Source organism: Sceloporus occidentalis, unplaced genomic scaffold (assembly GCF_023333645.1).
Source record: "Sceloporus occidentalis isolate IW3139 unplaced genomic scaffold, rSceOcc1.0.p SCAF_214, whole genome shotgun sequence".
Lineage (NCBI taxonomy): Eukaryota > Metazoa > Chordata > Lepidosauria > Squamata > Phrynosomatidae > Sceloporus > Sceloporus occidentalis.
This window is the reverse complement of record NW_028317194.1, coordinates 889,310-958,298: the sequence shown is the minus strand read 5'-3', so window position 1 is coordinate 958,298 and position 68,989 is coordinate 889,310. Positions and strand designations below refer to the sequence as shown.

The 68,989-nt window shown below is 42.7% G+C and overlaps 9 protein-coding genes across 9 annotated transcripts in view; 4 read left to right on the top strand and 5 right to left on the bottom strand.

The window, feature by feature from the left end:
• The window catches only part of LOC149277450 (kelch-like protein 9), a 12,127-nt gene extending 6,440 nt beyond the window's left edge, over positions 1-5,687 (top strand). The window contains exons 6-7 of the mRNA XM_089502899.1: positions 2,360-2,417; positions 5,439-5,687. Of these exons, the coding sequence (XP_089359025.1) occupies positions 2,360-2,417; positions 5,439-5,687 (307 nt within the window). The remainder of the gene's footprint in view (positions 1-2,359; positions 2,418-5,438) is intronic.
• Positions 5,688-7,477: 1,790 nt separating this feature from the next.
• On the top strand, positions 7,478-14,270 carry LOC149277449 (dual specificity testis-specific protein kinase 2-like). The gene is made up of 9 exons (XM_089502898.1): positions 7,478-7,496; positions 8,103-8,302; positions 11,129-11,250; positions 11,665-11,713; positions 12,170-12,319; positions 12,516-12,689; positions 13,029-13,112; positions 13,318-13,404; positions 14,160-14,270. Exons 2-9 carry the CDS (start codon positions 8,117-8,119, stop codon positions 14,268-14,270), a joined length of 963 nt encoding a protein of 320 aa, XP_089359024.1. The 5' UTR covers positions 7,478-7,496; positions 8,103-8,116.
• A 2,959-nt stretch (positions 14,271-17,229) lies between these two features.
• On the bottom strand, positions 17,230-20,478 carry LOC149277448 (ficolin-1-B-like). Its single transcript, XM_089502897.1, has 9 exons — positions 20,400-20,478; positions 19,916-20,029; positions 19,770-19,823; positions 19,544-19,579; positions 19,240-19,275; positions 19,036-19,163; positions 18,369-18,498; positions 18,099-18,233; positions 17,230-17,483 (listed from the first exon to the last, which is right to left on the bottom strand). Exons 1-9 carry the CDS (start codon positions 20,476-20,478, stop codon positions 17,230-17,232), a joined length of 966 nt encoding a protein of 321 aa, XP_089359023.1.
• A 4,737-nt stretch (positions 20,479-25,215) lies between these two features.
• Positions 25,216-29,985, bottom strand: LOC149277447 (ficolin-1-B-like). The gene is made up of 9 exons (XM_089502896.1): positions 29,904-29,985; positions 29,184-29,297; positions 28,922-28,975; positions 28,668-28,703; positions 28,301-28,336; positions 28,097-28,224; positions 27,453-27,582; positions 27,183-27,317; positions 25,216-25,469 (listed from the first exon to the last, which is right to left on the bottom strand). The coding sequence occupies exons 1-9, from the start codon at positions 29,983-29,985 to the stop codon at positions 25,216-25,218; spliced, it is 969 nt and encodes a 322-aa protein (XP_089359022.1).
• A 2,539-nt stretch (positions 29,986-32,524) lies between these two features.
• LOC149277446 (ficolin-2-like) lies at positions 32,525-36,783 on the top strand. Its single transcript, XM_089502895.1, has 8 exons — positions 32,525-32,603; positions 32,994-33,098; positions 33,463-33,516; positions 34,680-34,701; positions 35,101-35,239; positions 35,568-35,697; positions 36,055-36,189; positions 36,536-36,783. The coding sequence occupies exons 1-8, from the start codon at positions 32,525-32,527 to the stop codon at positions 36,781-36,783; spliced, it is 912 nt and encodes a 303-aa protein (XP_089359021.1).
• A 1,237-nt stretch (positions 36,784-38,020) lies between these two features.
• LOC149277445 (ficolin-1-B-like) lies at positions 38,021-43,724 on the bottom strand. Its single transcript, XM_089502894.1, has 7 exons — positions 43,643-43,724; positions 42,069-42,182; positions 40,033-40,059; positions 39,592-39,719; positions 38,771-38,900; positions 38,501-38,635; positions 38,021-38,283 (listed from the first exon to the last, which is right to left on the bottom strand). The coding sequence occupies exons 1-7, from the start codon at positions 43,722-43,724 to the stop codon at positions 38,021-38,023; spliced, it is 879 nt and encodes a 292-aa protein (XP_089359020.1).
• A 1,002-nt stretch (positions 43,725-44,726) lies between these two features.
• LOC149277444 (ficolin-1-like) lies at positions 44,727-49,411 on the bottom strand. The gene is made up of 7 exons (XM_089502893.1): positions 49,265-49,411; positions 48,387-48,455; positions 48,051-48,074; positions 47,286-47,429; positions 46,735-46,864; positions 45,591-45,725; positions 44,727-44,977 (listed from the first exon to the last, which is right to left on the bottom strand). Exons 1-7 carry the CDS (start codon positions 49,409-49,411, stop codon positions 44,727-44,729), a joined length of 900 nt encoding a protein of 299 aa, XP_089359019.1.
• A 3,261-nt stretch (positions 49,412-52,672) lies between these two features.
• On the bottom strand, positions 52,673-56,518 carry LOC149277443 (ficolin-2-like). The gene is made up of 7 exons (XM_089502892.1): positions 56,449-56,518; positions 55,929-56,042; positions 55,296-55,344; positions 53,986-54,130; positions 53,717-53,846; positions 53,046-53,180; positions 52,673-52,917 (listed from the first exon to the last, which is right to left on the bottom strand). Exons 1-7 carry the CDS (start codon positions 56,516-56,518, stop codon positions 52,673-52,675), a joined length of 888 nt encoding a protein of 295 aa, XP_089359018.1.
• Positions 56,519-58,447: 1,929 nt separating this feature from the next.
• Positions 58,448-64,203, top strand: LOC149277442 (negative elongation factor B-like). The gene is made up of 13 exons (XM_089502924.1): positions 58,448-58,549; positions 59,221-59,384; positions 59,603-59,702; positions 59,948-60,178; positions 60,483-60,668; positions 60,797-60,909; positions 60,991-61,093; positions 61,284-61,379; positions 61,677-61,819; positions 62,209-62,315; positions 62,539-62,680; positions 63,880-63,988; positions 64,063-64,203. The coding sequence occupies exons 1-13, from the start codon at positions 58,448-58,450 to the stop codon at positions 64,201-64,203; spliced, it is 1,737 nt and encodes a 578-aa protein (XP_089359050.1).
• Positions 64,204-68,989: the final 4,786 nt, after the last annotated feature.

The following is a 68,989-nucleotide window of genomic DNA, read 5'->3' as shown; positions in this document are numbered from 1 at the left end:
ACAAAAAAAACCATTCTTCGATTATTTTATAACAATGCAGTTAATTGGGTTCCGTCGCCCCCCCCCGGAGACCTGCGCGAGCCGCCAACGGAACAATCCGCGTTATTATTGATCCCGTGGATGGTTTCAAAGGCATCCGGAAAGTCATTGAGAAAACGTAAATGAGACGTTAACCTTTTAATGCGTCTTAAAAAAAAAAGTGACCAAGATAAATCTGAGGTCAGGGTGGGTCGCAGCACCAAAGCATCAATGTTCTAGGATGTTCTAGTGCCTTCCCTTCACACGTCAGTAATCCCCAACACGCTCTCAGGAGGCCATAAAACTAGAGGGTTAGGGGTTTAGATGGAATTTTTACCTTACTGAACAGGTGGTAGATAAGTGGAGCAGCCTTCCAGCAGAGGTGGTAGAGGGTAATACAGTGAGGGGATTAAACATGCGTGGGATAGACATACGGCTCCTGAATCTAAGACGAGACCAGAGACTGATTAAGGTTTGAGTCGTTACAGCAGGAGAAACGGGCGACTAGACGGGGGCCGGATGGGGCCGATCTGCCGGCAGGGTCTAGGCATCACGTAGGGTTTATTATAAAAGTATCCAAATCCTGATAAAGTCATTAAACAGGACGGAATCTTTTGTGGTTTGTTTAGAATCTCAGTTGTTTATAAACAAAGTAACAATTTTATAAGAAAGTATCAATAAACACAAATCTACCCCCCCCGCACACCACACACAAGACACAAGCAGAAGAACACACACACAGACACACACACCACACACAGATACATGCACACTCACACCACACTGACACACACACACACTCGCTCACTCATACACACTCACACACACACTCTGACACACACACACACTCGCTCACTCATACACACTCACACACACCACACACACACACTCTGACACACGCACACTCTGACACACACACTCACACTCTGACACACACACACATACTCGCTCACTCATACACACTCACACACACACTCTGACACACACACACACTCGCTCACTCATACACACTCTGACACACACACACACTCTGACACACACACACACTCACACTCGCACACTCTGACACACAGCTTGTCTTCTCTCTGTGGGAAGGAGATGAAGGAAAGAGATTTTTCTCCCACTCTCCGCTTCTTAGTCATTTTTCGAGGCGGATGATGTTGTGAACGCCGAGTCCTGGCAGCGGATCGCGCATGAAACGGCTTCACATCCACGGAAACAGACGGTTATCTGATCACTCGGGATCTGTTTCCTGATAATGATCCGCGATCTATTCATCGGCCGTTAGCTGGGAATCTCAGAACAAATAATACCCCAAAAGGCCAAAGAGGGGCACTTCTGTTTTTAGGTGACTTTTTGCCCTATTGCGGGGTATTTGTGTAACTGAGTGGGGTATTTAGAAGAAGAATAATGGGCTTTATTTACCCCGTTTAATTTATAAAGCCGTTTCCTGCTGTTTCTATACACATTATCGGGGCTTTTAGGGCTGTAGAACCCTGCGATCCCCTCATACCCAGCAAACATTCTGACCTCCTAGAAAAGAGGGGCATCAGGGGAGGAAAGAGGGGCATCAGGGGGAGGAGAGAGGGGGCATCAGGGGAACAAAAAAAGAACACAGGGGTTTGGAGACCAAAAGAGGGACTGGCCAAACTGAACAGGGACACTTGGTAAGTATGAGTAGCCTTAAGAATAACATTAATAAATAAAAAATAAAGAGCAGAAAACATTAATTAAGAAAATATTAAGAATGGGGCAATTATGCATGTAAAGGACTCCCAAAAATAATAACACCAGATAATAATAACAATAGTAATAATAATAATAATAATAGTAATAATAATAATAATAATAATAATAATAATAGTAATAATAATAATAATAATAATAATAGTAATAATAATAATAATAATAATAATAATAATAATAGTAATAATAATAATAGTAATAGTAATAATAATAATAATAATAGTAATAATAATAATAGTAATAATAACAATAATAATAATAATAATAATAATAATAATAATAATAATAATAATAATAATAATAGAAAGTCAGGTGCACCTGTCTGGCAGGACTACATTTCCCAGAGTGCTGTGAGTGGGGTGGAGGCAGCTGATCCTGCAGGATGATCCACTCCTCAGTGTGTGGATCCTGACTACCTCTGTGCAAGCGCTGCCTGCAGGGGACACACACTGCACAGCACCGGGGACAGACAGACACACACACAGGCAGGGAGACAGACAAACACGCAGGGACAGACAGACAGACAGACAGACAGACAGACTGCTTGCCTGAGACATGTCAGGATCCCAGCATTTTCTGCTCCCAAACCTTGCAGATCATCTCGCCCAGTAACTGCCCAGGACCGGGCTGCAGACCGTCGCTCCGGGCACCAAGTAAGTGAACTTAAATAACCCCGGACTGCTCGACCGCATCGTGTGTTTGTACTGCACTCCTGACCATGTTGGCGCCATCCATGATAGATCATTCTTTTTAATGAGTAATGTTATATATATATATATATATTTCAGCAATGATTGTCATAGATCGGGGGGTCTGTCCGTCCCCGGCACCCTGTACCCCCTAAATAGACTTCCATTAACCGTTTCCTCGCTGGGAGTTAATCTGCCCCCCGGTATTCACCCCTTCACACAGCGTAATCCCTCCGCAGCTCCGTGAGGTTAATCCTTTTCAGCGCCAGGGGCTGTGCGATGCTTTCCTGGACCCCCCTCCCCGGTGTTGAAAGGGTTAATGGTAGGATTCTTGCCCTTGCCCCCTGCGCCGGGCTGGGGCGATTTAACCCCCCCAAGGTTATTAGATCTGCTTTACGTTTGTAGCCGTTCGTTTGTTTAATGATTAATGCGACTCGGGGAATCCCGGCGGGGAGGAAAACCTTTTATTTCTCTTTAAAGAATGAGTTTTAGGATAAAGTGTATTCAGTAAAGGGTTAATAATGGCCGACGCGGCTGAAATCAAAATTCCACTTTTTTTGGGGGGGGAAGCCGCGCTTTTTAGCGTTTAAAAGAAATTTAGCAAACGAGCCGCTTGGAGTAAAGAGACCGATTTCCAGGCGAAAAACAAAGGAATTGTTTAAAGTAAGATTATAAATCTATAAGTATAGCCGGATATATCAATATTTTATCAATGAGTCAGAAGCTTACAACCCGCCGGCAGATTGGCCCCCGCCGGCCCCCGTCTAGTCGCCCGTTTCTCCATCAGTCGTTGGTCTCGTCTTAGATTCAGGAGCCGTATGTCTATCCCATGCATGTTTAATCCCCTCACTGTATTACCCTCTACCACTTCTGCTGGGAGGCTGTTCCACTTATCTACCACCTATCCCGTGCATGTTTACAGTTGAATGTTATAATCTCACATGATGAGTTACATTGTTACATCGGACTGCGTGTAATGTAACCTTTCGCCGGCACCGACACCGAGAAAGTCGTAAATGATCTTTGTACGTGTTACACGACTCTAATTACACGCTTGTCGGCGGCATTCCGTGTATTTCCCGGCCGGCGAAACAAGCTCTGCCGGTGTCTGGTATTCATTAACCCTTTAAATGTCTGCACTTTCCAGTCTGTCGTATGAATGACTGAATCAATCCCCGGAAGGGGGGGGGGGTGCGTGTAATTGTTGTTGGGACCCAGCCTTTCTAATATATAAACCGCATTTGCAAAGCTCGCCCCGGCCCTCGTATCTGGCACTAAATGCTGTATTTTCTAAAATTAATAATGAAATAAATGTCTGTTCCTGCGGAACCCCCCTCCATTATGATTTTACCCCTTGCCCCCCCCCAGCTTTTTCGAATGGACCATCTGAGGAAGAGACTTCTGTGGCCCTCGAAAGCTTACGTAACAATTACAATGTTAGAACTCAAGCTCTTGAAGTCAACTGGGGCGAGTGTAATGTGCCACGTGGTAATGAAAGGGTTAAGACTCCTCTTCCGCCCTCTTTCAACCATAATCGTTATGACATCACTCTAAATATTCCTGGCTAAGTTGATGTCATTAAGTGATGAATGAATTAGCCGCTTGGGCGCCGCGGGTTCTTTGGGGCCGCCAAATATTTACAGTAGGAAACGTAAACAATAACCCGCTATATATCCGTACTGCTTTTATTATATCTGATGGGGGGATTATTTGCCCCCCCCCCCATTGGTGGGTATTTAGGGCAATTAGTGAGCCGGCCGGTTCCTGATCAGTTGGGATTTTATTTCACCTGCGATCTATCTCAGTCGATGCAGGTAAAGGGTTAACGGGTTTTATCTTGCGCTCCGCGATGATATAACCCGCCGGGCGTCAGCGTTCAGGAAAACAAGATATTTATCATCGCAATCTGTGATCTAAAACCGAGCGAGACAGAACGTTCCGCAACAGGCTCCGGCGTGTCGTCAAATATATATTTATATTTACTACAAAAGATTGGGGTCACGGAGCCGCTTTCAACACAGGAGTGATGGGAGTGATTAAGAGCCATTGGAACACAGGAGTGATGGGAGTGATAAAGGGCCACTGGAACACAGGAGTGATGGGAGTGATAAAGGGCCATTGGAACACAGGAGTGATGGGAGTGATAAAGGGCCATTGGAACACAGGAGTGATGGGAGTGATAAAGGGCCATTGGGACACAGGAGTGATGGGAGTGATAAAGGGCCATTGGAACACAGGCGTGATGGGAGTGATAAAGGGCCATTGGAACACAGGAGTGATGGGAGTGATAAAGGGCCATTGGAACACAGGAGTGATGGGAGTGATAAAGGGCCATTGGGACACAGGAGTGATGGGAGTGATAAAGGGCCATTGGGACACAGGAGTGATGGGAGTGATAAAGGGCCATTGGGACACAGGAGTGATGGGAGTGATAAAGGGTCTCTGTACGCCTATGAAGAGATCCGACCTTTGTGGCCCTGAATTCAGGGCTGTAAGAACTCGCCGGAAGGATGCGATGGATTTCACTCTGAGACCCTGAGGTTGCGGTAAAAACCCTGAGACTCGGGTGGAAACCATGGCAACCCCCTGATATAAACATTATCAAGCAGCTGAAATAATGTATCTGTGAATATTATCCCCAAAAACCCCGGCTGCGCGGCCCTCACGGACAGGCCTTTGACTTATGATGTATAAATCCGTCTATCCTCTGATAAAGTTTTTAAGATACTTGTAAGAAGATGCAGAATATTCTGACTTCTAAATAACTACAAATACATAAATTATTATTATTATTATTTATTAATAAAAGCAGTCAATTTGGGGAAACGTCTTATTGTCATATTTAGTTTATTTTGGGGGGGGGGCATGTTTTTCCTCCAGGAAACGTTTATTGCGTGGAATATACGCCACGGGGGGGGGGGGGATTATCGTCTCCTCGCTCAGGTAACTCTTATTTTGTTACTTTGTTACCGGATTGTTTGTAAGGAGCTGGCAGACATCGGATCGGTGACTACGAGCCGGCGTGGCACGGAGCCCGGGGGAGGGGGGTGGGGGCTGTGGACTCTCACTCCCGTCACTCCTGTCACTCTCCGCGGGATGCGAGTTTCGTTTCCTCAGCTCGGGTTTCCTGTACGAGGCATCGCCTCCGAAACGCGTCGACCCAAAGAGCTCCAAATACGCCTGCCGGGCCGTACCGACTCCTGGGATGAACCAGCACGCGGCTGTCACAGTTGAGGGTAGTAGATAAGTGGAACAGCCTCCCAGCAGAAGTGGTAGAGGGTAATACAGTGAGGGGATTAAACATGCATTGGATAAGCCCCCCCCCGGCAGCTCCTGGGTTAAGGATCGGACCCCCGCCCCCCTCCTGACGGGCAGCACCTTGTTTTCTCTTGGTGTTCCGTATCAGAACCGTCTCCTCCACGAGCCGCTGTTTGCGGGGACGTTGGGGGGGGGGTCGGGGGGCGTGCGTTCCGTGTATCCCGACGGGTTACCGCATCTCGCTGCTAATAATAACAAAATTCTGTCTTTCTAAATATAAAAATATATATTTTCTTTTCCGGTCAATAACATTTTTTATATTCTTTATATAATGGGGTTTTTTTTATTATTTATTTTTTTCTGTATATTTTTTTTTTTTTTTTTTGAATGAAGATATTTTTATTGCTGGCCCTTTAACACAATAAATACTAATAATAATAATACTACTAATAATAATAATACTAATACTACTACTACTACTACTAATAATACTAATAATGTATCTGCTGGGGATAAGGACGCCCCCGGCCGCTTTTACTTGTTGCAGACGGCAGCTGGTTCGGGGGCCGCGGGGCGTTTGTGGGGTAATCCCTCCGTAAGCCCTGACAGACACGGCTAATTAGCGCTTGGCTCACTGGGGTTAGGATCGGCAGGGCGGCGGATCGTGCTGGAATGGCGTTTTTTAGGTATACGGCGCATCAGCTGGAAAGTTCACAATACGGTTATTTTATTTCACACTGTCCCGTAAAAAATGTCTAATGGGGGGGGAGGTTGAGAATCCCATCGGTCCGTTATTATTTCCTTTCTCATTGTTGTTGCCATGGAAACGTATAAAGAAGACCCTTTTATTGGGAAACGGACACCGACGTAGATACGGGGAGGAATTCCATGATCTGCGCGTCTGGAATTCGGAGAAACAAAGAGGGGGTCACAAGGTTCTGTTGTTATCGGCGACTGCAGCACCGCGCGGACTCCCCTAACAACAAGAAAGCAAAACCCTTTCCTTCTGCCAGAAAGCTGATCTTTAAACGCTCCTTTCATCCGAGCCGAGGCTGCGCCGGGACAAAGCGCCCCTTTCAGATACCAAAGGGCAGAAAGCGTGAATGTGAGTTACTGCTGGAGAGTAGCCTCTGGGCAGAGACGTTATGTCAGGGGAAGCTGTATCCGTGGTAACGGTGACAATAAGACATTTTTGTTCATTCTTTAAGACTCAAACTAAGACCACCCTGAAAAGGGCGAGGAACAGAACCATATCTGACGCATGCAGAAACCCGGAACCCCCCGGCAGATCAGCCCCCGGCGGCCCCCGTCTAGTCGCCCCATTCTGCTGTAAAGACTCAAACCTTAATCAGTCGTCGGTCTCGCGTGCAGCCGCGTCGCCAGTTTGTGTGCCGTCTCCATGGCGATTTCAGCAGATAAGTTAATCGCGTCGGTCGTTCGAAGGATCGGGTGCAGACGGACCGGTGGATTAAAGGGACTTCCCGGGCCGCGGCGCCCAGCTTCAGATCCTGATAAAAGGGGAGGAAAAACGCAATCCCTTTAATGAACGTGATAATGTCCTCGTCTTCGGTGTCGCATGTTATCTGCTGCAGGCGACACGGAACGCGGTCACCTGCCGGGGAACACCGGAATGTTCTGGAACCGCGTGGAACCTGTTTATTAAAGTGGGATTTAAAGGGCCGCTCCGGCCATCAGGTGCTCTTTAACGGTCCCTTTCATTTTTCATGGTGTCCCCCTTGCAAATGCATTGGCGGGGGGCTGTTCTGCCCCCGTTAAGACCCCCGTGCGCAAAAAAGAGCTCCCGCTAATTGGCTGCTTGAAGTAGCCAATCAATGTCCAGGATCGTCGGACCGCATGTTTCCTTTACGTCTGCTGCAGAGACGATTCTGTGTTCTATAAAATGCATTTATTGTGAAATTACCATTACTTCGAGTCTAAAAATAATATCTCATTATTATTATTATTATTATTATTATTATTAATTGTTATGAATATTAGTATTATGACTATTATAAATTATTCTGATTATTATTATTTATTATTATGAATATTATAAATTATTATGATTATTATTATTATAATTTATTATTATTCATTATTATGAATATTATTTATTATTATGAATGTTATTATTATAAATTATTATTATTTATTATTATTCATTATTATGAATATTATTTATTTTTATGAATGTTATTATTATGAATATTATTTATTATGATTAGTACTATTATTCGTTATTGTGATTATGAATATTATAAATTATTATGAATATTATTATTTATTATTACCATTAATTGTTGTGAATATTAAGATTATTAGTATTTGTTATTATTCATTATTATGAATATTATTATTCTATAATTCTTGTATTTTTGTATTGATTTTTAGTGGCGGTCCCAGCCATGTACGAGTCGGCGCTCCTCTCCTCCGAGCCCCCCAGCCCCAACCCGTACTTCGGGGAGTCGTCGGACACGTATTACCAGGTGGATCGCTGGCAGAAGATCCGCACGGCCGTCAGGAAGCTGGAGTTCTGGGAGAGCTTCAGCGCGGAGCTGATCGGGAGCGGCTTCTTCTCCAAGGTTTATAAGGTACCCTCCCCCCGAATAAAAAATAAAAAAACATAATAATAAAATAAGCTTCACGCCGACAACTTAACAAAAACTTTATATATTCTGTTATTTTTTTTAAAACACTATATGGTTTTTTTAATTTCCTATGATGCCCCTCCTCCCATCTTCCTGATTGGCTGCTTACTTTTGCATCTGGTTAAATATTTCCCTTCATGCCCCTGCTCCTCCCTACCTGATTGGCTCCTTAACTTGGTATCTGATTAATATTTCCCATCAGGCCCCTCCCCCTCTCTCCTGGATTGGTTGCTCACTTCTGCATCTATTTAAATGAATATTTCCCATCATGCCCCCCTCTCCCTGTCTCTGGCAGCGGATGGCAGGAAATGATTGGATAATTAGACTGAAGCCTGAAGATTAATAAATTAAAAACCTTTTTCCTGGTGCGAAAGCCAATAGCGTAATCCGCTCGGGGATTAACCCTTTTCAGAGCGAGGGCAAAAAAACCCTCCTACCTGCAAGTTAAAAAAGAAAAAAAAGTATCATTTCTAACAGAGGAATTTTATCGACATCCAAGCAGTTCACCTCTGCTGGGTGACTGTTCATGGATGTGACTACTCTTTTAGAACAAAATACTTCCATTCTTTCTTTGTGGAAAGTTTATTACCCTAAACGGGTAACAATCCTCGCATTGTGCGACGGCGACGAGGAAGGAGCGACAAATACTTTGCCAGGTTTCGGTTGCAGAAATGGATTAATTTCCGCAAACATTTTGCAACGTGACGTTTAATGCCTCGCGGTACCCCGTCCATGATACAATGTATCACTCGGCTGCAGCAGCCTATCGGTGCCTACAATTTGGTCACATGACAAAAAAAAATTAGAAAAGCATTTTAAGCATAATAGACATGTCTGCTATTAAAAAAAGGATATTAAAAACTGCTATCCTTAAAGGGTTAATGCAGCGCGGGGGGGGGGGGGGTTATCCATGACCGTCGCATAGCGTGGGATCTGTGGCCCTTATTGACTCAGGGGGTCTTCGGGACTCCCACCCGGTCCTTATTTTCTCTTCTGAGGATCTGGAACTGATCAGACCCACAACCAGTTTCCTCCACAATAACTGGAATCAGAATTCTGGTAGATTTGTGTTTATTGATACTTTGTTACAAAATTGTTACTTTTTGCTTTGTTTATAAACAACCGAGATTCTAAACAAAACACAAAAGATTCCTTCCTGTTTAATGACTTTATCAGGATTTGGATACTTTTATAATAAACGCTCCATGATGCAAAGAACCCGCCAGCAGATCGGCCCCCATCCGGCCCCCGTCTAGTCGCCCGTTTCTCCTGCTGTAACGACTCAAACCTTAATCAGTCGTTGGTCTCGTCTTAGATTCAGGAGCCGTATGTCTATCCCATGCATGTTTAATCCCCTCACTGTATTACCCTCTACCACTTCTGCTGGGAGGCTGTTCCACTTATCTACCTATCCCATGCGTGTTTAAACTCCACAGAATTGGGTGGCACGTTGAGCTTTGGATCAGGAACCTCATCTCTCGTTGGATTTTTACTTTGTAATTCCAACAGGCTAATCCTAATTATCCCAAATAACCGGCAGAACAAGCAGCCTGATATCGGAGGGTAATCTTTTGATTGGTTAATAAGCGGCCCCCGGCGAGACCGAAATCCGCTTTGTCTGAAATTGTTTAAAAGAAAACAAAAGAGAGTTACAGATATGTCCTCTGCGTGTTGGAACTCATATGAATTTCCGACCGCAGCGCGTTGTGAAGGGAGTCATTATTTGGCGGGTTTCTCGCGTGTTTTTGCCACAGTTATCGGGACGTCCTGGTAATTTTTTTTTATTTTTTTTTGACACGGAAAATACAGATTTGGCAGAAACAAAATATTTTTTTGTTGTATTTTTAGATTTTTTTTTTATAGCTTTGTTTATTTGTTGGTTGCTTTTGGCTTCTGTGGAATATTCCGCCGCACAGAACAGGAGGTTGTTTTGTGGGGAAAGCAGGAAGCTGCCTGCGCGGTAATTAGTTTTCAGCACCGGCCGCCGGGCCGACTTCCCATCAGGAAGGGTGCAGCGAGTTCTCGGGGACCTCACAAGGTCGCCACAAAATGTACGGTTTTTATAGCTTTACGTTTCTTTCTATGAATCCTGAGATGACGTTAGAATTGAGGGGGTTAAAGGGACAGCAGAATGCCCCCCCCTTACAGTACTTTACGTTAAGGGGGCATATGATGGCTGGAATGGCACTTTAAGCAAGTTAGGTAGGTGGAACAGCCTCCCAGTAGAAGTGGTAGAGGGTATTAAACATGCATGGGATAGACATACGGCTCCCGCGGTCACTGGACGCTCCCCCCCCCCCCGCGGGGGTCTCGGTCTGTAATGTATGTATTCATTCCCAGCGCCCCTCCCTGTATTGTGCCGAGGAGTACATTCAGCCCACGCCAAGACTTCTGTGTATCCAAGTAATTCATCGCACGATCAAAGAGCAGCCGAGCTCCGTATGGTGGCGAGTAAACACGGCGCATAATGCGCTCTTCATTCCCGGGCGAGGCTCGTGGGATCCAGGATCCTCCCTATCTATATTATAAAACCGGATTATAAATTGAGGAACCCAGCGCGATCCGTCCACCAACTGAATTCACTCTATTAGCCTCTACCACCTCTGCTGGGAGGCTGTTCCACTTATCCTCTCAGTCATTCAGCACTATGATGCTGGCGAGTTCACCAAGTTGGTTACTTCGACCCGGCGCTTATCTCCTCGGCTTTGGGCTCCGGCCGACCTGTATTTTTGGGATCGGGCCTCTAATCCATTCGCTTCTGCTTTGCAGGTGACCCCCGGCGCTGGGGCGAAGTGCATGGTGGTGAAGATTTATAAGAATGAGGTAGACGAGGAGGTGATCGTGCGAGAGATAAGCCTCTTGCAGAAGCTGTCTCATCCTAACATTGTCAGGTGAGCTGCTTTTATTACTAAATTTCATTTTATTCATTCATTTTCTCCATAATCGGGATTAGAGGTTTTTCTCTCATAAAAAAATCATTATTTCTAGGAAAAAAAAAAAAAAAAAAGAATTCCGGATTGGAATGTTCATTATTTAGATGCCTTGTTTTTGGAGGAAAAAAGCCAGATTAGGGTTAAAAGAAATTACAAAAAAAAAGGAGATTTAAAAAAAAAAAATTCCTTGTAGCCAGGACTTTATTTCATCGGAATTTGTAATTTGGAGCAGATTTAATGTACATTTTCGTAGGAAAACAAAACTAACCGGAGGAACGGCGACATTCTGGGCCGTAAACCTCACGATCTCTAATCTGAGTTTTTAAGGCGTTTCCCACCGAATTCGAGATTCTGTCGTGTTTTCCATCCTAGGTACCTTGGTGTCTGCGTGAAGGATGAGAAACTCTATCCTATGCTGGAGGTGAGTCTCTAGACGATGCTATTGGGCAAAAAAACTGCGTCCCAAGAGCCAATTTAGGGTTTTATCTCCTCGATGCGGGTTAGTAGACACTGTAACCCAACTCACAAGACCTGACGTTGACTTGAGTTCCTTCCTCAGCGGGGTTACCAAAGTTTATATTAGATAAAGTTATTTAAAGCCACTCGATCAACTCAGACTTGGACTGATCCATAGATTTCCGACAATCTCCTGCTTGAATAGGTTTACGATTATAAGGTCAGTAGTCAACAAGGTGTTCAGCACCTTGAGGAAGAGCTTGGGTTGCATCTCTAAGGTCTTTGGAGTCCCATCAAGGCCAAAGCTTAGAATAGAGAAGCCTCGAGGCTTATCCTCTCCACCCAACCGTCTGGTGATCGTGGACCCGCGCCGTTCCTTTTGTGAGATCCGGTTTCCAGTAACGTGTTCTCTTCCTCTCAGTACGTGAATGGGGGATGTGTCGAGGAATTATTGGCCAGCAAAGACATTTCCCTGAGCTGGAAAGAGAAAGTTGACCTGGCGTGTGACATTAGTCGGGGTATGGTCTACCTGCACTCCAAGAACATTTACCATCGAGACCTCAACTCCAAGGTATGAAGAAGGAAGCCTCGGTCAATGAGCTCGTATTAACCAAGATGGATCATATAGTCTGGTTCTCGGTGGTTTTCTGGGAAGTCTACAACGTTCCGAAATGCTGGAGGGTGAAGTTGTTGTCTCTTAGTCTCTGGAGTCGTAGACTCGTTAATCAGAGTACTCTTCTGCAATGTTCTCCCGTTTTGTGTTGTAGAACTGCCTGATCAGGTTGTCTCACCGGGGCAGGGAAGCCCTGGTGACGGATTTCGGTCTGGCTCGTGAAGTGGTCGAGCCGTCGTTGAAGAACGGGGAGCGGAAGTTGTCTCTGGTCGGCTCGGCGTTCTGGATGGCTCCTGAAATGTTGCGCGGAGAGCCGTACGATCGGAAGGTTTGTTGCACTTTTGGGGTCACGTGGAGAACTTGAAGCTGATGGCCCCCAGCTTCTTGAAATAATGGCCACCAGAGTGACTCTGAGGCCGACCAGTCCCGTTTTATGTTTTAGATTAATGAAGGGTCATAGGTGGCACCCGATCAAAAAACAATAAATTGTTGGTCCGTTCCGTTTGTTTGTCCAAAGATTTCCCAACGGACATACCCATGCTGGAAGTCTGTAATTGGGGGGCCGGCTCCGTCGGAGGGCTGGTGCTAAACCCTGAGCTGTCCCAACAAAGGGCCGACGTATCCCCTTCTGAGAAAATATCCTGAACGCTCTGAATTTCTTTTCCAGGTGGACGTCTTCTCTTTCGGGATCGTATTATGTGAAATCCTCGGCCGAATTCCCGCTGACCCGGAGATCCTGCCTAGAACGAGGGTGCGTGCGGCCCCTAAAAACGGGGTTTGGGGTCACGAAGTGCTTTTTTTTTTTTTTTTTTTTTTTTTTAAGGTTCAAGTATTTTTGTTTATTTTTCCCTTAGTGTTTCCGGTTTTTCGGCAATGAATTGTATTTTCGGTGTAAATGACGGGTTTTTGGTGTCCGTTGATTGACAGCAGCTGACCTGTGACCTTTCCTTCATCAGGATTACGGTCTGGACGCCGACGCTTTCCGAGAGCTGATCAGGGATTGTCCCAAACGAGTCCTGGATTTAGCCGTCAGCTGCTGTCGGGTAATGTGCTTTGGCGGCCGGGGGTTGTCTGGGCAGTTTAAGTATCCTTTACAGGTATGATGTATATAATACGCCATACTGTGACCGGAATACCTGCTGATATGGCAACCATAAAGAGATTATCGGGGGAGGGGATTTTTTTTTTCCCCCACCAAATATATGTTAAATTGTATAAATTTTATTTATATTTTGGTGATATATTTTAATTTACTAAGAGGGAGGTATATAAGTGGAACAGCCTCCCAGCAGAGGTGGTAGAGGGTAATACAGTGAGGGTATTAAACATGCATGGGATGGACATACGGCTCCTGAATCTAAGACGAGACCAACGACTGATTAAGGTTTGAGTCTTTACAGCAGGAGAAACGGGCGACTAGACGGGGGCCGGATGGGGGCCGATCTGCTGGTTTTCCATTATACAATTAGATATGGTTTAGCAAAGTAGAATTCCTCCTTTACTTATGAGGTAGATACATGGTTCTGGATCACAGCAAATGTGGGAGATGAAATAAATTAATTTCTAAAAAATCTGCTCAATAAAACACTTTTTATAACTAAATATAACTAATATAATGCCCAAAACCCTCTCCGAAATAATTCTATAACCAAGTAAAATTTTGCCTCGTTCATCTTTTTTGGTCGGGAACGCTTAATTGTCAGGTGACACAAAAGCAGGCACTGATAGGTTGTTGCCATAGAGCCTAAAAAAAGAGAAAAATCTTAACTTCTGAAACGCTTTATTTTTACTTCCGCAGCTGGAGGCCCATAAGAGACCTTCGTTCGGTGAAATCTTGGACGACCTGGAAGAGGAAGCGGAAATGCTGGAGTCGCAGACGGTGCTGGAAGAATCGGGGAGGGGGCCGTAAAACCCGGACTTTCTCTAACTTGTAAATTGTACAGAAATCTGGAATCGAAAATATATATTAAAAAAAAAATCCCAAATGCGGATTCTTCTATTTATTAAATAAACTGGATTATATTTTTGTGGATTTTCGCATCCACTTTTTTTTTTTTTTTTTTTTCCTGTCAATTTCACTCGAAGGCGGGGCTGCGGCTGACCAATTGTCCTCTACTATATGACACCTCGCGGAAAGATGGATTTTCATTGGCTAAAGTTTCTACCAATTATCCCGGGAGGCCCCGCCTCATTTTGAATCCAGTTTTATTGCTTCTGTTCTACCTCGTGTTTCTGCGATACTTTGTGTCTGACGACCGGATTTTGGGGGAAATCATTTATATTTGGACGCTGCCTTACATCACATAGTCTGAATTTTCAGTTTCGTGTCGATGGTATTTTTTGTTTGTATAAAATTATATATATATTTTTTGATGGTTCTAACCTGGAATAAAGTTTTCCATTAAGTGGATCTGACAAATCATGTCTAATGCAGATATTAAGCTTTTATAAGCAGACATTTCTATCTGATTGGCTATAATAATAAAACGAGCACCACGTATTTATTAACATCGTAAAAATGAATGATCAAAACCACCTTTCTCTGTAATCGCCGTATTTTATTCTCCCTAAACCAACGCATTTCACATTTTTTATTTTTAAAATATGGTTTTCTAAAAAAAAATTGTAAGAAAAAATTATTTTAACCCATCTGTGTGCTAATTAATTAGATTTATAAGATATGGCCAACTTCAGACCGAATAAATGCTCATTCTATTTACTGGAACCAACGCGTTTTGAGAGGTGCTGCTGTCATTCCGTTAATTCAGTTAAGTTGGTTGAATTCCCCCAACTGGGAGAGAAAATGAAGAATCTCGGTTGCTGGATAAGCTGTTCTGTTCAACATTCCTTAATTGTGTGTTTCATTTGTCGGGGAAAAAATAAAACTAAATAAAATAAAAATAAACAAAAAAAAGTACGTTTTTTTTTTTCTTAATTTCTATTACAAATTATAATGTAGATTTTAATGGAATGGAGGTAAATTCCAGTCCTTATAGCCAAGATTTGAGAGCATTTTCATGGTAACACAGGTGGGGCTTTTCTAAAGTCTACTTAATACATTGGTTGCTCCTCTCATTGAGGTTTGGGATTTCTTGCCAACGCGTTTCACGTCCTGGAGAAACAGTGTAATAATATCTAATATGTAATAAGATCTAGACCAGGCGATTGCATGCGAGTTGGGATTTCTCAGCCCGCTAGGTTAATATAATGAGTCGAGTGTCAGTTACCCCATTGTACACGATCTCTCTGCAGCCCCTGCGTGGGAATGAGTTAAAGCAGCAAGCATTACAACATAAGGTTAAAGGTCACCTTCCAAAAATGAATAATAATAAACTTTGGATCTATTTTTTTTACGAATGAATCGGGTAAATTATGTATTTGTTTTTTTTTGCTTAGTGTGTTTATTCTTATACAAAGTAACAACGCGCAGATGTATCTCAATAAGGAATATCGTTGAGTCGCAGAAATATAATCCTGGCACCTTCTGGATTTTTAGGTCAATTATCATATGAATCACAACCAAAAATGTCTTCATCTGAATATATCTATAACTCTGTGAAATATATATATTTTAAAAATATTATGGAAGGCTTGTCACAGAGACAAAGTCTGGAGCATCGAAAGGCGTCTTTTTTAAGTCCAGGATTTGTAACGATTCATAGAATTTTCTGTAAATGGTAAAATTAAAAATGTGGTATTAAATGTTTAGTAAAATTGTATTCAGCCGTAGAGTTCCAGAAATCGCACAAAAAAATCTGATCAAATTTCTTGACCAAATATATCTTGATGGTATAAAGAGGTTCAACGTTGATAAAAGTGAGGCTGTGCATCTGTGACACAGAAAGAATGAACGTTTTACTGAATTCCAGAGGGGATATTAATGAAGAACGGTTTATGGATAATATTATTATAATATTATTATTAACAATATTGTTAAATAACTCACTTTACCTTTTGTAATCAATTTTCCTTTTCTATAGGATATATTGTTATTGCAATTTCTGTTGGACGTCTCATATTACAGGGCGCTCTGAGAATGACTTGTTTTGTGTCTTTTTTCTGTTGGGAATTCGCCTGGGTGATTTAGAAAGTATAACTCTTATTTCCAAATGCATAACTCTGTTTTTATCTACGTTGAGCTCGTTGGCTTAATAGGTTTATTTGCCCAAATCTCAAAAAACTAAACACAGACTCTTGCGTTCAAACATAAAATTGTTGCTCTCAAAGCCTCTGCTCGCTCATTAATAAACAAATTAGAAAGCGCCGGACCCGGAGCTGACCTCGGCGGTACAAAAGAATGCATTACGCTCCACAATGAAACAGATGGCGTCTCGTAATAAAATCTGGACAGCTCATTAGTAATTAAAGCCTCCGTCTAATTGTTTGAGAAAGCAGCGACTCGTCACCATGCCGCTTGTCTTACAAAACCGTAGCTGTAGGAAGAGGCAGCGAAGACATGGATCGCCATAAAGGGGTTAAAAAAATAGAGTGAGTCCTAACTAATAAGATGTGATTGGTAAATCGATAGAACAGCCTCCCAGCAGAGGTGGTAGAGGGTAATACAGTGAGGGTATTAAACATGCATGGGATAGACATAGGGCTCCTGAATCTAAGACGAGACCAACGACTGATTAAGGTTTGAGTCTTTACAGCAGGAGAAACGGGCGACTAGACGGGGGCCGGATGGGCCTTACATGGAGGCTGAGCCGTATAACAAGCATGGTGGCATTAAGTACATTTTGCCAAACACCACTTGGCACTCAAAGGCAAATTCCCAAAGCGGCCACCCCAGTAGGTTCTACCAGCAGTTAGGAGACTATAATGCGCTCTCCGGCTATTTACAGCAAGACTTGGTCATTTTTGGTCTTCTAAGACTGAGGTCGGATCTTCATTTCCGAAATCTTGTAAGAGTATTTTAACCCACGGCCTGTTCTCCAGTTAACGCCGTTGGCATAAGTGTTGTGCTCGCCCCGGAGGTACAGGCCGTTAAGGTTGGAGTTGTGACAGGCCGTATACCACCAAGCGCCTTTGTAACTAATGGCACAGTTGGATGTCTTAGCGGAATCGTTATCTCTGTCTTTGGTGGTAAATGGTACGTTTCTGTGACTGTAGAACGAGTCGCCTGGAAATAGAAGCAGAGCAGATATGGAAATATAACATAAAAGCCTAAAAAACATAATATCAAATTCCAGTTTAAGTTTAGCCGATAAAACCCGTTAGGCGTTACATTCTATGTCGTCGAGAGCTGCCCCCAGACAGAAGACATCATAGACGGGTGTATTAAATCAATGGAAGGCCTGGAACAAGAAGGCCTCTAGTAACATCTAAAAAGCAACATTAAAAGGTTTTATCTGCTAAACTGTTTCAGCCAAAACTGTAAAAAAAAAACATTAATTAAGGACTCCCCTTTAAGTTCTGTCTTTCCGTGAAATGATTTATGATAGAGATGTCTATGTAGGTAGAGACGCGCGGATTCCTTGAGTAAGTGCGTGCCTGACATCTAGTGGCTGTGATTGGGACTGCATGCTCAAATTTACTCTCCAGCAGGAACAATAGTCATTAAAATCACGGTCAGCTATTAACGAAATACTGTATATGGATATGGGTATCATTTCCTGATGTTGAAATGTGAAGTGAGGACATCAACATTTACCCACCCATCTTAGTGGGATTGTACAGTGCTACGGACCATGATGGCGCTATATAAAACAATAAAAAATAATTATGCCCCTGTTACCTGCAGTCCCACCCAGGAATTTGCCCAGACTCAAGGTATAGTTGGCGCTTTCCCCTGCCAGCTGGAAGTCGCTGTACGTGGCATAGGTGCGGTTGTTTTCAAAATCCATGAAATCAAAGCGAAGCTGGGACTTTCCTAGAGGGTAAAAAGGGGGAAAGAATAAAATGATAGAGGGAAAAATGAGTGTATGAGCGTTCAGAAGAATATAATGGTGGGATGGCTGCTCACCCGAGGCATATCACCTGATCTGAATTAGATGGCGGACCTTACCTCTGAGCGTGAGGCGATGGATATGATCGTTCCCCAACCAGAACTCACTGCTCTGCTGGCCAAAGCCTTTCTTATACGAGTCCCAACCTCGGAAGAAATCCACCGACCCGTCTACCCTTCTCTGGAAAACCTAGATGGAAAGAAGGTGGGGAAGGGAGATCAGATTCTTAGATTATATCACCAAAGAACAACTAATTTGAGACAATATCGTGGCCCTAGAAACATACCTTAAGAGGTCCAATGGGGCCCTGTCCTTTTAACTCTATGAGACTCACCAAAAGCTACTCTAACGTTACATGGCTGGATCTTACTGTAGATGCCACCAGGAAAGAGGTATTGCCAAGGCCCCAACTGGCGAGTCCAGGCTGATTTCCAGCAACTATTGTACTGGGCATCTGGCACACCAAGCAAATGCCCAGTCATCCATTGGCCATGGACACCCCATGTTCGCCCGATCTGATGCTCCGGTGGCACATCCGGTGTTCCAGTGTGCGTCCATCGACTGGATATGCCCAACCTCGCCCTACGTGGCAAACTTAGTGTGTGGCTTTGCATATCCAACCGTCGGCCGTACCTACGTCATCAGGAGGCTGCTGGCCTTAAAGGGCCAGGTCAGCCTCGCAGTTGCCGGCCCTGCATGTTATACTCCAGTTAATTCGATACATACCAGCCATCCTCCGCCGTCTGTCTCCATGTCACAGAACACCGTGACAGGACGCCCGTCATCCGTGTGCACCGTGTACCACCCGCTCAGAGACGCTCCTCGCTCCATCAGCTCCTTACAGTTCTGTGCAGCTGCCGGGGACACGGAAGGGACACGTTGGAGATACGATAGTGAATACTTCGTCACAGGAGAACAGGTGGTACTTACTTCCTGGGGCAGGTATGCCGGGGTCTCCCTTGTCACCTGTAAAAATGAACATTTTAATGAAAATTCATGACTTAAATGCTAACAAATATGCATTCTAAATGTTAAGCTCCGTTTCATTAATCATTTTTGAACATTTCCACTTTATCCCCCATCTCTGGAGAATTTGGCATTTCCTCCCCGAAGAACCCCGTTCCACAGGCGATGGAGAATACTTCTTCCTCCAAACACGATTTTAAGTGATTTCTCCCAAATCATACCAAATGTTGACATAAAATAATCGAATCCATAATTCTTTCCTTGTTACCTTTTTGTCCTTGGATTCCAGGACTTCCCTTTTCACCTATAAATATGGGGGAAAAAATGATGATTTTCAGAAATAATTAAAGTGACCAAAGGATATCTTCGGCTTCTTTAAGACTTTTTACCTACGTTAATATTCTTTAAATATAAACTCATCACAGAAGACACAACTTCCTAATTTACATATTATATATATATTCCGTTTTACCCTGGGGGGGGGGGACGGTTACCTTTCATCCCTGTAGGACCCATCTTCCCCGGAATTCCAGGGGATCCCTTTTCTCCTGGGAATAAGAGAAGACATTTATGGTAGATAAATGGAACAGCCTCCCAGCAGAAATGGTAGAGAATGGACATGCTAAGGTAGAATGCTCACCTTTGTCACCAGCAGGTCCAGGCGGTCCCTGTATTCCAGGAGCTCCGGGGGTCCCAGGACACCCCCTTAATATGGCCAGCCTGTCTGAATCCCCAACTCCAACCAGCTTCACGTCTAATAAGAAAATTGGGAAAATAAATACATTTTATTCCAATTTGACAGCCAGCTCTAAAACTGATATATATATATCACATGATTTCTTAAATGAAATAAATACATTTTATAATAAAAAAATAAGGTATTTTTACCAAAAAATAAAGAGATTTTATATGTGAGCAAAGAAAACATTGTGTTCAATATTACTTAACCGTCATTTATATATATTGGGATAATTAACCAGAATGTAAGAATCGTTATGTAATATATATATTATATGTAAGAATCATTATGTAATATATAATATAATATATAAAGCAATACATAATCTAAATTCATCTAATTTGGGTTTAGGAGGTTAAAAAAGGTGATTAAAGATGAAACTCACCTGGACAGGTGTCCTCAGCGTGGCACAGAGTGGCAGACACGGCCAGCAGGGCACTTAGTGAAATCCAAGCGTGGGCCATCATTGCGGATCTCGCCGTCCGTGGGGGTTTAAGTATCACACCCCAGGCTCGTAGAGACCAGAAATACCCTGAAATCTACCCCCGCACCTTTATAAAGGGTTTCGAGATCTCCGCGCCCTAACCGACCTTCCTGTGTTATGCAAACTGGATTTCCCAACAAAGAGCGGCTGATCTCACTCCTTCCTCAACCGCCAAGACCTAGAGGCTCCTTGTTCCTTGTTACATAACAGGAGTTCCGTTAGGTTTAGAATCCTCATTTTGTGTTAATTACATAAAAAGCGGGTTATGTATAATGAGCGATGTCGGGGGAAAGGCGGTAAAACCGTCATAAGTTATTATTGGCTTCTTAAACTACAAGAAAATTGTCATATCCCTCTTCCCTGCAGTACAGTGAAGTACAAATGCAGTAAAACTGCAGTAAATGTGCAGTATTGCAGTTTTTTCATGTCCAAAAAACTGCAGTAATTTTTTCGTAAGGGTTATTTCCTAACAATAATTGCCCTCATTCATTCATTCATTCACTCAATCAGCTGATGGATACTATGGTAGAAGATTTTGGTCGCTATTGTGGACTCCAGCTCTGTTCCGCCTCCTCCAGTAACGTGTTCTCTTCCTCTCAGTACGTGAATGGGGGATGTGTCGAAGAATTGTTGGCCAGCAAAGACATTTCCCTGAGCTGGAAAGAGAAAGTTGACCTGGCGTGTGACATTAGTCGGGGTATGGTCTACCTGCACTCCAAGAACATTTACCATCGAGACCTCAACTCCAAGGTATGAAGAAGGAAGCCACGGTCAATGAGCTCGTATTAACCAAGATGGATCATATAGTCTGGTTCTCGGTGGTTTTCTGGGAAGTCTACAACGTTCCGAAATGCTGGAGGGTGAAGTTGTTGTCTCTTAGTCTCTGGAGTCGTAGACTCGTTAATCAGAGTACTCTTCTGCAATGTTCTCCCGTTTTGTGTTGTAGAACTGCCTGATCAGGTTGTCTCACCGGGGCAGGGAAGCCCTGGTGACGGATTTCGGTCTGGCTCGTGAAGTGGTCGAGCCGTCGTTGAAGAACGGGGAGCGGAAGTTGTCTCTGGTCGGCTCGGCGTTCTGGATGGCTCCTGAAATGTTGCGCGGAGAGCCGTACGATCGGAAGGTTTGTTGCACTTTTGGGGTCACGTGGAGAACTTGAAGCTGATGGCCCCCAGCTTCTTGAAATAATGGCCACCAGAGTGACTCTTTGCCCCGAGGCCGACCAGTCCCGTTTTATGTTTTGGATTAATGAAGGGTCATAGGTGGCACCCAATCAAAAAACAATAAATTGTTGGTCCGTTCCCTTTGTTTGTCCAAAGATTTCCCAACGGACATACCCATGCTGGAAGTCTGTAATTGGGGGGCCGGCTCCGTCGGAGGGCTGGTGCTAAACCCTGAGCTGAAATGTTGGAGTCGCAGACGACTCTGGAAGAATCGGGGAGGGGGCCGTAAAACTCGGACTTTCTCTAACTTGGAAATTATACAGAAATCTGGAATCGAAAATATATATAAAAAAAAAAATCCCAAATGCGGAACCTTCTATTTATTAAATAAACTGGATTATATTTTTGTGGATTTTCGCATCCACGACTTTGGTTTTTTTTTCCTGTCAATTTCACTCGAAGGCGGGGCTGCGGCTGACCAATTGTCCTCTACTATATGACACCTCGCGGAAAGATGGATTTTCATTGGCTAAAGTTTCTACCAATTATCCCGGGAGGCCCCGCCTCATTTTGAATCCAGTTTTATTGCTTCTGTTCTACCTCGTGTTTCTGCGATACTCTGTGTCTGACGACCGGATTTTGGGGGAAATCATTTATGTTTGGACGCTGCCTTACATCACATAGTCTGAATTTTCACTTTCGTGTAGTGGTATTTTTTTTTTGTTTGTATAAAATTATATATATATTTTTTGATGGTTCTAACCTGGAATAAAGTTTTCCATCAAGTGGATCTGACAAATCATGTCTAATGCAGATATTAAGCTTCACGTTTTTATCTTGTGTTACAGACTAAAAAGAGTTAATTTTTATTGTCCATAGGAGCAGGAAACGTCCTAATTAATTAAGCCAGGGATATCATCAGACTCTGCCCAAAGCTTTTATAAGCAGACATTTCTATCTGATTGGCTATAATAATAATAAAACGAGCACCACGTATTTATTAACATCGTAAAAATGAATGATCAAAACCACCTTTCTCTGTAAGGTTTATTCTCCCTAAACCAACGCATTTCACATTTTTTATTTTTAAAATATGGTTTTCTAAAAAAAATTGTAAGAAAATATTGTTTTAACCCATCTGTGTGCTAATTAATTAGGTTTATAAGATATGGCCAACTTCAGACTGGGAAAAAAGCTCATTCTATTTACTGGAACCAACGCGTTTTGCGAGGGGCTCGTGTCATTCCGTTAATTAAGTTAAGTTGGTTGAATTCCCCCAACTGGAAGCGAAAATGAAGAATCTCGGTTGCTGGATAAGCTGTTCTGTTCAACATTCCTTAATTGTGTGTTTCATTTGTCGGGAAAAAATAGAAAACGAAATAAAATAAAAATAAACAAATAAAAAAGTAAGGTTTTTTTTCTTAATTTCTATTACAAATTATAATGTAGATTTTAATGGAATGGAGGTAAATTCCAGTCCTTATAGCCAAGATTTGAGAAAATTTTCATGGTAACACAGGTGGGGCTTTTCTAAAGTCTACTTAATACATTGGTTGCTCCTCTGATTGAGGTTTGGGATTTCTTGCCAACGCGTTTCAGGTCCTGGAGAAACAGTGTAATAATATCTAATATGTAATAAGATCTAGACCAGGCGATTGCATGCGAGTTGGGATTTCTCAGTCCGCTAGGTTAATATAATGAGTCGAGTGTCAGTTACCCCAATTGATCTATACACTGTACACGATCTCTCTGCAGCCCCTGCGTGGGAATGAGTTAAAGCAGCAAGCATTACAACATAAGGTTAAAGGTCACCTTCCAAAAATGAATAATAATAAACTTTGGATCTATTTTTTTTTCACGAATGAATCAAGTAAATTAAGTATTTGTGGTTTTTTTGCTTAGTGTGTTTATTCTTATACAAAGTAACAACGCGCAGATGTATCTCAATAAGGAATATCGTTGAGTCGCAGAAATATAATCCTGGCACCTTCTGGATTTTTAGGTCAATTATCATATGAATCACAACCAAAAATGTCTTCATCTGAATATATCTATAACTCTGTGAAATATATATATTTTAAAGATATTATGGAAGGCTTGTCACAGAGACATGGAGTCTGGAGCATCGAAAGGCGTCTTTTTTAAGTCCAGGATTTGTAACGATTCATAGAATTTTCAGTAAATGGTAAAATTAAAAACGTGGTATTAAATGTTTAGTAAAATTGTATTCAATCGTAGAGTTCCAGAAATCTCACAAAAAAATCTGATCAAATTTCTTGACCAAATATATCTTGATGGTATAAAGAGGTTCAACGTTGATAAAAGTGAGGCTGTGCATCTGTGACACAGAAAGAATGAACGTTTTACTAAATTTCAGGGGGGATATTAATGAAGAACGGTTTATGGATAATATTATTATAATATTATTATTAACAATATTCTTAAATAACACACTTTACCTTTTGTAGTAAATTATCCTTTTTTATAGGATATATTGTTATTGCAATTTCTGTTGGACGTCTCCTATTACAGGGCGCTCTGAGAATGACTTGTTTTGTGTCTTTTTTCTGTTGTGAATTCGTCTGGGTGATTTAGAAAGTATAATTCATATATCTAAATGCATAACTCTGTGTTTATCTACGTTGATCTTGTTGGCTTAATAGGTTTATTTGCCCGAATCTCAAAAAACAAAACACAGACTCTTGCGTTCAAACATAAAATTGTTGCTCTCAAAGCCTCTACTCACTCATTAATAAACAAATTAGAAAGCGCCGGACCCGGAGCTGACCTCGGCGGTACAAAAGAATTAATTACGCTCCACAATGAAACAGATGGCGTCTCGTAATAAAACCTGGAGCGCTCATTAGTAATTAAAGCCTCCGTCTAATCGTTTGAGAAAGCAGCGACTCGTCACCATGCTCGTCTTACAAAACCGTAGCTGTAGGAAGAGGCAGCGAAGACATGGATCGCCCCGAAAAAGAGGCAGAAAAGATAAAAGCTAACGAGTGTTGACATCCAAACATTGTGTGTGCAGACGCGGGCGAGTTCTCTGCCTTGGGGGGGGTAAAAAGAGTGACACTCGCCAGCTTGTCGAAGAGCACGTTGTGCAAATGACACATCTTAGGGTTTCCTGATCTTATTCTGGAACCGACCAAATTGTGAAAGATACATGAGATGCAAAGAAACGTTTATTATAGCAAATACATCTAACCAGATGTGACTGGTAAATCGATGGAATGGAAGCAGTAGACGGTAATACAGTGAGGGTATTAAACATGCGCGGGACAGACATACGGCTCCGGAATCTAAGACGAGACCAGCGACTGATTAAGGTTTGAGTCTTTACAGCAGGAGAAACGGGCGACTAGACGGGGGCCGGATGGGCCTTAAATGGAGGCTGAGCCGTATAACAAGCATGGTGGCATTAAGTAAATTTTGCCCAACACCACTTTGCACTCAAAGGCAAATTCCCAAAGCGGCCACCCCAGTAGGTTCTACCAGCAGTTAGGAGACTATAATGCGCTCTCCGGCTATTTACAGCAAGACTTTTTCGTCTTCTAAGACTGCGGTCGGATCTTCATTTCCGAAATCTTGTAAGAGTAGTATGACCCACGGCCTGTTACCCAGTTAACGCCGATGCCCTTAGTGCTGTGGTTGCCCTGGAGGTACAGGCCGTTAAGGTTGGAGTTGTGACAGGCCGTATACCACCAATCGCCTTTGTAACCAATGGCACAGTTTGATGTCTTAGCGGAATCGTTATCTCTGTCTTTGGTGCTAAATGGTACGTTTCTGTGATGGGAGAGCGAGTCGCCTGGAAATAGAAGCAGAGCAGATATGGAAATATAACATAAAAGCCTAAAAAATCATAACATCAAAATCCAATGTAAGTTTAGCCGATAAAACATCTTAGGTGCTGCTACATCCTATGTCGTCCAGAGCAGCCCCCAGACCAGGGCCGGACTGGCCCACCGGGATACCGGCAGACCAACATTCAAAACAGCCGCTGAGTGGCTGCAAGCGGGATTGAAAGCGGCAGCCGGGCCGCCTTCTTCGGCCGCCGGCGCCTAATGGGATTAAAGGGGCCGGCGTGCACGCACCGCGCCATCCAATGGCCGTGCCTCAGCACTTCGTCCCACGTCTTAAAAGGGGTGGGACGAAGAGCTGAGCCATGGCCATTGGGCGGCTCGGTGCGTGCACGCCGGACGCTTTAATTTCATGAACGCCGGCCTCCACCCGTTGCCCCCACCAGATGCCAGGGAGTCAGAAGCAGTGGTAAGTCAGGTGGGGGGGGTGTTACATGGGGGTATAAGGCTTTTCTGGAGTCAGAGTGTCCCATGATATGCCTTTTAACCCCCTATATGCCACTCTACCTCTAGAAATGCCTTTTAACCCCCTATACACCACTCTGCCTCCAGAAATGCCTTATTATACCCCCTATATGCAACTCTGTCCCATGATATGCTTTTAACCCCCTATATGTCAGAGTGGCATATAGGGGGTATAAGGCATTTCTGGATGCAGAGTGGCATATAGGGGGTTAAAAGGCATATCATGGGGCAGAGTGGCATATAGGAGGGTATAAGGCATTTCTGGGACAGAGTGGCAAGCCTGGGGGCAGGTTGGCAAATAAAAGGAAATAAAAAAAAAAATAATATTTTTCTCAATCATAGCTTTTATTAAATATGAAAAAATAGTTTACATGAATTAATAAAGAAATAAAAGTTTCTTACCAGAATATCGTGAAGAATAATGTGATCGCTGTTTTGTTCCACTGAATAAAATGGAACTTTTTCATCTAAAAATGTTTGCAGTAGAAAATGTTTTGATTCCATTCTGTGTAATGTATTTAATGTATTAGGGCCGTTTAACACTTCTGTTTTCTGGCATTTTAATACAAATAATGCGATAAAAGAATGTTTTATAGTTATTTGTATGGCAGATAGTGTGACTCGGGTATGTATAAGGGGTGCGTGTGGGTATAAGAGCGCGACCGCGAGATAAACTATATGGGGCCGCTCTCCAAATGTTTCCAGGGCTGCTATTCATCATAGACGGGTGTATTAAACCAATGGAATGCCTGGAACAAGAAGGCCTCTAGTAACATCTAAAAGATCTTCACGGAAAAATAAGGCAGCGCTAAAAGGATTTATCTGCTAAACTGTTTCAGCCAGAACTGTAAAAAACCCCCCCATTAATTAAGGACTCCGCTTAGGACAGAAAGTTCTCTCTTTCCATAAAATGATTTATGATAGAGATGTCTATGTAGGTAGAGAGGCGCGGATTCCTTGAGTAAGTGCGTGCCTGACATCTAGTGGCTGTGATTGGGACTGCATGCTCAAATTTACTCTCCAACAGGAGAGTCATTAAAATCACAGACAGGTATTGACGAAATACATGGGTATCATTTCCTGAAATGTGAAGTGAGGACATCAACATTTACCCACCCATCTTAGTGGGATTGTACAGCGCTACGGCATATGATGGCGCTATAAAAAATAATAAAAAATAATTATGCTCCTGTTACCTGCAGTCCCACCCAGGAATTTGCCCAGACTCAAGGTATAGTTGGCGCTTTCCCCTGCCAGCTGGAAGTCGCTGTACGTGGCATAGGTGCGGTTGTTTTCAAAATCCATGAAATCAAAGCGAAGCTGGGACTTTCCTAGAGGGTAAAAAGAAGGAAAGAATAAAATGATAGAGGGAAAAATGAGTGTATGAGCGTTCAGAAGAATATAATGGTGGGATGGCTGCTCACCCGAGGCATATCACCTGATCTGAATTAGATGGCGGACCTTACCTTTGAGCGTGAGGCGATGGATATGATCGTTCCCCAACCAGAACTCACTGCTCTGCTGGCCAAAGCCTTTCTTATACGAGTCCCAACCTCGGAAGAAATCCACCGACCCGTCTACCCTTCTCTGGAAAACCTAGATGGAAAGAAGGTATGGGAGGGAGATCAGATTCTTAGATTATATCACCAAAGAATAACTAATTCGAGACAATATGGTGGCCCTAGAAACATACATTGATGGAGCCCTGTCCTTTTAACTCTAGAAGACTCACCAAAAGCTACTCTAACGTTACATGGCTGGATCTTACTGTAGATGCCACCAGGAAAAAGGTAATGCCAAGGCCCCAACTGGCGAGTCCAGGCTGATTTCCAGCAACTATGGTACTGGGCATCTGGCACACCAAGCAAATGCCCAGTCATCCATTGGCCATGGACACTCCATGTTCACCTGATCTGCTGCTCCAGCGGCACATCCGATGTTCCAGTGTGCGTCCATTGGCTGGATATGCCCAACCTCGCCCTACGTGGCCAGGTTGACATCACACATCCAACTGTACCTACGTCATCAGGAGGCTGCTGGCCTTAAAGGGCCAGGTCGGCCTCGCAGTCGCCGGCCCTGCATGTTATACTGCAGTTAATTCGATACATACCAGCCATCCTCCGCCGTCTGTCTCCATGTCACAGAACACCGTGACAGGACGCCCGTCATCCGTGTGCACCGTGTACCACCCGCTCAGAGACGCTCCTCGCTCCATCAGCTCCTTACAGTTCTGTGCAGCTGCCGGGGACACGGAAGGGACACGTTGGAGATACGATAGTGAATACTTCGTCACAGGAGAACAGGTGGTACTTACTTCCTGGGGCAGGTATGCCGGGGTCTCCCCTGTCACCTGTAAAAATGAACATTTTAATGAAAATTCATGACTTAAACGCTAAAAAATATGCATTCTAAATGTTAAGCTCCGTTTCATTAATCATTTTTGAACATTTCCACTTTATCCTCCATCTCTGGAGAATTCGGCATTTCCTCCCCGAAGAACCCCGTTCCACAGGCGATGGAGACTTACTTCTTCCTCCAAACACGATTTTAAGTGATTTCTCCCAAATCATACCAAATGTTTACATAAAATAATCGAATCCTTTTAAATCTCCTATTTATTTACCAATCTGATTTTTTTTATAGTAAGACCCCCCCAAACTCCATAATTGTTTCCTTGTTACCTTTTTGTCCTTGGATTCCAGGACTTCCCTTTTCACCTATAAATATGGGGGAAAAAATGATGATTTTCAGAAATAATTTAATTGACCAAAGGATATCTTCAGCTTCTTTAAGACTTTTTACCAACATTAGTATTCTTTAAATATAAACACAACTTCCTAATTTGCATATTATATATATATTCCGTTTTACCCTGGGGGGCGGTCACTGTGGGGGTCTCAATAATGAAACAGAATGGCTTTAGTGATTAGGTTACCTTCCATCCCTGTAGGACCCATCTTCCCCGGAATTCCAGGGGATCCCTTTTCTCCTGGGAATAAGAGAAGACATTAAGATGAGGAATACTTATTTTGTTCCTTATTTTCTTTTTAATAGAATAAAAAAATAAAAGGAACTTAATGAGATGATAACGAGTTCTATCAACACAAAAGAAGGTTGTTACAAAGTGATGGTAGATAAATAATACAGCTTCCCAGCAGAAGTGGTAGAGAATGGACATGCTAAGGTAGAATGCTCACCTTTGTCACCAGCAGATCCAGGGGGTCCCTGTATTCCAGGAGCTCCAGGGGTCCCAGGACACCCCCTTAATATGGCCAGCCTGTCCGAATCCCCAACTCCAACCAGCTTCACGTCTAATAAGAAAATTGGGAAAATAATTACATTTATTCCAATTTGACAGCCAGCTCTAAAACTGATATATATATAACATAATTTTTTTAATGCAATAAATACATTTTTTATAAAAAAATAAGGTATTTTTACAAAAAAATAAAGAGATCTTATATGTGAGCAAAGAAAACATTGTGTTCAATATTACTTAACCGTCATTTATATATATATAAAAATTGGGATAATTAACAAGCATGCGCAGCCGCAAGAATCATTATGTAATATATATATTATATGTAATAATCATTATGTAATATATATATTATATGTAATAATCATTATGTAATATATATGTTATATGTAAGAATCATTATGTAATATATATATATATTATATGTACGAATCATTATGTAATATATATATTATATGTAATAATCATTATGTAATATATATGTTATATGTAAGAATCATTATGTAATATATATATAATATATGTTATAATAATTATGTAATATATATATTAGAATCGTTATGTAATATATAATATAATATATACAGCAATACATAATTTAAATTCATCTAATTTGCGGTTAGGAGGTTAAAAAAAGGTGATTAAAGATGAAACTCACCTGGACAGGTGTCCTCAGCGTGGCACAGAGTGGCAGACACGGCCAGGAGGGCACTTAGTGAAATCCAAGCGCGGGCTATCATTGCGCATTGCGGATCTCGCCGTCCGTGGGGGTTTACGTATCACACCCTAGGCTCGGGGAGAGCAGAAATACCCTAAAATCTACCCCCCCCCGCGCCTTTATAAAGGGTTTTGAGATCTCTGCTCCCTAACTGACCTTCCTGTGTTATGCAAACTGGATTTCCCAACAAAGAGCGGCTGATCTCACTCCTTCCTCAACCGCCAAGACCTAGAGGCTCCTTGTTCCATCGCAGGAGTTCCTTTATAAAAGATTATTCACAATCAGCAAATAATTTAGATTTAGAATCCTCGTTTTGTATTAATTACATAAAAAGCAGGGTTATGGATAATGAGCGATGTCGGGGGAAAAGCGGTAAAACCGTCATAAGTAATTTTTTGATTCTTAAACTACAAGAAAATTGTCATATCCCTCTTATTTCCTAAAAATAATTGCCCTCATTCATTCATTCATTCACTCAATCAGCTGATGGATACTATGGTAGAAGATTCTATGTATCGGTCGCTATTGTGGACATTAAAGGCCCCTCCAGCTCTGTTCCGCCTCCAATCTATTTTATGCATGCGAATAGGAGATTTTGGTAAATGTGTTAATTTGAAAACGGAATAAATGAAAATAAAGAAAGCGTAAAATTTTTCATTTGAAATTTTTCCTCTCTCCCTTTGTTCTCTGACAACTGCTTCCGTGTCTCCGCTCCTCCTCATCCGCTGCTTCTCCTTCTCCGCTTTTCCGCTCCTCTTCATTCACGGCTTCTCCTCATCTGCTGCTTCTCCTTTCTCTGTCTTTTATACTCCATTTGCACTCTGCTCTCCTCTCTTTAGAGTACTTCCACAACAGGGGATCCTCCGCACAGTCCAGGGGGATAACATCTACCCAAATTGCAATTGGTTGCTGCTTCAATGACTTAAATAAGAGCTCTACTGAGCATGTGCAAGAAGTGTACCTACGAATGCTTCCTGGTTTCGGTAGAGGCAGCGGGGGGCGGAGTTACATGACACAGGAGTCCCATTTTCTAACTCCAATAACTAAACAACACCTGCACCGATTTGCATGCGGTTAAAAGCATTGAAGTCCTTGCAAAATAGACTTTTTACATGCATTAAAAAAAATTTGGGGACTAGGTTTTTCTTTTAATGCACTTTGGGGGACAGTGGGATTCGCGGAAACCCTCCAAAACTATGAAAATGATTTTGTTAACTTGTATATTTTCCTGCTCAACCCTAGAGAATATTTCATTAGTGTTTATTTTAATCGGTTCCTCCCCTGCCAGGAAATCTAAGTGTGTTTCATGGGGCATTGGGAGGTTACGCTTCCAGACTCTGGTCGTGCATGTCCACGCGTTTCACAATAACACAATATTGCTGAAAGCCCAGGTTACGATTTCACAATCTCCCCGTTTCGAAAGAATTGGCACTGAGCGTCGGATCCAATTTGTGCGCAAGGGCTTTTTTTTTTTGCTTGTTTGACATGTTCTTTAAATATGAATTCATTCGAGGTGCGCGGCCAATTGTACGAGTTTGTGGGGGATTTTTATTCTTCTGGGAAGTCCAATGTAACTGAAGCCGGGCGATTCCTCATAATACGCGATCCATCGACACTTTCATTGACGTAGATCGTAAAGTATGTTGGCGCATGGCGAACCGTTTGAATTATCGTTGCAGGCTGCAGCTGAATATTGGACACGGTTATCCTGTTCAGTAGAAGCATCTGATTGAAGCTGGGGCTTGGCCATTGGGCATTTGCCTATGGACAAAAAATAGGGGGTATCATGGAGATGGCCATGGTCTTCTCAAGCTCTCCGTACCAATTAAGACGGGGTCGGGCTTTGTAGGACTTTCCGGATCTCCGAGCCACTTTGGAAGACACTCGTTCACCTTCTCCAACCCTTACAGGGTTTTTAGCTGCCACGCTCAGGGGTTAAAATCCTGGACCACTTAGTAAATTGGCCTCACGAGATCTCTTCATCTCTTCTTACTGTTATAGACTGGTCATAACACAAAATCTGATATCGTTATATTGGTGACAAAGAGTCTTTGGGTCCGTTTGATACTTTTAAGGCCCATCATTCTTATAATTCTTAGAGTCGCTTAAGCTTTAAAGACCTCAGAGGTCCCTTCTTCAGACATTGGAAGGCTGTTAATATGTATCCAAAAAATCTCCATTTCCATCCCCAGTTTCCTTTCATCCCTCCAAGTTCATTTTCCACCCTCCTTACTTCCTTTTTTAATTTGATCCCCAAAGATCTCCTGATGCCCCTATCACCCCCTGGGCAGCATCCCTCCTTTTGCCCCCTCTGTTGACACCGGTGCCGATGGGACGTCTTTGAACTTCAGATTGTAGCGCAGACTGATCAGCGATTAACTTGCTGTTTCCCAAACGATCTCCGGTGTTTTTACTGGTAATGTGCGCCGCAGCCAATAACTTTTCACCCAGTTGTTTGCCCCTGCCCCGTGGGGCCTGTTTGTTTTTGGGGGGTGGAATAATGACGGGAAATGTTATATAAACAGCTCGGAGAATAGACAGGCTGCCCTCACACGTGGAACATGGAGCTGACCTGTCCAGTTATGTGGCCCCTATTGTGGGGGCTCTTCGTGCTTTCGGTGGCCCAAAACACCTGTCCAGGTAAGTGTCACATTGTATACCTTCCCCTCCTGCTTATTGTGAAGGGACCCTGGGGAACAAAGGGGCCCGTAGGGTCACCACCGGGTATGTTATCATGGCGTCCATGAAAGTGAGAAATAGTCATATCACCATAGCAACCAATGGAGATACCTGGGAACTATGGCTCCGGCTACCATTAGCCCCCACCGCGGGATGCGAACAGGAAGTCCCGTTGATGTCAGTGGGCGGTCCAGTTGGCGTCGAGCGATACGCAGCTGTTTAAGACTTCCTTTAAAGCTTTGCGCCAGGATGCCTCGGGGTGATATGAGAGAAAACGCAAATAGAAATCCTATTTATTATCTTTTATTTGGTTTATTTGGTTCGTTGGCTACGTCTTTTCTCGATCTCTAGAGGTGAAGGTCACCGGCTTATCCGGATCTGAGAAAGTGACCGTTATCCAGGGATGTCCCGGAGCCGCCGGACCCAAGGGTGACATGGGACCCCAAGGGCCAAAAGGTACAAAGGCTTTGTGTCAATACTTAGATTCCTAAAGGGTATATTGGTGTACCTGAGGGGGGGTATTTAGAAGAAGGATAATGGAGTTTATTTACCCGTTTAATTTATAAAGCAATCGTTTCCTGCTGTTTCTATACACATTATCGGGGCTTTTAGGGCCGTAGAACCCTGCGATACCCTCATACCCAGCAAACATTCTGACCTCCTAGAAAAGAGGGGCATCAGGGGAGAAAAAGCAGGTATGAGAATGGAAAGAGGGGCACAGGGGAGGAGTGAGGGGCATCACGGGAGGAGAGAGGGGCATCAGGAATTTGAAGCCTAAACAGGGATTGGCCAAACTAAACCTGGTGTTTTACGTTTTCAGGTGAGAAGGGATCTCCCGGCATTACGGGTAAGATGGGTCCAAAAGGAGCCAAAGGTAAGAAATTAATTTCCGGTTTAAAGGGCGGATAAAATCGCGACTTTTTAAAGTATATATTTTAACGAGAGATTTTTTTCTGTGAATGCTGGATATCTGCTTTTTGGGTGGTGAACATCTGGCTTCTAAGTCATCGGCAGCTGTAGATTGTAAGCTTATGGGATCAGGGAGCTTGGTTTCCTGTCTCCTGATATATATTCAGTGCTTTAATAGCGAACCTTTATCACCTGATCAATAAATAAATTTACTATATGGTACGATTCCTCTTTTTTTTTTTTTTAGGAGATAATGGACAGATCCAAGTCCAAGGGTCAGCAGGTAAATAAGTCCCAAGAAAATAAAAATTAACCTTTTTATATACCAGCAAACAATATATCCAATATTCTTTAACCCTTTACACACGCGTTTCCCACGCGTTTCGCTCAGATGTCCTTTCATTTTCTCAATGCATACTGGATCGGGGGCAGCCGTCTAGCACATCTCACAAAGGATGATGCTCTGACCCCCTTGGGCTGTCCAAAAAAAAAAGTCTGAGAATCCCCAGGAAAGGCTACCCCTTATACCGAGGACACGCATTTCACACCCTCTCTAGCGCATACCGTAGAAATCCCATAAATGTGGAACGTCTTTGGGGGGGGGGTTGCTGACATCACTAGAATGATGATCTTTTATCTTTTTTTTTTTGCTATAGGATCTCCTGGCAAACCTGGTCCTCAAGGATCAAAAGGTAAGCGTGACTTACGGCACAGCTATGGGGGTTTTTTTCTTTCATATAATGATCAGCGATAAATAATTATGTATTTCGTTGTAATAATTTGACATATTAAGTAACATTATTAAATTGGCAAATGTATTATCAGAGCCCTCATTCCATTATTATTAAAACATTATATTATCCAGAATGAAAAGTCAGTTTATTTTCCAACCATGACTCCAGATTATAAATCTCAGTCTCTTCTTTGATGCTTCCAGGAGATAAAGGTTCTCCGGGAGTTGCTGGAAACAATGGCCTCCCAGGACAAAAAGGTACAAAATAGAATCTACTTTACTGGGAGGGTGGTAGATAAGCGGAACAGCCTCCCAGCAGAGGCTAATACAGCGAGAGAATTGAAACGTGCATGGAGAATGCATATTATATCTTCTCTTTTTTGTTGTCATTCTAGGATCTCCTGGCCAACCCGGTCCTGCAGGACCTAAAGGTAAGAATTACACAGTAGAAGATTTTAGTGGTCGGCGTTAATTAATTAATTATTGGGTAAATAATTGTAATAATGTGACTTTTTATCTTGAAGGGTTTCCCATTCCCTTGCCCTGACCCAATATTAAGGGACTAGACTGCGAAGAGTTGGAGAACCGGGAAGGGATTAAGTAATAAATCTTTCATCTCATCGTAGTTTCTTTGCTTTGGAGATTTGGGATGTCTCTGTTGAGAGGTTACCGTTTTTCTTCTGTTTTGTCCAGGCAGCCCGGGGGAGGAGAGCGTCGGGAAAGGTAAAGAACGATCCGCGATTCCAGCACAAGAAGGTTGACGATAAAGTCAAAGAAAATTATATCCGACCGAGGAGCTGAAAGACTTTCCTCTTGGTGTTTTTTAGGACCCAAGAACTGCAAAGAGCTTCTCCAGCGAGGGAATTCCCTGAGCGGCTGGTACACGATTTACCCCAACAGCCAGAAGGCCATGACAGTAAAATGTGACATGGAGACGGACGGCGGGGGCTGGACTGTAAGGATTCGCGTTGTCTGGTCTTTGTCTCATTATTCTTATTGAGTTAAGGAAACTTGGAACCCACAGCTTGTGAAGTTCCACAGGTTGTTCCCATCAATCTATCTTCTCGAAGAGCCAAGTCTTAATGTCGGGTGGTCTTCTACCATGATAGGTGGAGGGAGCTTCCAGTATTTCTTGGGAGGGCAGTTGAGGAGGAGCAGAGGTCTCAGGGTGTATGATGTAGGGTGAACATCTCCTGATAGTATACAGCCCCGTATGACCCAAGACAGGTCCTTGACTGCCTTGATATGCCTGTTTGGTGATGGTGTCTTTCATCGAACGACAGGTTTTCCAGAGGCGTCAGGACGGTTCCGTGGATTTCTTCCAGAACTGGAATTCCTATAAATCAGGTTTTGGAAACCAACAGAGCGAGTTCTGGTTGGGGAACGATAACCTGCACCTGCTGACGTCAACAGGTAACGATGCGGGACGCAGCAGAATGATGTCGGGCGGAGATACGTTTATAACATCGGCTTCTACAGAATTCCTAGCATTCCATTTCTGTTAAAGTTACTATAATTACAAATTGTCCATTGATGTTAACCAATTATGGACAATAAAAATCAAAATTTCCAAAACTTTCAAACGTTGATTATTATCATAAATGGGCATATATTGGGCTGGGTGAATATTAAACCACTCCCACTTTTCTTCGTGTACCCCCCCACAAAAAAAACCCCAGTAGATCATTGTGATTTATACTTAGTAATATGTTGAATTAAAAAATAATCCTAAAATAATAAAATTCATTAAATATTCTCTTTTTCTTCCAGGGACGTTTGAATTACGGGTGGATTTAACAGATTTTGAAAACGGTAAATATTTTGCGGTCTATAGTGACTTCAAAATTGCCTCGGAGTCCGATAAATACAAGCTGAGACTTGGAAAATTTACAGCTGGGAATGCAGGTAACGGCTTTTAAAAAAAATTAAAAAATTAAACATATCCCCCCCCAGTTGTCTCAAGAGCTAACAATCATAATCATCGCTACAAGTATGCACTTTCACATCAAATAAAATCAAAGCAGAGATCCTGTCTTCTTCTGGAGCTAAATCATTTTTGGAAAATTCCAAGGATTTGGGCCAAAACTTAAGTAGCAATTGAACTTTTTAGGAAGGGACCACGTTCCACAAAAGTATAAATTATCCACCGATTATAATTTGGCTGAAATCATTCAAATTTTGGAATTTTAGGGATTTTTTACATTTCGTCTCGATCAAAGCATTAAATAGGTCTCTTTTTTTTATTTCTTAGGAGATTCTTTCAGTTACCATAGCAACCGACCGTTCAGCACACGGGACAGAGACAACGACGAGGATGCAAATAATTGCTCCCTGATTTTTTACGGCGCTTGGTGGTACGGCGCCTGCCATCACTCCAATCTCAATGGTCGGCATCATGATGGCCCGCACAGTAGCTACGCAGACGGGATCAACTGGAAGACGGGCAAAGGGATGAACTACTCCTACAAAGTGTCTGAAATGAAGTTGAGGCCGGTTTAATCTGTGATAGATTAGTAACAATATCCAATAAAACATTTTTTAAAATCTTTTTTACTCATAAACCTTTTCCGCTCATCACTTTTGAATTCTTGAATGCCATGTCCCCAAATACCTGTGCCTCCTTCCCGTACCTGATGCCCCTCAATTTCCTCCTCTAATGCCCCTCTTCCCTCCCCTGGTGCTCTCTCTCTTTCCTCCTCTAATGCCCCTTTTGTTCCTAGGAGCTCAGAATGTGTATAGAAACAGCAAGAAATGGTTTTAGAAATTAAACAGGTAAATAAAACCCATTATTCTTCTTCTAAATCCCCCGCTATTTATACAAATAGCCCCGCCCATAGTCACATCTCTAACCACACCCCCTAAGCAAAAAGTGTCCTTTTTTGGTCAAGTAAAAATAGTAATTTGTCATTAGTAAACATATATATATTTGTTTTTAGCTCATTTATATTAAATTACATCACTCCCAACAATCTGTCGCTTTAAGTTATCTCTCCTCTGTTAACAAGTTGCTGATGGTTGCTGATGGGTTCAGGACAGGAAATTAATCAGATAATGCTGAGCCTGCCACAGGCTGCCACTCATCTCAGCGACTACAAAAGAGACTTTTAAACAGAATATCTCCCCCAAAAAATCACATTGATCAAAAAACTACATGTGGGTTTAATGAATAAAAGTCAAGTTTTGTCACGTTGGGTTCCAAGTCGGCTATTAAAAGGATCAGTCGCATTCTGGAACCATATATTATTCAATAACACTGAATATTATTGGCTTCTGATTAAAATAACCAACCCGATGTAACGGAGACCCAACTACGTTATATACCAGCTGCCATGGTAACCACCCATCAAAGAATGTTCATGATGCCCGTCCTCGTGGTCTTCATCTTCTCCTTGTTCTTCTCTAATAACGAATATAATTCTGTCGATTGGTCTGTAGCTTTAAGGGAAATGCTTTGTAATTTGGATATACTGAGGAATCAAGAACTTTTGCCCAAAACTTTAAAATCTGGGGTGAACATTTCCCATGATGATGACATTTTGGACGCCTTTTCATCAGCCTAGGTTCTTACACCCCAAGAGTTCTTTATTTTTTCCCTCTAATAAAAGCCATTCTTGACCAAATGTTTCTTTTTTTTTATGTAAACAGAACAGAGATATTTAACATTTTTTTGAAACATTTTATTCAGCTCCTGCTACTTTTGGCGCACCTGGCAATCTGAACCAAGCTGCCAAGTTCTCTACAGCCTCTCGGGACGGAATTTAATTTGCGTGGACTTCAGCGAGTAGAAGCTCCCTCTGAACTCGTGCCAGATTATGCCCTTGCCTTTGACCCTGTGGGGACCCTTCAGATACTCTCCGTTCAGGTGGGACAGGTGACAAGCCTCGAACCACCAGCCTCCTTTGAAGTATTCAGAGCAGCTTGGTAGGGTTTTATCCGACTTGTCGTTGTTTCGATCTTTTGTTGAAAAGGCTTCGTCCTTTTGCATGGCCAGAGAATCGCCTGGACGTGGGGAGGAATAATATGTTCTGTTACATTTAAAAAAAAGTACCGATTAGAACCAAATATCTCTTTGGGTTCTCCTCCACGGTCTATAGAGCGACCTGCTTCAGTTTGGTGGATTAAATTACAGGGTGGATCCAGAATGTGGGGAGAATGTGCTGGATCCATGTGTGGGGTGGAAAAAATAACAGAAGAACGGGCCAAAGTGAATTGCTACCTGCATTGCCCCCCGTGTAACTCCCGTAGCGCAGAATGTATTGGTCCGACTCGTCTTCGATGCAGAAATCACTGTATGTGGCATATGAAGAATTCCCCTGGAAGTCCTGCAGGTCGAAGCGTAGAGTGAAGGAGCCTGCGAAGACGGAAAAGGCTCGGTATTTCCATTAAATTTCCCTATCTGGATAATTATCGGGTTATTAATGATCCTGCAATCAGAATTCTGAGGCTAGAATGTTAGATTTTATCGCTATGAACCAGGTTGTTTCACCTTTTGCCGTAAGACGGCGGATGTTGTCGTTTCCGAGCCAGAATTCGCCCAGCTGGCTCCCAAAGCCGTTCTTATAGCTGTTCCAATCGCGGTTAAAATCCACCGAGCCGTCCGTTCGCCTCTGGAAAACCTAAGAGGCCGTCAGAAAATAGAATAATCACGTAAAAAAAAGCCAACAAATAAACCATTTCTAGCAAATCCGTGGATCATACAATGTTACATGCGATGGGGAGGATCAAACTCCGTTCTTTAATAAAGCAAACGTTTGACCAGAATTAGCATGAATGAGCGTTACATGTAAGTTTGATGAGTTTCACAGCAGTTAGATGTAAGTTTTTTAGGTGAGGAGAGAAGGTCACATGATGCCAGATATACATCTCTTGTATTCTTCAGTATAAGTTGTTGGGTCAACATAGAAAAAGATGTAAAGTTCCATAAGCTATTGGAACCCTAGTTTTCCCTTCTTCCATTAAGGTTTGAACCCAGGAACTCCTTTGAACTCTATGTTGAGAGTTTAGTGTACGGTGTTAGCATGTGTGAGTGTATGGTGTTAGTGTGCGTTACTGTACGGTGGTCATGTGTTAGTGTAGGGTAACAGAAACATAGCAACATAGTCATTTAGGTTGAAAAAAATGATACAAGGAGAAGCTTTTGCTGCCCTCTATGCGACCACCACTGATACTAATTCCCCAATGCCAACTTTTTGGGACAGGTATGGAACCCGTATGTTGTCAGTTGTCATGCAGGCTGGTGACACTCATACCAAAGGACAAAACCCTCTGTTCTTTGGTTCTGTTAAGGACAATTTTGACTGAACTTACAATCCATCCCCCGCCATCAGTGTCCATGTCACACAGAACGTTCAGTGGGTTTTTGCCATCTGGGTATATTGTGTACCATCCGGTGAACGTGGCACCGAAGTTGAGAAGATCCATACAGTCTCTGGCAACTGTGAACAGAACAAATGTATTTAATGGAACTTTATTACTTGTTTCCTGTCTATATTTTGGGGGAAAAAATTGCCTTTTGAAGCCTTCTTACCGCCATATTCTGGAAGACATGAATCGCCTTTCTCTCCTCTGTCACCTATTAGGGAGAAGGAAACATATGAAGTTAAAATGGATTAAGACATTATTTTCATAATTAGTTATTAAATAAGAACATCTGGCATTAATTATGAGAAGTAGTGATGTAAAGCGTGAAGCCGATGACCTGTTCTCCTGTGGACTATTCTTATTAACTCATCAATTCTTGTTGCTTACCTGGAATTCCTTCATCTCCTTTCTCTCCTAAATAAAAAGAAAAATATTAGAGTTTCTTTGACGTTCGTTAAAAGCATTAGTATTAATTCCTTAATTATTGTGCTACATCGTGAATATTCACAATATTCACCTGTTATATGCTATAACACGTGCTGATCACCGTAGAGGGAACACTTATCAGAAAGGAAAGTCCATGAATAAATATCATCAATGCCAATTCAGATTCTTGGGGGAAATTTCACATTTTTAAGGAGTTTTTGTGGGGGTTTTTTTTCTGAATTATTCTGAAGAATTAAATGGTTAATGCTCACGTTCATTAAATGGTCATGTGATGAGTCTTATAGTTGTATCAATTGTGTTAGAGTTCCCATATCCATAGCCAGTATAATATATTCACATCATATAACACGTATGTGAAAACACTTAATAAGAAGGCTAATTTCATATTTAATGAGAAAAAATAAATGCACTATTATAAAGTTACCAATATGTGTTGCTAATAGATAGATGAAAATTATTTAGAACCCTGAGGTAGCATTAGGGGCTATTTAAAATGCGTAGAATGTTACCTTTCTCTCCACGTTCTCCCGGTGTCCCTGGAAGCCCATTTTCTCCACGTTGTCCTAAAACCAGGGGACGGGTATATTGATGATATATGATGGGTATATCGATGATATATGATGGGTATATTGATGGAATAAGATGGGTATATTTATTATATATGATGGTTATATAGATGATATACGAAGAGGTATATTGATGCTATAGGGCGGGTATATTGATGATATATGATAGGTGTATCGACGATATAGGGTGGGTGTGACGGAAGCCTCCATCACTGGGGCCACTGGAGAAGCCTGACTGCCGGCCTCCTCCCTATTGACTATGGGCCCTGGGTTTGTAGAGGCTTCTGTGGCTACCCCCAGCAGTATCATCTCATCACTGGTTGAGGGGATTATCTCCACCAGACAGCCAGGATCTGCCACCAGGGAGAGGCCGCCATTCTTTGATGTTTAATGTTATATAAATCAGTCTCCCCCCTATTGTATTGTTAATCCCGTTACTGCCCCTGTTGTCTCTGGGAGGCAGATTAAGGGGGCGGTTTGTGTCCCAATATCTTGTTTTATGTTAATGTGTGTTTTGCTGGATATATCCAGCTCTGTGTGTCTAAAATAAATCAGTCTTCGTTTGGTTTTACCCGACACTGAGTCTCGGCGAGTGACTGGGGAACCGGGGAAAGTGTGTTGTCCCAGGCTAAGGGAGCACAAGACAGCGGAGGTAGCCAGCTCCGTGACAGTGGGTATATTGATTATATATGATGAGTATATTGATGCAAGAAGATGGGTAAATTGATGATATATGATGGTTATATAGATGATATATGAAGGGGTATATTGATGATATAGGACGGGTATATTGATGATATAGGATGTATGGATGACATCTACATCCCTAAATAATTATATGTTGAACTATTGATAACAATTACATAACATAAATTGGGTTAAGAAAATGAACATAATTATAAATACCAGGTAAATGACAAATATATGATGAAACACCGTAGCACTGCAAGTGGCTGATACAATGGATTCCAAATGGTATTGATGGAAAAATGAATCCCCAGCAGGTAATTTTGAGGACGTACCTTGCAAACCGGATATTCCTGTGTATCCAGGTAATCCACCTTCTCCTATTGATTAAAAATCAAGACTTTTAAAGAAAAATACAATCAATAAATAATACAAAACACCAATACAATCTATTAATCAGGGCACTGAACATCCAAAGACATTTTGTTAGTATTGGCTTTAGGTAGATAATATATATTAATGTATTAGTAATTTAGGATCGCTTTGACCTGAGCAGACCAGAAAGGTTAAAGATCGATCTGAATGATTTGTTTCATAAGATATTTTATTTGTATGAGGCATCATTGTCTCTTGTGATTTATAGGTATTAAAAATGTATTATTATTATTATTTATTGATTAATATAATTCCATTAGATTCTGTAGTGTTGTACAATGGGGTTACCTTTCGCGCCTTCAGGACCTGGGTCCCCCTTTATTCCAGGTGGGCCAGGAGCCCCTGCACAACCTTGCAGAAAAACCACTTTATTCACATCACCGGTTTCAAAAAGTCTCACTTCTACGGAAAAAAATGTAAAATTCATGATTACCAAATCATTTCTGCAACTGTCAGTGAGACAAACAAAACCAAACAACATTTTAATGACTTACAGCACTGGGGGTTATATTACTGTATACAGCGCTGGGGGGTTATATTACTGTATACAGCACTGGGGGTTATATTACTGTATACAGCACTGGGGGGTTATATTACTGTATACAGTGCTGGGGGGGTTATATTACTGTATACAGCGCTGGGGGTTATATTACTGTATACAGCGCTGGGGGTTATATTACTGTATACAGTGCTGGGGGGTTATATTACTGTATACAGCGCTGGGGGGTTATATTACTGTATACAGTGCTGGGGGATATATTACTGTATACAGCGCTGGGGGGTTATATTACTGTATACAGCGCTGGGGGTTATATTACTGTATACAGCGCTGGGGGTTATATTACTGTATACAGCACTGGGGGGTTATATTACTGTATACAGCGCTGGGGGTTATATTACTGTGTACTGCGCTGGGGGGTTATATTACTGTATACAGCCCTGAGGGTTATATTATTGTATACAGTGCTGGGGGTTATATTACTGTATACAGCGCTGGGGGGTTATATTATTGTATACAGCGTCGGGGGGTTATATTACTGTATACAGCGCTGGGGGTTATATTACTGTATACAGCGCTGGGGGTTATATTACTGTATACAGCACTGGGGGGTTATATTACTGTATACAGTGCTGGGGGGTTATATTACCGTATACAGCGCTGGGGGTTATATTACTGTATACAGCGCTGGGGGTTATATTACTGTATACAGCGCTGGGGGTTATATTACTGTATACAGCACTGGGGGTTATATTACTGTATACAGCGCTGGGGGTTATATTACTGTATACAGCACTGGGGGGTTATATTACTGTATACAGTGCTGGGTGTTATATTACTGTATACAGCGCTGGGGGTTATATTACTGTATACAGCACTGGGGGTTATTACTGTATACAGCGCTGGGGGTTATATTACTGTATACAGTGCTGGGGGTTATATTACTGTATACAGCACTGGGGGTTATATTACTGTATACAGCGCTGGGGGTTATATTACTGTATACAGCGCTGGGGGTTATATTACTGTATACAGCACTGGGGAGCTATTATTGTATACAGAGCTGGGGGCTATTATTGTATACAGAGCTGCGTATATACTAATGGATTTAAATGTTGTTTATGATTTAAGGGCACCCCCACCTTCACACCCCTTAATAAACATCCCCCTTTTCTCTGTTTCTATGACCCCCCCCCTCTACATGGGAATGTAGAATCTTCCCATAAGTTGACAGTGGATTCCACATCTTAGCAGCCCCTCCTGTAACGAGACTTCTCTTCCGGTAATCACCGTCGGCTCGTGTCTGCGATGCACAGAGGGTGTAATTAGTTGGAGGGGTGATGGCCGCTCATTTTGTACTCACCGGGGCAGCTGTCCTCCTGAGCCCAGCTCAAGGCTAAGACCCCGAGCAGTGCGCACAGCGTCCTCTTCCATAGCGGCCTCATGGCTGTGACTGCCGGGCCGCCCTCTGTTAGTAGAGATTTATTTCTGCCCCTCGTCCAGCTGGTTCATTCCCCCTTCTTTGTCAATAATTATCTTTTATCTGGAAAGCCTTCGTTGGCCTCTGGCAGCCGCGCATGAACAGCTGGTTCCGAGGAACATGGTATGTTTGCCCCACGCGGGCTCGGTATCCCGATTTATTTACCTGCAAGGGCCGGGGTTCAATCTTCACAAACCTCTGGAAGCTGATATCAGGATATATTTGCCTACACAGAGCATCGTCCATGTTTTAACCCCCTATGTGCAGGAACAGAAGCTTACTTTACGAAACGTTACTGATCGAACTTTAATTATAACAAAGAATAAGAAGAGCGGATTTAAAAAGGATGTTTTCTATAAGAACACTCAAAGTTTACTCTTAATCATCATATAGAAAAATACTAAGGGTACAGATAAGAAAGTTTAATTAGTGGTAGATAAGTGGAGCAGCCTCCCAGCAGAGGTGGTAGAGGGTAATACAGTGAGGGTATTAAACATGCATGGGATAGACATACGGCTCCTGAATCTAAGACGAGACCAACGACTGATTAAGGTTTGAGTCTTTACAGCGGGAGAAACGGGCGACTATTTTTAAAGCATTCATCATTTTTGCCGGGAACACTTTATTGTCATGTGACACAAAAGCAGGCAACCTTTTCACAGAAGACTGACGTTTAATGTAACCAAAGGGCAGATGTTTATTCCAGGATGTTACAAAGACCCCGACATTAAAAAACGGGACCCCATTTGCTACTAAAAATATAATTTCAACCAAAATAATAAAGGAGGCTTTTTTTTTTTTTTAATCGTTTTATTTTAATTAGCCTCAAAATTATGGAAAAACACAATAAAAACAACCAAAAAAATCTATAAAAAATCATAACTCAAACTCAAATGCTGGGAAAAATCGAAATCTGACAATTATATATTCTAGAATTCTCTCGAAATCCAACAATATCATCGTTCATTCATTGTGCGGGGCGAAACTTCATTTCTGATGCCTTGAGAGAGTAGTTGGGACCTTTGAAGGTCGCCCAGATGATGCCTCCGAAGCCTCTGCTCTTTTTTTGTCGGTATTTTCCGTTGAGCGAGGACGATTTGCACGATTCGTGCCACCAGCCGCCTCCCCCGCCTTCCGCGCAGTTTGCATTTCCATCCAAATCGTGGTCCTGATCTTTCGTGGAAAAATGTCTGTTATTTTGGGACGGAAACGCATCTCCTGCAGCAAAACAAAAATACTCATTTTTTAGTTCATTTACAAAGGACCTAAATTTATTCCATTAAAAAATACATTTTCTTTATAGAATTCCAGTAGATTACGTAACAAATCCAGTATTTTGCCGTTCCATATATCATTCCGTTGTGTTTTTCTTTAAGGATTATAATTTTCTTTTAAGTATACAAAAATAACAAAACATTTATGAATCAAAAGAATAATAAAAAAGAAAAAGAGAAAAATGTATTTTTTTTAAAAAATGGTGTCACTACAAGAATTATTGGATCATCAAAAAAAGAATTATTTTTCTCACACAGAAAAATACTGAGGTTACAGAAAAGGAATTGTAATTTGTGATTTCATTTGAATTTTAAATAACATTTATTCTTATTGGCGTCTCAGGGGGTTGCACGGAATATTGCATGTATCTCAGGCACTGAAAAGGTTAATTATGTCTTTTTTTTATCAGATATAATAATATTATCTTATATTTATATATATATATATATATATTTATCTATTTATAAAATAAGAGTGTTTTAGAAATATAAGCTGATCGAGGTAGATTGGTGAAAAAAAAAAAATAACTTTTTTTGTGGGTTTTTTTTTGTATTACCTGCGTTACCCCCAGTAAATCTCCCAATCTGGAGGCTGTATTTGTCCTGTTCTCCTGCGATGAAGAAGTTGTCGTACGTGGCGTACGCGCGATTGTTTTCAAAGTCTTGCAAATCGATTCTCAGCTGGAAATTTCCTGGAAATTTGAATTTTCGTGAATAATTATATATTTTTCCCATTGTTTATAGGAAATTCTTGTTGCTATAGGAATACTAATTAGATTTGGGCACACGGGCCAAAAATGATTAAAATTTCTCGTTTTGTTTTTGGACAACAAATCTGGTTTCCTGCCCTTTGGGTTCGGATTAAATTCAGAGTCTTTTTCTTTTGGAAAACGAAATTCGATGTCCCTTCTCCATCACCTACTTTCCTTCCCTTTTTCTCTTTCTCTTTTTTCTGCCATTCTCCTTCTCCGCTGCTTCGCTGATTCTCTCCTCTTCCAAGTACTTCCACGACAAGGTGGAGCCTCTGCCCATAACATGGCGGCGACCTATTCCCCCCATTTCTCCAACTCAAGAGTGAGGTTGCCCTCATGGTGAACTCAAAGGCTCCACTCTGTTGAGGAAGCACTCAGGAGAGGAGATAATAATGCAAAAAGAAGAACTTAAAAATGAAGGAGAAGCGGTTGTCGGAGAAGTTAGAGAGAGGGTGAAAACCCAACAAATTTCAAATAAAAATATAAAGTTTCCTCGTTTTTTGGGCATTCATACAAATTAACAAATTTAACAAAATGTATTAATATTAAAATGAATTTCAAATAATAACGAGTCGCTGGGTCGGGGTAGGTTCGTTATCTTCAGGTCAAGATCAAAAACTCACCACAAAAAACACAATAATCTGTTTATCCGCGAAGACAAAAGACAATGGCTGGATTTTATCTAAACAAACCTAAAATGAAGAAGATAAACTCCATGCCAGATAATTTCTAGAAGACACTCAGCACACATGAGAAGATGAAGGATACATTGAGACCAGGATTGTCAAGGTTCCAACCCCGTTGACCTGTGATACATGGCTTCAATTTCATGATCGGTGTTCATGGGACACATACAAAAAAAACGTGGATGGATTTGGCCTTGGAGAGTCATGATTGTCACTCGTGATATAACAGAAGGTCACATTCATGTTAGAACGTTCATCTTCACCTGGAGATGTCAGCTGATGGATATTTTCGTTTCCCAGCCAGAACTCACTCTGTAGATCCCCAAAACCTTTCTTGTACGATCCCCAGTTACGGTCCCAGTCCACAGAACCATCAGAACGTCTCTGAAAGACCTGCAAAGAGTCCCCAAGACTTGAAGGCACTTCCTACCTGCTTGACTTGATCATGATGGTCTTACAAAACCTCTCTTCATTTGGATGAATTGAATTGGGCGCTAGAAGGATGAACAGCTTATTGTGGGGTCCTAATGTGGTGCCTCAAGTTTCTTCTTACCATAAGAAGAATTTGGGGAAATAAAATATATTCTGGGACTCTGGAACCTATATTAAGAATACGATTCACACGGGTTTGTCATCTGATTGTGGTTGGCGAAGGGGATTAACCTGTAGCCTACTGCTCGGTTTCATGGAAGGTTGGGAAGCCCCTATGATGTCATCTCAAAAGACCACTCCATAGACTTGTAGTGTATTTTAGGATAAAAAGCTGTCATTCACTGTGTTGAAGAGTCTTGGCTGTGGGGTTTTCCATACTCACGGTCCAACCTCCGCCATCGGTTTCCAAATCACACAAGACCCTCAGGGGTCTCTTGCCATCTGGGTAAATAGTGTACCAGCCGGAGAGGACCCAACCTTTATCTTGGAGCTCCTGACAACTCTTTGGACCTACGGACAGAGAAAGCTAGATAATCTTCCAGTATCAGGTACTAAAAAGACACTTTCCCTTATATTTAATTAACATGAAAGGAATTACCAAAAAATCAGATTTCAAACAAAATCAAATTTAAGGTGGGTGATTAATCAAAAACTCAGAACGTTCCAGAAAGTTGGTCATTGGACCGAAAAGGTTCCATTATCGTGGAGTAAGGATCATTTTTCTACTGAGTGACATTTAATGGGCGCTGTGAATGGACTGAGAAACTCCTCATTCTTCAAGGTTCCAGTGGACAGTCTGAGCCCTGGACTCAACAGATATCTTTACAGAAAGGGTCATGGATACCTGGAATAGACTTCCAGTAGAGGTAGTACAAGCATAAACAGTAAAAGAATTTAAGGAAGCTTGAAAGGAGCATAAAGCTCTTCTAAAGAATTAATAAAGAAAAAAGGGTTCTGGACAGAAGGGCCGATCGGTTCTTTTATGCCGTCACATATATGGATCTTTGTATTTTAAGAGCTTTCTCAGTCTGGTGCCCCTGGTGGTTGGGGTTGATTAGCGTTATTGTATTCTATATGTCACTAAGTACTTTTTAATCCATTTTAGTACCATGGGCAACACTCCCTGTAACCTTTAAAAGGTCCTCACCTTCAAGAGATTCGCCTTTGGTACCTGAAAGGGGAGAACAAGACGTTACTGAGGTCTGTTGGAGGTCCACCACCTGGGTCTCGTGTATGAGCACAGATGGCTTCTTCATGAGCAAATGTGGTTTCTACATTACCAAAGGTGGCTCCTTCATAAGCACAGGTGGCTCCTTCATTAGCACAGGTGGATACTTTGGAAAGGGTTCTTGACCCACCTGTTATCTCTCGTTATCATTGAGTAGCGATACTCTGAAGGAGACAAATACTGACCCAATATCTAAGGGCCATCTCTCTAACGCACAGCTTGGACACGCGCTCCATGACACACACATCCATTCACACTGATCAGCCGGGGCACGTGGCTCTCTAATACCCTTTGGTCCTTTGGCTCCATTAGACCCCCGATCTCCTGCAAAAATAAAGGTAAACGCACTTAATGATTTTTTCAACCAAAAAAACCCCAAATACCAAAAATGTGTAAATTTATTTTATCTTCACTATTATAACGTATTTTTGGACACCAGCAATGGTCGGTGACCGCCAGAGAGACCCAGTTATTGTGTATTAAAGGTATATATTTTATTCTCTTTAACCTTTCTCTCCTTCTGGTCCCTTCACTCCCGGCGGTCCATCCAACCCATTTTCTCCTGTAAGCAGAAAATACTATTATTCATTAAACGGGTATAAAAATTGATATTTTCAGAATAAGGAGAGACATTGATGACGTTTGGGTTGACAACCTGCCCCCCCCCCCCGGAAGCCAATTAATAAATGGAATAATTGTAATTTATCGTCGTTAGAACGAACCATTGACTCACCATCTAATCCCAGATCACCGGGAGCTCCCGGAAACCCCCTCTCTCCTTTAAAAACAACATAAACAGGAAAAATGTAAAAAAAATAAAAAATTATCTGATTTACAAAACACCAGGCAGCAAATACATCAACTACTCTAAAAAAAAAAAAAAATGTAACATCATTATTATTATTAAATAATTTTGCATTTTTCCCCAAAATATTAGATTTAAAAAAAATAATTGTAGTCTTTGCAATAGATGTAGTTTTTGGAGAGTGGCAAATAATATATATTTTTCCCTTTGTAACTATGGGGCTTTTTGACCCAATTTCATGTTTTATAAATCATTGAAGGATTTTATAAATAAATCAATTATTTCTTTACAATCGATACGACATTTTTAACCAATTTTATGGAACTACCTTTAGCGCCTTGCGGCCCCTGGTCGCCTTCGGGCCCTTGAGGTCCGCCGATCCCAGGGCATCCTTTAAGGAGGGCCAAAGTGTCTGAGAAAGTGTTTTTAATATGCTGTCGATCCGTCGTATTCGCTGCAAAGAGTAAGAGATCATCGGCCAGAGACGAGTTTATTAAATAGAATCTTCTCATAGATTGCAACAAAGTAACAAATCAGTGATCCATTCTACCTTCATTAATAAATATAAACCAATGTATCGGTTTTTATCTCATTTTCTGTTGCCGGGCTGTCCTAGTACCTAGAAACATAGAAACCCAGAACCTGCAGGCACATCGGCCCCCAGCGGCCCCCGTCTAGTCGCCCGCTTCTCCTGCTGTAACGACTCAAACCTTAATCAGTCGTTGGTCTCGTCTTAGATTCAGGAGCCGTTTGTCTATCCCATGCATGTTTAATACCCTCACTGTATTACCCTCTACCACCTCTGCTGGGAGGCTGTTCCACCTATCCATCACCGTCTCAGTAAAGTTACTTACGATAACTTTATCTTAGCTCCATATAGCCAGAATCTAATTAGATCACAAAAGGGCACATTTGAAATTTTGTTCAGGCAAAATGTGAAAAAGAATGAAAAGATGTGACGGAAAAAATGAAAATTCGCTGTAGGGATTCTTTTTGGTTACAGAATAGATTGTAGGTGCATGGAACAGACTTCCAGCAGAGGTGGTTGGATTTAATACAGGAGGGTTACTGAATATCTGATATGGACTCATAGTTGTCCTAAGCAGTAATAATGGGTTAATTAGATAGTAAGTCAGTGGTGGTCACCAGACTGGGGTCTCTAATGTCAGGATTTAGCCGAGACCTGGTTTACCTGCGCATGTTCCCTCGGTCTGCCCCGACACCGCAGTGACCCAGACGAGGAGGGCCAGGCCGGCAGATCCCAGTCCCTTCATGGCTGCTTCCAGTCTGCCTGCGCTCTCGCACTGGGAATGAAACGCTCTCAGCAAACATTATCCTCGTGAGATTTCTCTGCAGAATTTCTGGCGCTTTGTACCCCGAGCGGCGCGGGTCGGGGTCCTCGTGCCAAGCAGGTCATTAACTTGTGTCGTCACCCCGGGGTAAGCAGAAAAACATCTGGAATCTCTCAGTATTTGTCACCGAGGTTAATGAAAGAACAAAAAATAAACATTGCAGCAAAAAAAAAAAATCGGAGATATAAAGTGAAATTTAAAGTGAGATTTACTATCAAATTAGGAGAAAAATCTAAAACTAGAGGATCGGAGGCTGAGATGGAACGGAAGGAGGTTTTACTTTACTGAGAGGGTGGTAGATAAGTGGAACAGCCTCCCGGCAGAAGTGGTAGAGGGTAACGACTGAGAATGAGGAGGTGAGGGGAAATATGTTGCATTGTACGGATTAATGGAAATAATTGTTGAATGTTGTGTGAATTTGACGGGGGGGTGCGAAGGGACGGGGATTACGATGATGAGGAAATAAAGGGTGGGTATAGAGACGATGAGATATTAGGGCGCATGAAGATAGAGGGGGGGGTGATTGTGGTGCAGTATGGGGTGATAATGGCAGGGAATGGAGATGATGATGGGGAGGAATATGATGATGGGGGGGGAATATGGGGGTTGGAATGAATTAGGATGTTGAGGGTATGATGATGGTCGGGGACAGCTCTGCACTAACACATACATTCCGCCACTCTAACAGCATAAACATACATACATACCCCCCTTACACACATGCATACACACTCTTACAACATACACAAACATTTACACACAACCACTCCAAGACCATACACTTACATACACACATCCACTCTGACACGATACACTTTATCCATTCACACACAGTCACGCTAACACCATACATACATACATACACATAATCACTATAACACCATGCACTTACACATAGAAGCATACGTGCACACACACAAACACACACACTAACACCATACACTTAAATACACACAGAGTCAATCTAACAATACACGCTTACATATATACACACATACACACGCACTCTCTGATAATCCATGCAGCTCATGCGCGTCCCCCCCCCCCCCAGCCCTCCTCTTAGACTTAAAGCTCTAATTTTTTAGGAGAGCTTTTACTTGCAGTGTTTACCACGTGCTGTGAAAGCAAATCCTCTGCTTTAAGTCGCTTTATTCTCAGTAGTTTATGATGATTATTTGTAACCATAGCGGTGCCCTCCCAGGCGGGCCCAGTCCATTACGTGAGGTCAGGGGCCACAGTGATATTTGGGACTATGAGCTTTCATATTTCATTTCTCGATTCTGAACAAACAACATCGGGGGGGGTTGGGAACCCGCCATGTGCCGCATGCCCAAAAATGGCCCCATGGAATGCGGGGCTGGTGTTGAATTATTTCCAGGGCTGGTTTTCGTTCCCAGTCCGGCCCCTGGGACAGGTGACTCCGATCTAATGAGAAGATTCTTCCTGGTCGGTCCTGTTCCTCCAGTAGATTGAGTCGATGTTTTTCTTGGTTCCGCTCGTGTCGGTGGAGGAAGCCAGGACCGCAGAGTTTAAGGTCACGGGGCTACCAACCAACGTGCAGGAAAGAAAATGTTTTTATACGCAGAGACGGAACTTGGCTGGACGATGGCCGAGGCCTGACCGAGGACAGCACCCCTGCCGCCCCCCTACCGCCTGCCGCCGCTATCTACCATACTGCGAGCCGGGATATGACATCATACGGGCATAGGATTACACGTGAGGAGGCTCACGGCAGGGCGCCGGTTAAACAGGATCATTAAAAAAAGAAGCAAAAATAAATAGTATATTAAAAGTGAATGTGCCTGCAGATCGGCCCCCGGCGGCCCCCGTCTAGTCGCCCGTTTCTCCTGCTGTAAAGACTCAAACCTTAATCAGTCGTTGGTCTCGTCTTAGATTCAGGAGCCGTTCGTCTATCCCATGCATGTTTAATCCCCTCACTGTGTTACCCTCTACCACTTCTGCTGGGAGGCTGTTCCACCTATCTACCACCCACTCAGTAAAAGAAAATCTTTATCCATTACATCTATGAATATGTCCAGTAGCTGCAAATTCCAAGTATATGATGTAACATTAAGCCATAATGACATCTGATTGTGATGAATAAAGAGACTATAATCGGATCATTGTTTGTGGATCTGTTACGTTTTAACCTTCGCCGTTTTTCTATTTAACTCCGATCGATTCAGATCACGAAGCAGAAAGGTGAGGAAACGCCGGTGTTTTGGGTGTAAGGTTAGATCAGATAAACAAAATTTTATTGGAATAAAAGCCATAAAAACCATAAGCAGTACAAGAGGGGCGAATGAAGTGAAGCCGACGCGTTTCGCGCTCTCATACAACTTCATCCATTCCTCCTCCTCTAGCGGATAGCAGCCTTTGCTGCCTCAGTGAACGGATCTGATCTTCATCTCCGAGTGTTTGTAGGAGTAGAAATTGTTTTTGGCTGTCCTCCAGTTCACTCCGTATTGGATTCCGTTATTTAGATGATAGAGCCCATTGAGGTTCGAATTGAAGCAGCTGTTGAACCACCAGCCCGCCTTGGTGGTAATGGCGCACGGCCCGCTGTTCAGGTCGTTGTCTCGATCTTTGGTGCTGAAGTTCATGTTATTGTGATAAATCAACGCGTCTCCTAATTAAAGACGGTGCAGAGATGAGAGATTTCACCAAAGACACCCCTTCTTCTAAATGTTAATTGTATAAATGATTACAATGGGAGACCCCCCCCCCCCCGTCACCGGTGGGACGCGATCTTCTCACCTGCATTCCCCTCCTTGAAATCTCCCAGCGATAATTTATAAAGATCGGACTCTCCAGAAACCTTAAAGGATGAATATTTAGCCACGTATTTCGTGTTTTCAAAGTCTTGTAGATCAACCTGTAGCTCCCACGTACCTGCGGAGAGAGGCGGAGAGAGGCGGTGAGAGAGGCGGAGAGTGGCGATGGGAGGCGGTGAGAGAGGCGGAGAGCGGCCGAGAGTGGCAGAGGGAGGCGGAGAGAGGCGGAGAGAGAGGCGGAGAGTGGCGGAGAGAGGCGGAGAGCGGCGGAGAGTGGCGGAGAGTGGCGGAGAGAGAGGTGGAGAGAGAGGCAGAGAGAGAGAGGCGGAGAGGGGCGTAGAGAGGCACAATCAGTGTGTGCTAGCGAGTATGAGTAAGTGTGTGTTAGTGTAAGCATGTGTAAGCATGTGTGAATGAGTGTTAGTGTCAGTGTGTTTATGTGTGTGTACACATGTGCGCCAATGCGTCTGTTGGGAAGGAGAAGGGGCCGATGGGGCCACTTGACTTTACTTGCCACCCGGGCCAAAAGCTGCCAGCCCTCCCCTGAACACCAAAGTCCCCTTTATCTGGAAATTATATATATTTGTTTTGTTTTGGCCCAAAATTTGCAGCTTAGAAGTTCAACAAACGATGAGTAAGCGCGGCGAGCTTTACCTGAAGATGTCAGGTTGTGGAGATTTTCGTTTCCCAGCCAAAACTCGTTGAGGCGACTCCCAAACCCCACCTTGTAAGAATTCCAGTCACGAAAAAAGTCCACCGACCCGTCCCAACGTCGCTGGAAGACCTACACCAAGAACGAGCAACGTATCAAAGGCGTTCCTGCGGAACAGGTGGGACATCTTTCACCTGCTGAAAACAGAGAGGCAGCGCATGCACAGCGGATAATCAGAAGCGTTTAGAGCGGCGGGTTCCAGCAGACGTACTATCCAGCCTCCTCCGTCGGTGTGCATGTCGCACAGCACCTTCAGCGGGGTCCGGCCGTCGGGGTATACGGTGTACCAGTCGCTCAGCACCGCCCCCTGGTGCTGCAGCTCCTTACAGTTCCTTGGGGCTGAAAGATAAAAATAACTTTAAACTTTTATTTTCTCACTCTTGGGACCCAACACAGAAAGCTAGAAACTACCGGCAGACCGGCCCTCGAGGGCCTTCCTGTTTTCCCTTCTGCAAAGATTCAAGGTCATTGGTCTCGTCTTAGATTCAGGAGCCGTATGGCTATCCCATGCATGTTTAATACCCTCACTGTATTACCCTCTACCACCTCTGCTGGGAGGATTCCACTTATCTAACACTGCCTCCTTTATCTTTAAAACCTTAAGACAATATGTACTTATGTCTTCTTTATAAGTATCTGTTTTTATTCACTTGTGAAGCTCTCCCTTTCAGTGCGCCAAGAAAAACAGCAGATCCTTAATCCTTTCCTGTTCTAATATCTTATATGTGATCTGGGATTTAACCCTTTCCAGCACAGTTCTATTTGCTGTTCCAATGGATACTTTAATGCATTATGGGCAAGCGGTAGAGTTCCTGGGTCACAGTCCACCAAAATGACCCATGAATATCATGACGACCTTGCAACAGTTGAAGCAGAGAGGTTCTTGATCTACGTGTTACCTGGAACCCCGATTCTGTGCACGGAGACTCCTCTACTGTCTAGGGCAGCAGATAACCCCATTATTACCCTCTCACGGTTAGCAATAAAAATCCGGTGGTATTTATCATCGACACTCTTGTAGATCTGTCCCGAGGAAGCCATTGGGGTCTTTCACTCACTATATGACGAGTCCTGAGCGCCGACGTCCCCCTTCTCTCCTGTATTGGAAAACATCCAAGTCGCGTCAGTTCTTCTCTATATATTACACAATGTTTCCATTTTTAATAAATCAACATTATATCATATTCACTGTTATTAAATAAGGGGGGGTATAAATGCCCATATTGGGGGCAGAAGAAGTCAAGGAGGAGACCCTAGTGGCAAAAAAGATTCAAGAGAGGGGGAGACAGGGAGAGAGCGCCAAAGATTCACCCGAACCACGAGACGTAAAAAGGACCCCTATAGAGAAAAGGGTATTTAAAGGGTTTATAGCTGAATGTAGCAGAATTGTAGTGGTTAGTCACGCTATACACACAGCCCATTGCCCCCATGCTATACATGCTATCTGTCACCATAATAAAACAAAAAGTATCCTTAATAATAAATGAATCCAATATTTTTTCTGTATCGCTCTCTTCTCACCCACCTTTTTGTCCCGGGGGGCCGGCCTTTCCTGAATCTCCGCTGGAACCTTTGGGACGGAGGAGGGAAAAGCCGTATAAATTCTCCCCGGTGTGCAAAACACGGGCAACGTTACCGAGTCAAGATTCAGATTTTATTAGCCTTTTAAACTTAAACTCAGATCAGCGAACACAAGGTTTCATTGGAGCACAGGAGTGATGGGAGTGATAAAGGGCCATTGGAACACAGGAGTGATGGGAGTGATAAAGGGCCATTGGAACACAGGAGTGATGGGAATGATAAAGGGCCATTGGTACACAGGAGTGATGGGAATGATAAAGGGCCATTGGTACACAGGAGTGATGGGAGTGATAAAGGGCTTCCATTAAAAATCAAGACATTTACAACATTAACCCCGCCTGTGCTGGATTTCATGTTATTTTATTGGTCAAAATTAGCTTTTCTTTCAAAAACAAGGAAATTTCTAACTGACCCAAACTTTTAACCATTAGTGTTCAATGTAAATACACGTTTGGCGTAATTAGCTTTTTGTGGGATTAAATCCATCGCTTCTCTTAGGTGTCAGAAGCCGATATTTTTGTCTTGGGCTGTAGACTATAGTTTGTTAAGCTCTTATTGTGTAGAAAGCGTTACCTTTCTGCCCTGGGGGTCCAACGTCCCCTTTCAGACCATTAGACCCTGGACTCCCCGGACAGCCACTGAGTATAGTCAGCTTCTCCGAGTCGCCAATTCCTATAACTTTCACTTCTATAAAAAAAATAGGAAAACAAAAACATAGAAACCCAGATTGGCCCCCGGCGGCCCCCGTCTAGTTGCCCCATTCTGCCGTAAAGACTCAAACCTTAATCAGTCGTTGGTCTCGTCTTAGATTCAGGAGCCGTATGTCTATCCCATGCATGTTTAATCCCCTCACTGTATTACCCTCTACCACCTCTGCTGGGAGGCTGTCCCCCAGTCTCTGTTAAGTAAAACTTCCTTGCATTACATTTATTGTTGCTGTAATTCGGAAGTCACTGCAGGGGTTATAAGAACCATAATATACCAATTGGAATAAAGCAACATAGTAAAGTCCGGTGCAAATTATATTGAAGTCGTATTTAAGAATTAAGAGAGATCCTGAAGTTGGCGCGACGTCTGTGGAGAGGAGACTGACCTGGGCACGAGTCCTCGGCATTAGCCAGCGTGGCCCCCAGCCAGAGGATTAGGGCCGCTGCGCTCAGCATGGCAAACCCTCCGTCCTGGCAATCGCAGCTGAATAAACCGGAGTAAGTCGGAGCTTCTTATTATATAAACCCGGCAGCTCCTCCCTATCCAAATTCCTCCTTTCATTTTACAAAAAAACGTCAGTTTTGGCCAAAATCAGTTTTTTTTTAATTTATTTAATTATTTTTTAAATAAAAAACAGAACAAGCAAAAGTTATCGATTAACTTTTATATATATATTACATCCCGACAGAAATAAGTAAAAAATAGTATTTAAACGGCACCATGCATGGGATAGACATACGGCTCCTGAATCTAAGACGAGACCAACGACTGATTAAGGTTTGGGGCCGGCGGGGGCCGATCTGCCGGCGGGATCTTTGTATCAGTCTCAGGGTTTTTGCCCCAATCTCAGGGTGACGGGGCAGATTATCGGGGTCACTGAGTCAGGAGCCGACTCCTTCCTATTCTCACCTCTGGGATCATATATATAAGACCCCCTGTCGGTGCTTTTGCTCCCAGTATGTTATGGTTGAGCTCCCTGCTTGAATGCAGGTGACTCAAGTACGTGTAAATTTGAAATAATAAAAAGAGGTTTCCATGAGGGCCGGTGTTAGAGCCGTCTGAGTAACACATTTGGAGAGTCGCTACATAGAATCTTCACGGTGGGCTATTAAAGGGTTAATATTTCGAGGGTCTCAGGGGCCGCTCATTTAGAAGGTATGGATATTAGTGACCTGTGGTTCCAAAAAGAGGGGAATAATCCATCTTGTTGACACGTCTCCTTGGGGAATACGGACGGTTATAAGGGTCGTTATTATCCATACACACAAGGAAAGCCTCGCGCATGATTAAAAAACCCATTTATAACAACCAGGAGGAAAAAACGCAAAAATATTAAAATAATGGGCAACAGATGTGTTATAATGCCAAAAACAATACTTTATTTATACCCAAAATTTAAAGTTTTTTTAATATATATTTTTATATAAATTATATATTAATAATAATGCAATAAAAATTTATAATAAAAAATAAAATCTTGTCTTTTTTTATTATTAAATATTTATTTTAAAAAATAAATTTATGGATTAATGTATTGAATGCCATTTGTTGCACTTAAGATTTCCACAAATCTGTTTAAGTCCGGGACGCCAGCCTCGTAATCAGGTTATTTACACAGCGTACGTGGGGTCTCACAGAAAAAGATTTTAATTTTTTTATTCATTATTTCTTTTATTAAATACAATGTTTTCTGAAAGAATTGAAGAAAAAATCATTAAGTTTTAGCATTGCCTCAGCTTCGGTGTTATTTACTTTCTAAATGTATCTGTAACACCTGATCTTTTAAAAACATTTTTTTTTAAATATTTCTTCCTACGTTGGAGTGAGCAATTAGATTTATTGTTATGTAATAATATTTATTACGTTTGGGAAAATTACAAGTTTATTGTTGAAAATGACTGTATCCAGTAGAGTTATAATATTTAAAACTTGTGGTTTTGGAAAATTTAGATTTTTAAAAAATGTATTTATTTGTTTAACGGTTATAAATATTTGATTAATATTCAAATATCCAGAAGATGGGTAAAAAAAATAGCAAAACTACAAGGGTCTGTCTAATAGTGGATTTTTTTTTGGGGGGGCTGTGACAGTCGGGTGGTATGCCATCAGTAAAGGCATTGTGGACAGCTGTTGCTATAGTAATCACCATCCCGGAACTAAGTGAATCAGGCTTGAGATGCTGGAGGATGTAGTTGGCTACTGGACCGGAAGTTTGTGTTTGTTGCCTGTTTGAGGAGGAAGTACTGCTGTAATTTGATTGCGGAGCCCGGGATCGGTGAGCTTTGTTCTGTGTGATCGCCCAGGGCCCCACGGAGTGTGTTTCGGGCCAGACACCCCATCAGGGGCGGAACTAGACGGGCCGGGCAGCCAAGCAGGGCTTCAGGATGTTCTCTGGGCTGCCAGAGCTCGGTGTGGCCAACGGGGAGGATCTGAAGGAGACTCTGACCAGCTGTACCGAGCCCCTGAAGGCCATAGAGCAGTTCCAGGTACAGACTAACTGCCCCCGAGACCTATCACCCCTCCCAACAGATAAACTGCCCCCAGAGACCTGTCACCCCCCTTTCTTACCAGACTGTCCCAAAGACCTGTCATCCCTCCCAACAGATCAGCTGTCCCAAAGACCTGTCATCCCTCCCAATAGATCAGCTGCCCCAGAGACCTGTCACCCCTCCCAACAGATCAGCTGTCCCAAAGACCTGTCATCCCTCCCAACAGATCAGCTGCCCCAGAGACATGTCACCCCTCCCAACAGATCAACTGCCCCCAGAGACCTGTCACCCCTCCCAACAGATCAACTGCCCCCAGAGACCTGTCACCCCTCCCAACAGATCAACTGCCCCCAGAGACCTGTCACCCCTCCCAACAGATCAACTGCCCCCAGAGACCTGTCACCCCTCCCAACAGATCAACTGCCCCCAGAGACCTGTTACCCTTCCCAAAAGATAAACTGCCCCCCCCGGAGACCTGTCACCCCTCTCAACAGACAAACTAACTCTTGCAGGGATATGTGACAGCACCATTAATATCTCACACTTTCCTAGAGCAGACAGCTCATCTAGACGTCCCAGAAAAAGTTAACCGTACCTTCTGGTTCGTGGACTCTTCACATACTACACGTTACACTGAAACACTTCACGTCTGTTTGCGGTCCCCTTAGATTGAGAATGGAGTGCTGCTTCCGTCCCTCCAGTCCGCTCTGCCATTTCTGGACCTTCACAGCATCCCCAGGCTGGAGTTTCATCAGAGTGTCTTCGATGAGCTTCGGGAGAAGCTGCTGGAGAGAATTTCTGTCATTGCATCCGAAGGGAAAGATGAAGAAAGGTAAAAATCTGGTCCCCGGAATCCCTGCCTTAACTTTATCCATAAACATTATGCTATCAGATGCTTGGAATTCTACGTTCCTATAAATGACTTAATTTTTGGACTTGTAGCTTAAGCCAAAGCTGCGGATATTTTTAAGAAATTGCCTTGAGTAGTAGAATTGAGTTCTTTCTGTTGTTTTTTGTTGCCGATACATTTCTAACTCTCGGTCATTACAGGTACAGCAAACTGGAAGAGCTTTTAGAGAAATGCTTTACCTTGGTAAAGATGCCATCCATACAGCCGGTTGTCATGTGTGTAATGAAACATCTGCCAAAGGTAGGTCTGTCCTCAGTGACTGATACCCCAAAAATACCTAGAATTAAATACATTAAATACAAAGACAGTGCTTTTCTGCTTTTTTGATCGCAAATATTGCAAACAGACTACAAGGTTGTTGTATCCTAATCTCACAAGTGATGTCACCATAATAAAAAGAATAACTGTTTCATTTCTAAACCGCATCTTGATCTGATTTGTATGGTTTTTTTTAGCGGTAACTGATGTAATTGTACTAATGACAGGTGCCTGAAAAGAAGCTGAAATTGGTGATGGCGGATAAAGATTTGTACAAGGCCTGCGCGGTGGAAGTGAAGAGGCAAATTTGGCAAGATAACCAGGCCCTGTTCGGAGACGAGGTGTCCCCCTTGCTGAAACAATACATCCTGGAGAAGGAGAATGTTCTGCTCAGCAACGATCTCTCTGTCCTTCACAACTTTTTCAGTCTTTCTCCCAAAGGGAGGCGTCAGGGTGAGGTAGGAGCTGAGCTCTGTATCCCCCCGCTAAGTTCATACGGGTGTTACTTGACGAGCTGTGCAGTTAACGGCAATTCCATTTGTCGTCAGCAAAGTATGCAAGACAAGTAGACGCTTGGGAGATTATTAGCGCCTGTGATTAATACTTTCTCTGTTGGAGAGCAGGCTCAGTAACGTTCTAGTACTTGTTTTGCAGATAAATATATTTTAAACTCGCTTTAATTGGGGGACTAAAACAATTGAAATGAGTTAATTTACCAGGAAATGCTGGATCTCTGCGTTACTCTTGTTTCGGCTGTTTTAGGTGGTACAGAAGCTGACCCAAATGATTGGGAAGAATGTCAAGCTGTATGACATGGTCCTGCAGTTCCTACGGACACTCTTTCTGAGAACGCGCAATGTGCATTACTGCACCCTGCGGGCCGAGCTGCTGATGTCCCTCCATGACCTGGACATTAGTGAGATCTGCTCCGTGGACCCCTGTCACAAGGTACAGAACCTTTAGCGCTGGTTTTCAGCGACATCATCAGAAAGCAAATTATTTGTTTAGGGCTGTGGGCCATATTTAGCATTAAATGTGTTTGTAAACCTCCTAACGTGTCTCTTTAAACTGTACAGTTCACCTGGTGTCTGGACGCCTGTATCCGCGAGAAGTTCGTCGATGCCAAAAGGGCGCGTGAGCTGCAGGGCTTTTTGGACGGAGTGAAAAAGGGGCAGGAGCAGGTGCTTGGGTGAGAATATTTCTCTAACCCTCATCCGTTCCTGTACTCGCCCGTTTGTGTTGCGTAACATGTAAATCTCCTCCACCACAGAGACCTGTCCATGATCCTTTGCGATCCGTTTGCTATCAATACTTTGGCTCTGAGTACCATCCGAAATCTGCAGGAACTCATCAGCCAGGAGTCGTTACCCAGAGTAGGTACCCAAGTGTCCCCCCCCAAAAACCCTGTGTAATTCATACACTATACTGTGTAGTAATAGGTCCTTTATTATATTTAAACACTATAGAATAAATATTATATACGTATATTTTATACATTGGTAAAAGTAATCTGTGGTCATTTCTGTATTTGTTTGATTTTTAATGATCTCCTTCTCCCTGTAGGACAGCCCAGAACTTCTCCTGCTCCTTCGGATGCTTTCTCTTGGACACGGAGCTTGGGATATGATAGACAGCCAGGTCTTCCGGGAACCCAAGCTGGTAAGGAGACCCAGAGGAGACATGGCTGTGCACAGCATGCACTTGGCTTTTATATTGTAGACACTTTAGTCCAGTGCCACTTACTCTCAATTAGCAAACCCTACATTTTCACCCTGTATATTTACCTATGAATGCGCTGTATATTTATTAAGGGAACTAAGATGCAACCACTATAAATAAGTGGGGGGTCTCACCAGCTTGGACTAATCCATTTGACAGCTGCTGGCATACGTCAGTAGTTATGAGACTTTGTCACTAGTTCGCTTGCCTTGCTCTCATTACCTGCCTTTCTCCAAGGATCCCGAACTTATCACCAAATTCCTGCCTCTGCTGATGTCGCTGGTGGTGGATGACTACACGTTCAGCGTAGAACATAAGTTACCGACAGAGGACAAGGCGCCGGTCACCTATCCGAACACGTTGCCAGAACCCTTCACAAAGTGCGTGAGCTGAGGGGGCACTTACTGGGGTGGGCATCTTCCATTAAGGTAGCAGAGATACAGCAGTGAGTTTCCGCTCCTCCCTCATACCTTCAGAACTCTTCCCACTTCATTGTAATTGACAGTAGATCCAGCCGTCATCGACTCGGACCGCTTTCTCCATTTTTATATTTGAGAAACGTTCTGTCTGTGAGAAGCGGAGTCTGTTCAGCTGATTGCTACGCAGGCAGAGATTTGCTGCTCGCCTCCAACAACAGGCCCCAGTCATACAATAAAACACAAAGTAACCCCCTGCTTTACACTTTGCAAATTAATTGGGTACTTATCAATATTTAAGTAATAATATTATTAATGGTAATAGTCGTGTGATGCAAGGCATTGTGTCTCAGATTCATCCAGGAGAACCGAATCGCTTGTGAAGTAGGACTATACTACATACTACACATCACCAAGCAGAGGAACAAGAACTCCTTGCTCCGAGTGCTTCCGGCTCTGAGTAAGTAATGCCATTTTATGCCACAATGTACAGCATTCTAAGGCCATGATCCTGGCCCGAGATAATCAACGCTTCTACTCTACGCTTTCGTCTCGGAATATCGTTACACTAAAGGGTTTTTATTCAAAGCAGCGTACTTGGTACGTATTACCCTTAATACCCCCGGAAGGTGGTGAGTGTGGATCTTATTGTAAGCTTTTTTTCCTCCCTCTCTCTCTTTCAGGGGAGACGTATGGTGACACGTCGCTCACAGACATTTTCCTGCATCTCTTCACCAGTAACCTCACTCTGCTTTCCGAGGAATTCGGCTCTGAAGAATTTTGTACCGGCGTTTTTGACGCCTTCTTTCTGACGGCAATCGCAAAGTGAGTTCCGCTGCCGGTTCTCCTCCCATTTAAGGAAGCCACCAGCGTGTCTATAATCCCTTTTAATGAAATGACTGACAGTGATGACAAAAGATGTCTTGGACAATAAAAGTATCCTGGAATATTTGCTATAGGGTAACACAACGATTCATCGTGCCACACCGTGCCAGTATATTTCTGAATTATATCTACCCTTACTGAGTTTCAGATCCAAATGCCTGCTCGGCCAGTGCCTGAGAGCGCCACACACTTACCTTTACAGTAAATTAACCCCCGGCCGCACGCTGCATATAGTATACCGTGTGGCCCTACTGAGGTCATTCACACCCAGCGACCTGCCTACTTTCACACATATTGTTTTAGGGCTCCCTACTTTGGATGAACCAAATTTTCATTTCTGAACAAAAGACCTCAAGCAGTTTTGGCCTCCCTTACCTCCTAAGTGTAGCCGATGCGCTAAGCCCACAGGTCCCTGGGGGTTAACCCGACTCCTTTGCAAGCTTAGAGCGGACTGTATTGCGTGTGCGATGCACGGTGACATTTACCAAAGGGCCACAGAGCAATCATTAACAAAATGTAAATAATGCTTTTCAATCGGCAGCCACATCTGACTGCTGTCTAATTACCATTAAATGCGTCACGCTTTTTGTTTCTATCTTTAATCCGCGTTATGTGTTTTAGATTGTACACGAATGTCTGTTTGCTTTAGAATAGAACTGGCACCAGCTCCCTCTGTGATATTACAATGTCCTTGTATTCCTATTTTCCACCGGACACAGATGCGTTCGTCTAGCGCATTATTCGTGTCACGTGAATAATGTTATTTTATGGTAAAAACTTAATGTAAATTTTAGTCACCCAAATTTCCTGCGGACGTCTGTCCGAGTGCAAGGTATATTCTTTCATTTGTTTGTGGGACACCTTAATTATACAGAGAAACAATTATATCTTGTGGCCTTAATCAGCTGGCCAGCGTTTGAAAACACTTTGCTCATAACCTTGACTGTGCAGTCGAGCAGGTGTTAAAGTAATGTGGCCTGCTTTATAAAATGTTATCACCTCAGCTGGAAGGCAGTTCCATCCATTAACTTCTACTGCTCCTATTTGTAATTTGTCTGCATTTATAAAGAAATGTCAAGGCATTATGTTTAAGGTTTAACAATCCTTCCTTCCGTATGAACTGGTTTCTATCTCTGTAGGAAGGAAAATGTACACCGGCACGTCCTGCGGCTACTACTTCACCTGCACCACAAGGTGGCGCCAGCCAAGCTGGAGTCACTACATAAAGCCTTGGAGCCTACCAAAACGGTATGTGGGGGGGTCTTCCTATGAATGGAGTTGAGATTAAGTGTTTGGTTTCTAATGGTTCTCTCTTTCCATAGAGTGGAGACCCCGTGAAGGAACTACACACTCAGTTAAGTGAGAAGCTGCAGCAGAAAAAACCAAGCCCCCCACCTCCAGACCCGGAGACCCCGAGCATGGATCTCTCCTTGCACAGCGTGTCCACAACGCCCATTATTTAACGTGGTCTTGAATTAGGTTTCTTTTCGTTGTATGGCTAGCCGTTCTCTTGCCACATTGACTAGCCTTGTTTCTAATGGGAAGACTGTCACCTAGTGGCCATGGGAGCCTTCACCCTTTCATGCCTGTACCAACTTCAGACTCTGGACCACTTCACTCAGAAAGGGGGGCATCCTTGGATGTGAAAAGCATGTAGTTTCCTCTCCCATCCAAAACCCTGCTTAGTTTTAAATACAGTCATTTGTAGACATTTTTTATTTTATTTTTTACATTTCTCAAATAAAAATCTGTTTGGTTAATATTATTGTGAGAGGCTGTCTTTAGTGTAACTCCAGCAACAGAGATGTTAGAGGGCAGTTGTGACATTAGCTTATATGATTCTAAAATTCATATACAGATCTATGTATTTCACTGGCAGAATGGCAGGAAAATGTATTTATCGACAATAATAGTCTATCACCATGCACAAATAAGTTACTGCAATGGGAAATGATGACTTTGCATATGATGTCACACAAGTAGAGACAGAGCCGGTGACTTAATTGTATTTTCTGATGTGCACTTCTGCTGCGTATGCAATTTCCAACTCCTTTATATTATATTTTGGCCCCGGGAGTTCAAGCACAGGGTTAAAACACAGGAACAACCTGTTGGCAGGTGAATTCTAAGCAAATGCATTGGCATCCCTTCAGGTAGTTATCTGTACACAGTAATAACTAAAATTGGCACATTTATAGAATAAAATAACATTGTAACTGGATGGGTAAAAGGAAGTTTCTCGGTACTGGTTTGGTATTTTACTGGGATCTCGTATTGGGAGGGAAGTTAGGGTTTTGGTTATTGTAGCTTGATTTGGTGGCAAAGAAAATCAACATGGGGGGTCTGTTGACCGTTTGTCTATTCGTTGTCCTCGTCCTCATCCATGGCTGAAAGTAATATTTTTGGAATGTCTTCAGGGAGAGCTTGTTCTGAGAATTTGTCCTCAAATGACAATGAGAGATCTACAATCTCATGGAGAGGATAGGGCTTGCTCTTCACATTTGAATGCTCATAGATGGTGCCACCAGATCTGGGGGGGAATGGAACCTTTTGAAGTTGATCCAGCTCAGAAGGACAATGATTTGGAAGAGCGATGGACCTCTTTAGAGCACTTTTGCTGAAAGAAGGGCCGCGAGGAGTGCATGGTTTCATACCACGTACATTGTCACCCTTGACTTTCCCTTCCCCATTGAAACCAGTTTGAGGCAATGAAGTCCAGTCAATGCTGTTGTCAGGTGTGAACTCAAATCTGAGTTTTGGAATAAAGATTGCATTTTCGTCTGTACTCTTTGTCAGGAACAGGATGCCATGACTTTTTCTTACCAATTCGCTTTGATCTGACCAACTATTTGGAGGTTTTGATGTAGAACCGGTGGAGAAGTCTTCATGGCATGTTTCACCCTTAATCACCTTCAGGTCCTGCACGCCCTCTGTGTGATCCTGAATGTTGGCAAGGTCTCTGTTTGGGACTGAATCTTTATAATTGCTCTTAGGGAGGTCTGTGTTATTATTTGCAGGCAGAAGAGCCTTCTGTAAATCAACCTGCGCGGAATAAACGTTATCTCTGGGGCTGAGGCAGATGCACACTTTTGCACCTACTGTAGAAGACATATTGTGGTTTTCTTCTTTTAAGCCACTTTCCTCAGCACTGTCACTTTGTAACATGTTTGTTGGCTCCATTGTCTGTGATTTTAGGATTTGATGGGGTGAACCGTGTGGGGTCGTGGCCTTTACATGCTTGTTGTCCACTCTGGGTAAATGGGCTTGCCTGCTTTCTATAAACATGTGACTACTAACAGATGACATCTTTAGCCCATCACTGTGTCTTTGGCCATCAGTCACTTTGTTATCAATGGATATACTTTGGTGGTTTGCTGTTGGCCGTGGTGTCTTACCGTGCTCGTTCTCCTGAGCTTCTTCGAAGAAACAAACGTCGGCTTCCATGGGATCTTTAAAGGATGGACCTCGGACTTCCTCGGGTTGTTCAAAGAAAGGATCGGTGCAACCTTTTGATTCCTTGAAGGGTTCAATGTTGGCTTCTTTAGGTTCATCATTAATATCTTGCGGCTCTTTTACAGAATGACAATGGGCTTCCTGGAGTTCATTTATAGAATCATTGGTGGCTTCTGGAGGCTCTTTGCATGAACTTACGGTGGCTTCCTGGATCTCTACCAAGAAACAGCCATTGGCTACGTGAGGCTCTTGGAAGGAACAATCTTGAGACAGTTTGGAAGAACCCAAATTAGCTTCGGGTAGTCCTTTGCAGGGATTAGAATGGACTTGTGTGGTATTGTCATAAAGGTTTACATTGCCCTGCTCTGTGTTTTGGGGGTGAATTGATGATAAGTTGTGTAAGTCTTTGTGGTTTGCCCCTTCTGTTCCAGACTTACATTTCTTATGAGTCAAAACCAAACCATTCATCCGTTGAGTTAATAGATGACTTCCTGGGCCTTTTTTCTGGTATGGAGAGGAGCTGACACTCTTCCCCCTGGGTGGATATTAAAATGAACATATAAGATTTAAACATTTCACATAATCTGTCACCTAGGTATTTCTCCAACTAGGACATTTTATATATTTATGCCACACATTATTTAAATAGCGTGTACGAGATCTGTACTTCAAATTCAGAATGTTTACGAAAATAAAGAGGTTTCTGAGCACTGTACCGCAATCTGTACAAAACACAGGTGACATCGTTCCCCCCTCACTGTAACATGTCCAGTAGGTGTTTTGTGGATACACATGTTCTTATAAAATAAAAAAATTAAAAAAAGAATGTGACCATATACATGACGTGACCAAAAATCTGTTGACATGGGGCTGCTGGATAGTGTTGGGTGCGAGGCATGAGAGAAGAAGAACAGAGAGGAAGCAGAACAAAACTGTCCATGTATGTTATTTCAATGAGAGAGAAAAAATATATACCGTATATTTATATATATTTGTCAATTCAATGACAGACATAAACTAATTAGTAGATGACGCTTTCTTATTAGATCTAACATATAAAATGACTGGTTATTTTACTTATGAGTAATCCCACCTGGCATCACCGGCTGCCTCTCTTCTCTTGTATAAGTCTGTAACTGGAAGCGGCTGTTTGGCTGAAGGCACGGACGGTGCACTCCTTCCACCAGTTACGGCCGAGTGCTTGTATGGTGCCCCGTGGGGAGTCAAACCCAGCCTTCTGTTACCTGGGCGTACAAAAAAAAAAGCCCAACATAATATTAATAAACTGCAGATGACTTCTGTAAATGATGGTGCACGTTGTTGGACAAGACAACAGATGATTTATTAAAATATTAAAATGACCCCATATTAATAATTATGAAGAAGTCCCTTTTCTGAAGCCACTGTCCTGTATTATGACCTTCTTTGGTTGCCACCCACCTGACAGAGGACAACGTGGTGCTGGTGGAGAAAATGTCTTGGCTCTCTCTGGGTCCACAAGTTTCAACCTTTTAGGAACACAATATATATAAATATCGTTAAAAAAAAAAGGAAATACAATGTTTAAGTATACATACATGCGCTGATACCCTATACGTACTTCACCCTCAACCAGACCATCCACCATCTACCTACGCTGGGTACAACCACCTCCACAAAAATAAAAAGTTCTGCTAGATCTAGATAAGCCATATGGAAGTACCTTCTATCCAGAGGAAAATCAACAAAAGTATTTAAGAGGCTAAAAGACTGAGAGAGGGAAGAAAAGATATAGAAACAAGCACAAAAAAAAGAGAGAATTCAATCAGCTTTACTCACTGACAAAAAATACATCTGATGTCATCAAAATGGTTTTTTTTTGGTGCACAGGATTCAAAATCACTATATTTTTATAAAATCGAAGACACAAATAAATATAATTTGTAGTTTTAGGTGGGGTTTCTGCTTTAATTGGGGATACAGGCTAAAGACCCATCAACATTTCAGTGAGGTGGGGGAGAATATTTCCTTCGCACATTCTGTTGTGAGCATTTCCTGAGCAGTCGGCACAGCAGGAAGTGAAGTTTGGGAAGCACATCAGACTTTAAAATATCAGCTGCAATTATTCCTTAGTAAATCCTAAGCCTAAATGTTATCTGGCTGTGTTAATGCGTGTACTCGCAGACTGTTTAAATGTCTAGCAGCTGATGTGAAAAATGGTATTTAATATCACGCAACCTTTGATCTACGGCCAAAGAGTTTGGATCGCTGAGATTAATTGAGGTGTATAAAGCAAAGTGTACTTTGGAAGGCACTGACTTACGCAAACATGACTGTTATCTTGTTTGGTACCTACCTTGCCTTTTTAATCCTCACAGGTATCAACGCGTGTGCGCTCTGCCCTGGATGCCACGGTTGTTGGGGTATTTGGGTAGCCTGGATCTTCTCCTTGATAAGCCCAGAGCCGGCGCTCACTGCTGCCCTCTGTTGGACGTCCTCATGAGTAACGGTATAGAAAGAAGGCAGAAGTTTAGCTGGATCGAATGGTAGAAAATAGCCTCTGGTCCGATTTGCGTGCCAACCTGCATACGAATGTCCTCGGACTCTCATATCTAGTTATCATTACGCAATCAGTTCTTTGGAACTAATAAAACGTTATCTGAAAAGAAATCAGGAGACCAACCTTTGGCTTTGATGGTGGACTCCTCTGAGCCATTTTTGCCTGATTAGCAGGTAGACGCACGGTGAAGGCTGGAGCGCTGGCACAAGTTTTAGGGTGTAGACTCCTCGTCCTGCTGAGGAACACGAGGGTTTATA

Bases quoted from the DNA above. Each gene is read 5' to 3' on its own strand.
- LOC149277444 (XM_089502893.1), bottom strand. From the start codon at position 49,411: ATGATCTCTTACTCTTTGCAGCGAATACGACGGATCGACAGCATATTA. The intron at 45,726-46,734 runs GTGAAGATGAAC...TCAAATTTCCAG, and splicing joins CCATCAGCTGACATCTCCAG to GAAATTTCCAGCTGAGAATC. The intron at 44,978-45,590 runs GTAATACAAAAA...GTTTTGCTGCAG, and splicing joins ATTTACTGGGGGTAACGCAG to GAGATGCGTTTCCGTCCCAA.
- LOC149277443 (XM_089502892.1), bottom strand. From the start codon at position 56,518: ATGCTGAGCGCAGCGGCCCTAATCCTCTGGCTGGGGGCCACGCTGGCT. The intron at 55,345-55,928 runs GTAACGCTTTCT...TCCGTCCCAAAG, and splicing joins TGGACCCCCAGGGCAGAAAG to GTTCCAGCGGAGATTCAGGA. The intron at 52,918-53,045 runs GTGAGAAGATCG...GTCTTTAATTAG, and splicing joins TTTCAAGGAGGGGAATGCAG to GAGACGCGTTGATTTATCAC.
- LOC149277446 (XM_089502895.1), top strand. From the start codon at position 32,525: ATGGAGCTGACCTGTCCAGTTATGTGGCCCCTATTGTGGGGGCTCTTC. The intron at 32,604-32,993 runs GTAAGTGTCACA...CTCGATCTCTAG, and splicing joins GGCCCAAAACACCTGTCCAG to AGGTGAAGGTCACCGGCTTA. The intron at 34,702-35,100 runs TGCAGGACCTAA...ACTTTCCTCTTG, and splicing joins TCTCCTGGCCAACCCGGTCC to GTGTTTTTTAGGACCCAAGA.
- LOC149277447 (XM_089502896.1), bottom strand. From the start codon at position 29,985: ATGATAGCCCGCGCTTGGATTTCACTAAGTGCCCTCCTGGCCGTGTCT. The intron at 29,298-29,903 runs GTGAGTTTCATC...TTTTCTTATTAG, and splicing joins CGCTGAGGACACCTGTCCAG to ACGTGAAGCTGGTTGGAGTT. The intron at 28,976-29,183 runs GTGAGCATTCTA...TCTTATTCCCAG, and splicing joins TGGATCTGCTGGTGACAAAG to GAGAAAAGGGATCCCCTGGA.
- LOC149277445 (XM_089502894.1), bottom strand. From the start codon at position 43,724: ATGAGGCCGCTATGGAAGAGGACGCTGTGCGCACTGCTCGGGGTCTTA. The intron at 40,060-42,068 runs GTAACCCCATTG...CTTTTTATTTAG, and splicing joins AGGTCCTGAAGGCGCGAAAG to GAGAGAAAGGAGATGAAGGA. The intron at 38,636-38,770 runs GTGAAACAACCT...CCGTCTTCGCAG, and splicing joins CCGCCGTCTTACGGCAAAAG to GCTCCTTCACTCTACGCTTC.
- LOC149277449 (XM_089502898.1), top strand. From the start codon at position 8,117: ATGTACGAGTCGGCGCTCCTCTCCTCCGAGCCCCCCAGCCCCAACCCG. The intron at 8,303-11,128 runs GTACCCTCCCCC...TCTGCTTTGCAG, and splicing joins TCTTCTCCAAGGTTTATAAG to GTGACCCCCGGCGCTGGGGC. The intron at 12,690-13,028 runs GTTTGTTGCACT...TTTCTTTTCCAG, and splicing joins GAGAGCCGTACGATCGGAAG to GTGGACGTCTTCTCTTTCGG.
- LOC149277448 (XM_089502897.1), bottom strand. From the start codon at position 20,478: ATGGCCCACGCTTGGATTTCACTAAGTGCCCTGCTGGCCGTGTCTGCC. The intron at 19,580-19,769 runs GTAACCGTCCCC...CCATATTTATAG, and splicing joins GGGTCCTACAGGGATGAAAG to GTGAAAAGGGAAGTCCTGGA. The intron at 18,234-18,368 runs GTAAGGTCCGCC...TTTACCCTCTAG, and splicing joins CCATCGCCTCACGCTCAGAG to GAAAGTCCCAGCTTCGCTTT.
- LOC149277442 (XM_089502924.1), top strand. From the start codon at position 58,448: ATGTTCTCTGGGCTGCCAGAGCTCGGTGTGGCCAACGGGGAGGATCTG. The intron at 59,703-59,947 runs GTAGGTCTGTCC...TACTAATGACAG, and splicing joins TAATGAAACATCTGCCAAAG to GTGCCTGAAAAGAAGCTGAA. The intron at 60,910-60,990 runs GTGAGAATATTT...CCTCCACCACAG, and splicing joins GGGCAGGAGCAGGTGCTTGG to AGACCTGTCCATGATCCTTT.